The following is a 72,089-nucleotide window of genomic DNA, read 5'->3' on the forward strand; positions in this document are numbered from 1 at the left end:
AGGTGATATGTTGAAATTTTACTCGAATTTATTGATAATATTTATTATAGAAATATTCCAAAAGATTGAAATAGGCACGAAGGGTTTTGGAGGGGTTTTCCCGATATTTTGAGCATGACCATGTGTTTAAACTAATATATATGGAATAAATATATCTAGTGAGTTTCCTTCAATTTTCCTAAATATTTTGCAAGCACTAAAAATAACTTTCCTTCATAAAGACCATTTCTGGCCTCACAGGAAGGCTTTTAAATAAAGTAGTAAAATAACTTCGAAAATAATAATATGGTGGTTTTGGGAAGTCATTTTGATAATGGGTTTCAAATAAAATAATTGGTGCAAAATAATTTCCCTAGTTTGGGAGCACAAATCTCATCTCATGTGTTTGGAAGCTTAATTCAAAGAAATGCTTTCTGGTGAAAACAATATTTGGTAAAAAAATGATTTCTGGTCCTAAACACATGGCATGATCATTAGGCAGGAGTATTGGGCTAAGGAGGTGATTCTGGAGTGTAGCAAGAATTATTGAGAATCAACACAAGCATACCAGCAAGCAAGCAAACAATAGTCACTTCAAGCATCACAAGCATTCACAAATATGTTTGATTGGTCCTAATTTTTTAAATAAGTTAATTAGTCAGGAAATCTAAACACAAGGTGTTAGAGACCTTACCCCGTGAAGAAAATCGCATCCTCGAGATTTCTAGGCTAGGGGTTGGAGAGATACAAAATCTTGAGTCGGAGGTAGTCTTCATATCCCCATGTTGTTGTTGTGGTCTTGAGGTGCTTAATGATACAACTTCGAATGTTCCGCACGACCTTGCCTGATCGTGAGCGGGGTCTGGCAATAAGTTATGCTTGACCGAGGTCAAGGGCTTGGTGAGCTAAGTCCGTGCAAGGTTCTGGTTTGCAAGTGTATTCCAAAGTCAGAATACGTGGCAAGATAGTGTGTCTTGGTTCTGGTCCCGGGGCTTCGCATGCCTGTTAGTGACATCTAGATGTCTTGCATTAGATCATAAGGGTTGAGGCCTTCGCGTAGCTCCCTACTGCTGATGAAGTCCTGGACTCCCTTTAGGCAGGCAAGCTATGGTCGCAGGTGATCTTCATCCTTGAGGGTGTTGTAGTGGTCTTCGAAGGCTTCTCGCGAAAGGGTCCGGGTTGGGTCTGACACATGAGTCTAAGCTCGGAGACTCAGAGTCCGGAACAGGTCCTGCCATCTTGGAGGGTTTGCGAGGGGTTCTGGATGAGCTGGCTACCCAAGAGTATAGACTTGTCATCCTCTCCCAAGGTCCGCGGCTCGGCAAGCGGGTGAATCACCTTTAGTAGGCTTCCACCATGATCCAACTACAAATCTCATCCTTGATTTGGACCAAGAAGAAGCCGTCTGATTCTCTTGTTTGTCCAAAGGATTCATCGTCTTGAATCATCGAGGCTTCTTGACGTCATGGATGTAGTCGGTGTACGATCGATGGTTCACTTCTATTGCTTCTTCGTCATTGTCATGGCTTCCTAACCATGGCGGTTCGTTGTCTTGTCTGGAGTAGGATAGACTTTCACCGTCTTGGGGTGGCTTCGAGAAGCTCACCTTCTTGAGTTAGCATTGTACCCTCGAGAGGCATAGCGATCGGCGTTCCTGGTGCTCGTTCAAACAGGGCTAAGGTGTTCTTCCTCTTACTGGGTGAATAAGTATGTCATCAGTGAGAATGTCAATGTATTTTTCGCCAAGCATGACATAAGCTCAGTGCTCATGGGACAGGTGAGGAGAACGGGGACTCGGTATGGGTGGTTGCTGGCCGAGGGTGTTGTGGTCCAACATGACCTAGTCCCTCATGCCCATGTTTATCATAGACACGATGGGTGAAGCTTTAGGGTCTCAAGGAACTTAGGACGTGGGCGAATAGCTATCATCTTATCTCTAAGCACACTCCTTGGATGCCAATAGTTCGACCTCTAACTCGGGACGACATCACCTTATCCCATCAAGGATACCATCTCAAATGGGTCAACTCCATACTACTCATGCTAGTCAACTCCACGGTTGAGGGAGGAACTAACCCAACCATTACAAGTATGGTGTAGCTACGATGCACATGCATTCCTAAGCAAGAACCTCGGGGAGGCATACAAGCTCCTAAGATTGAACTTAAGACACCACAAGTCCAAATGTCCAGCTAGATCATTCCATGGACATGGTACTGCATTACTATATTAAGGAAACACATAGTTTACCAATCCAATATCTTGTTTCCTTTCTATGAATCCGATCAAGTGATCCATCAATCAGATCAATCATTACTGGGCCTATCACTCCTACAAATCCAATATTGACGGGGTTCTACATAATTGCTTAGAGCCCTCATAATTCACATATTACTGTAAGGATTACGTCATAGTATATCCACCAACTTCAATAATCATGGCCATCTAATCTCCAAGGCCAATCCACATAGTTTTGTAAATCAATTTGACAACTCCAAGTATACGCACTGACTATCCACCGAGAAACTGTCACATCCCTAACCCTTAAGCAAGATAGCATTGTGCTCATGTCTTCTTTGCACTTGCATCTAAGAAGTTTCAACAAAAACAACAAAGTGGCAAAGGAAAAACTCAAAACCCTAGCCACCATTTCAATTAAAGGAAATTTCAACTAGTTCAAAATCAATGAACCCAAAATGGCCTCAAGAAATGTTCAAACTTTCTGATAAATCATGAAAGTAAATGAGCATTGGAGAAAACTATTTTCTTGACACTTTAAGCATTTTAAATAAATGCAAAAGCCACTGGTTTCAAATTTAAAATTTGAAATCAGAAACTATAATTTTCCAAAAATGTTGAAAGTCTTGGAAATGAGGGGGGATATTATAACAAATATTTCAGGAGGTCTAAAATAGTTTTTACTTTTTGTTTTGGAGCTGAAATAATTAGCAAAGCAATAAATAGTAAAACAGAAAAACAAAAACAGAGAAAATGGGAAAAAACTTACCTGTCGCCTATGCCTGGCCCGGCCCATCTCCCCGCTCGTCCCCTCCCTCGCGCCAGTAGGCAGCAGGAGGTGGCCGCTGCCCCCTCCGGCGCGGCCACGCACCTGCGTGCCTGCCTGGCCGCCGGTTCGCGCTGGCGACGACGGGGATAAGGTCCCCAGAGTTTCCCCTATCCATTCCCCGCCTCGGTTCTTCCCCTCCTCCCGGATCCCCTCCTTCTCCCTGCTGCCGCCATTAGAGCCGAGCTCGAGCTCGAGCTGGCCGTGCCCCTGGCCATAGAATCCCCTCCCAGAGCACGCCATTAGCTCCGTCTCGTCGCCCTGGTCGTCTTTGCAGAAGCCGAAGCCTCCTCGAGCCCTGCAACGCCCGCAACGCCGTCGTCTTCCTCCTCCGGCCGCCGGACCTCTCCCATCGATTCGTCGCCCCCAGGCCTTCCCCGAGCCGTCTGAGCTTTGCTCTGCACTCCCTGTGAGCATGCGGTCGTTTCCCCTAAGTTTTCCCCGTCGATCCCCTCCTCCAGCCCTAGTTTCACCGGAGCCCGACGAGGACCGCCGCTGCCGCTCGTCGCCGGTAGTCCTCCGATGATCAGCTCGTCCTTCCAAGAGCACCAGCAGCTCCAGGACGACGCGTAGATGCCGTAGAAGCTAAGAACCGAGCGTAGATCCCCCTAATTCAAAGACCCCGAGGACGCCCGAGCTTCGGCCGCCGCTCCGGCTCGTCGCCGACGCCTCTTCCGGCGACCCTAGCCTCCCCAGTTAGTCCTGCCAGATCGGCCACTTCGCGAGCATGCTGTAGCTGCCAACCGCGTGCGTTTTGGTGCCGTGCAGCGCCGTCTAGGTCGCCTCCGGCGAGCCCTCCGCCGCGGGTCTGGTCGCCGGCGACCACCCTCCAGTGGCCGTCGACGTGGCCGACCATTAGGGCGTAATCGCCCTCCCCTCAGTCGCTGCCAGAGGGCCCCATGCCTGGTCAAACCCCAATTAGGGGCCTGTCAGCGCGGGATTAGTCCCAGAGAGGCTGACCAGTGGGGCCCCCCTGTCAGGTTTGACCTGCACAGGTTGGCTGACCTGCTAACGTCAGCCTGATGCAATAAATAGAATTTCCAGTTTAAAACTAATTCAGGAAATTGCTAAAAATTGTAAAAATCATAGAAATTAATCTGTAACTCCAATGAAAATAATTTATATATGAAAAAGTATCAGAAAAATTCAAGGATTCTGATTATGCTATTTTCAACTATGTTTGAAAAAGTTACAGAACCCTAAATTGTGAAATAAGGAATAATTCAATTCTTTGAATCACCTTATAAATGGAATTTGCAAAAATATTCAAATTTCATTATATATGCAATGATCACACACTGCCCTAAGTACAAATCAGTATCATAACATGAAAATTCTTGCATGTTAACATCAAGATGAACCGAGCATCAGGTCGAATCAATTAAACCGGTATCCGAGAATACCCGTTTAAATTTCTATTCGAATGTGATTCAAATCATCTCTAAACCTGTTACATGTTGAAAATAATAACTTATCACCTTGCATTCTCATGCCATGCTCATGCATCATTTTGAGTGCATATGATTGTTATTGAATGTTGCCATTCATTTCGGTAGGCTCCGTACCCCCGGATTCCACCGAATATCCGTCTGACGAATATCGTTCCTCCTCTGAGCAACAAGGCAAGCAACCCTTTTGATCATCCCGATAAATCCCATGTTCTTGCTCCTGCACCTAATTATTGCATTAGGATCAAATGCTTCAACTGCTTTTGCCACGATAGTTGGACCCACTTCCTTTGCATGACCTAACCTTGTCACAGTAAATAGCCAAACCTTGCAACCTAGCATACCTGGTAGTTGCTTGAGCTATGATGTGCCTTATCCTGCTATGCATGCTATGCTTAGAGTTGTGTATGGTCTGTCATCTGGGAGATGAACAGAAATGTGGAATGTGTTCGGTGAGCAAAGGTTGTGTGTCGAACTTGATTGGGTAAAGGTACCGGTGAAAGGCTGTGTAGGAGTACATGGCGGGTTGTTTCATTGGAACCGTCCTTAGGAACTGAGTTCCATGTATGTAATCCAAGACTAGATACTACCACATGCTGGGCCCTGAAATATGACCCCGCTCGGCCTATTAATCGCTTAGTACTCGGTCCAGGAGTTGCAAGTAGTTTCTGGTGTTTATAGTAATGCTGGAGGCCGTGCATGGTGCTGACCTGAGAGGTGGACCGTGATGCGGTAGGCAGTGGCACGGTGTACCAAGTGGCACCCGGATGGTGGGCTTGGGAACCCTGCGCACATCGTTTGAGGCCGTGGCGGAAACCTCGGCCGGACTTCCGTACGGGTTACTCTCAGATAGGCGATAAACCTGGACTAGGTACTAGTGTGGTTAACGGTCGTGGCCGACTCCCTCGCTGGGCTTCCGCTTGAAGATTGCCGAGGTGCATGACGTGCACTTGGCGATAAGTGGCGAGAGCGTGTGTGACGAAGTACACCCCTGCAGGGTGATGATCTATTCGAATAGCCGCGTCCGCGGATATGGACTACTTGGAGACATATGTTGTTCATAGATAACTTCAATGGCTACTCATAAAATTGTCAAGATAAGCGTGAGTGTCGTGGACGGCATTTCTGTATGGAGACGGAATGACTCCACGATAGTGTGTTGTTGTGGTGTTAGTGGACTCGTGTGCGAGAAATCAAGTTGTCAAAACTAATTTAAAAATGCAAGTTGTCTAGCCACGAGTCAAATGCTGGCTTCCCGCATGAAACCCCACAATACCTTTTGATACCTTGCATGAGTAGTTAGTTCTCCTAAAGTCTTGCTGAGTACCTTCGTACTCATGTTTTCTTAATAAATGTTGCAGAGGTTGCTAATGACCCTAATGGAGGGTTCTTCGTAGACATCGACGACGACGAGTAGCTGGTGTCCCAGCTACGATCTGGCCCTACGTCGGCTCTGTAGTATAGTCAGGCCATGTACCTTCTAGTTGCACTGTGTGTACCCAGACAGTTTATAACTCTTCCGCTGGCTTGTAATTGTATGACTGCTATTACGGGTCATGAGACCCTTGATGTATAATATTATGTGTGTGGCTCTTCTGAGCCTCTTAAATAAAGGTTGTATGTTTATGGTTATGTTGTGATGCCATCGATGTATCTATACATATCGGTATGCCATGCGTACGTGTGTCGTACTTGATATGTATGGGGTTCGATTACCTAGTCGTGAACTTTAGTAGCACCCCTTACAAGGAAATGCCCCTTTGTGATCCAACGAGCCTTGGTAGTTCGCTACTGCTCCGGACACATTGGTTGACCGGCATGTGTCCTTCTTAGCTGTTGTGTCTGTCCCCTTTGGGGAAATGTCACGCGATGTAATGGAGTCCTTGTAGCTTGCTACGACTCGTCTACACTCGCTGATGACCGACACCTGCTTTGTTGGGTCATGTATGCCTGTCCTTGTGCGGTACTGCCACTTTGGTTTATAACTAGACATGTCGATCCGGGTTCTTTGACATTGGATTGCTAGCGACACTATCGTATACGTGAGTGAAAAGACGCAAACGGTCCCGGCTAAGGTAAGGCTGCAGCCGTGGAGTTAACCGTGCGTGAGACCACAAAGGGATGCGATGTTACAAGCTGGATTCCTATGGCTTAGGATCGGGGTCCCGACAGAAACATAGTATCACGATCGAGATTATCGGGCTAAATCCAATTTACTCCGAACCTTGCGGTCTCTGTCATCCTCTATACTCTATTAAGATTACCTATTTAAATCCAAGATTCAAGTCCAATAAGGAGTCTACTCGATACTCCAAGTTATTATGTCAAATCATCGAACCACGTCAATTACTTGCTAAAGTAATTTATACCACGAGGAATTATTACTCGTGTTCATAATCGTCCTACTAAATCCAATCTTACTCCAGGAATATGTAGGTTATGCTACTATATCAACTTGTTCCACCAAATTCACCTACCTTCATAAGGGTCTCAAGATCCACCAAGATAGTCTAGCTATATCCTCGAGACAACTATCATCATCACACCAATCTTTACTCTAATACCCTTATATGAGAGAACGGTCCACTTATGGAATTAGGGTTATGGTGCTAGATTGAGAATAATGGATACTCGTTCACCGTGATCACTTGTTCCATAAAGAACCCAGTGCTAAGCGATGTTTATCGGGGATCTACAAGTGTTCTGGCAATTCCGTGTACTAGACACGTGACCAGGAAATTTTGAGCCGGAAAGGCTTGTGGAGGTTGGTCTGGTCTAGAGTGGTTTCCAATCTCGAGGAAAGTATAACTCCTACGGTTAAGAATGGCATAGCCAGTGTCTTCAATGTTAGCCGTCCGTCGAAGTGGACTCCCGATGTATCAGGTCTTGCTGGTCTTCGGTTCTCGAGAGGGTTGAGAGAGAGAGAGAAACAACACATAGGAGAGTGCCTAAAAGGTGCTATAGTGCAAGTGTAATAAAACAAGTGTTGAAAAGTCAACTCAAACAAGTGCCAAAATCTTTTCGAACATCAAGATAAGACATATGATATAACCGCATGCTTATTGCTCAAGCAAAAGTGTGACTTATATCAAGGCACAAACAACACACAAAATGGTCCACCCGAACCATTTCACGGACTCGACTTCGCATAGGGGATTTACGGCTCATCCTACCCTAGGGTTGTCGGACATGACTTGTGCTTGCTTCATTCTCCAAAGAAGAGTCCGCTAAGTCTTCCGGACCTTCTCATGGTGTTGCCACGTCTCTTGTCATTGCTCGCCGAACTTCTCGGGTTGAGTTGAAAGAATCCTTGATGACTTCTCATCTGGGAAGTTGCTGATGAAGGTGGTTCTTCATGGCTGTCCTTGACTGGGTCTTTTGTTGCCTTCATAATCTTGTCATTGTCTTCTTGTATTCTGAGGCTTCGAAAGTTCCAAGTAGACGACCTTTATGCAATGACGTCAGCAAGGCATGATAGAGCTCTGACTTGTCAGTCACTTGATCACAACATCGATACCTAGAGCGGGGGGATGAAGAGAACCGTTTTCCGGCTCACTAAGGTGAGGTGGACCAAATGGCGAGGTTCTCATCCACCGGTGCTAGTCGACACAAGCTTAATGTTGATAGGGTCACTCTATTAGCGATGCAGATCATGGCCTTGCACATATTATGTCCTGATCATCGTAGGTGAAAGTGGCATCACTCTGGAACAGTGCCGAGGGTGTTGTCATCTTCTAAGCCTCGATGTCCTTGTTCCTCTTGGAGGTACTTCTGTTAGTGTCGTTTGGTCGTAGAGTTGTCTTCTTTGTCCTTTAGCACAGGGGTGATTGTTTGGAAAGGTTGCTTCCTTCCAAATTGCCCACGAGTATTTCAAGTAATCCCGTGGTCAGATGGCATAAGGGTGCTAGCGACCATTTGCAAGTTTTGAAAAAGTAGGCGAGGAGTGTCAAAGAATAGGGGTGGAGGGCTAAAGTATAACCTTCATTTCCTTTGAAGATTTAGGAGAGGCGAGAAAATATATAGGCTTTGTCAGTACTTTAGAAAAGTCTGGAAAGCAGTTTTATCCTAACTATCGTCCGTGCTAACTAAGGCTTCCTACAGTTAGGATGGCTCTGATACCAGCTCTGTGGGGACCCCTGACTTACGAGGCGAGATCGCCGAATGATCGTGCTCAGTGATCCCAGAGATCTGTGCTCACCGAACACACATAAACTGAATAATAAGAGTCTTACATCCATACATACCGTTTGTTACAATGTATGAACATTTCAGTCGAGCCTTACACATAAAGGGACGTGAAGGCCAACACACCAAATTGGACCAATAGAGGAATAATTGGTTGAAAAGCGCAAACCCATGCCATCGACCTTAACCTACACGCATTCTGACTCGGAAGAGTCCTAGCTCGCAAGAACGTCACCGAGTTACTCTTCACCATATCATGTTCTTTCATACCTGGTCAATGAAATAACCAGTGGCAAACCAATGAGTACTTTTGATTGTACTCGCAAACAGCCCATGATATGTACAATGAAAGTGAAGGATAACAATATCATGCATCTTTGGTAGAATTCACATTGGTAGTAAATGATCGTGAATATGCATCAAGTTAAAGAATTACTTTTGAAGAACAGGTTACATATATCAATATCTTCTCAGGGTTGAACCCTCCGGGCTCACCCTATATGCCAAGTCACCAAACTTGGTCATATAATTACTTCCATAATAACTCATTTGTATCACCACTGACACATACTTGGTTTATGCGGAAACGACTGGATGTAGTTTAAGCAGGATTACCCAACTGTCCTTGATAGTGGACACGGCTATTCGAATAGTTCTACACTTTTCAGAGGTAATACGTCGGACCCACGAGATTCGGGAAACTTCCGTGTCATCCACGACTCGCGGTATATAACACACCCGAGGTAAGTACCCGATCAATGCCTTTCCCTTGACGATACTAGACAAAGAGGTCCACTCGATTGGTACCCAGCCCGCATGTTGTACGTCTTACGAGCACCGACTCTGGACAGTAACAACCATGCGGGGACCAACGGTGTGCCTGGAACTCATAAAAATTGCATAGTCGTCCTAACTGGCACGACCCCATCACGAGAGTGACCACACATCACTCCCGTCACTAGTGATGTGGCTCTTTGCTAGCACTGACCAGAGTAATCAACATAGCCCCGTCCCATAAGGGGTAACGTGGTCGTACAGGTAAGCTTGGGATGGTGGAGAGATCATAAATCTAATCCCATTTCCGAAACCATACTCACACAAATACCTGGTGCACCACTTCTCCAAAAGTGTCCACCTAACTCATCATTACCGTCGGGCATTAGTGGCACCCGACGGGGTTTTCATAAATCTTTGTTTTATACCAACAACATTATCATGCTATTTACTCTAGCATTACTTGTCAACATGATACTAGCATGATCCTCAGAGGTGGTAGGATCAAGCTTAATGCATGTGCTCTGGAGGAGCCATCAGTAACATCACCATAGTTATTTACCGGCACTAATGATCATATACAACGGAAATACTTGCTACCTCAACATGCAATATAACATATGCTCAGTCATAGTCAAAGGGCTACTTGCCTTTGCTCACATAAGCCCTGGGGGTCTTCGAGGTCTTCCGCTCCAACTCCGAGTACTCCATTTACCCGTCAACTATAATCAGAAACAACCATGGCAAGCCACATGGCATGCAGAAATAAAAGTGCTACATAAATAGAAGTTATATTTTTCTTGGACCTCTTTGGTCATAAGAAAAATACGTGAAGCTTCCAAAGGAGGTTTGGATCATGAGGGATCTTTGAATGGAGGAAAGGAGGAGTAGGGGATTCTTAATGAAGCTCACAGAAAATATTATGATTAAAATGAGTGGAGGCACTCATTTGATAATGGATAATTGTAGAAATATTTTAGAAATTGTCTCACTGGATTTGAAGTAGAAATGATTATTCTAGAAACTCTCTAATATGGAATGAATAGCAATAGGATGCTATTTATTTAATATAACAGAATAAAGCATGATAAAAATGTTGACCAATGCTTCAAAAATACGGCATGATATTAGAAGGCTTTGGAATTTAGAATTACTCCAATTGGAGTTGAATTGAGTCCTCTAGGATTTCCACAAAGTGGGGCCGAATATATTCACATTGGTATTTTAATAAATACATCACAGAAAGGTTGCTTCAAAAAATGTGCAAAGCACATATTTGCATAGCCCTTAATTTTAGGAACTTGTAGGAGTTTGAATCAAACAATTTGGAGTTACAATGATTTTTGAATGGATTTTTGAAGTTAGGCAAAAATAGGAAAATTAGAAAAAGGGGCTCAACCTCGGGGTTATCTTTCGCTCCGGGCGCTGAAGAGAAGATGGGCCGGCCCAGCCGCGCTAGCTGGCACCAGAGGAGGCCATGCCGAAAGCGCACAATGGCCTTTATGCTTTCTAGCATGGGGAGGCGCATGCGGAGGAAACCGTCTCCACTTATCACGGAGAGGCCCACCCGTCAGCCTCGCTGGCCGGCCGACAGGCGGGGCCACGGTCCCTTCCTTCTCTCTCCCTACCTTCTTCTACCTATTGCCACGATAGACGGGAGGCACTGGCCGCCGCAGCTGTGGCCTTATTGCCGCCCAGACGCCGAGCCGGGGGTGCGGCGGATTCCCTACTCTCTACCATGCCCCGGGGTGGACGCGAGGGTCGCGGGGGCGGCCGGGAGCAGCCGGCCTGACGGAAGGGCGGACGGAGGCACCGGTCGAAGATGGGCATGGCATGACCACGAAGAGGGAGTCCCGGGATGCGCAGGGGTCTTCTACCGCCTACGGGATGCCCCTGGAGCCCTTGGCTGAGACGAGGGGGAGGGTTGGATAGCTCGGGCTCGAGCTGAGCCGAGCGACGCCAATGGGGGCCGAGGGAAGAGGACGGCGCGGGAGCTCCAATGGACGGTCCTGCAGGTGAACCGAGAGAGGAGGGGGTTGAGAAAGAGCAAGAGAGGCTCGGGGGAGAGACGATATGCGAGGGGGGAGGGAGAGAGAGCTCAGGAGCTCTATGGAGCTCCCTGTGCATGGATGCCACGCACCCCACACGGAGCTTGGAGCTAGCTGATGGATGGAAACTCGTTGAACGGTCAAAAGATGCTGCTGGGACATGCTGAGACAACTTGATTTGGCTGGAAATGGACAGGAGGGAAGAAAGAAGATGCAGAGCACCATTTCTACACTCCAGGGAGGTGGTCACCACCCCACTTGCTGTCCCAGGCCACACTTTCACCAGGCCAAGGTGTCAAACATGCAAGGTATGCAGGCCACAAGGCACTTGTGAAGTTTGGCCCCAAGTAGAGCTGGTTTGAATAGGTTTTGACAGGTGTTAAGTTTACCGCAGCAAACTTAGGGCTACTAATCAGGGCACTAATAGGGGAGATAATGGAGAAAAAGCATGTCTAGCAGCCTTAGGCTTGGAAGGACTACACTTCTACGAAGTTTCAGCTCAAGCAAGGGAGGGTAGCTAGTACTTGCTGTACAAAGCTACTTTTTAGCCAGAAATCAGATTGTGGATGTGCTGCTCAATTTCTCCACATGAGCATGCCATCTCTTGGCTTGAAACAATGCCTTGGGATGCTAGGTGCCCTCTGGAAAGATATGGGGGCTTTGGCTTAGGCAGAAGTGAGGCAAGAGGGTAAAGATGGTGATTCCAAGGGTAAAATGAGGAGCACTTACATGGAGCGTCTCTCCAATAATTGACCAGTGGCCATGGAAATGTTACTAGAGGTAAAATGTAACTATATGAAGCTGTGGTAGAAAGTTGAGCGCAAGGGTTAAAGTGGAAAGGGCCAAAGTAGCCAATAAAGTGAATGCACACAAGGTGTTTGATGAGTGGCAGAGCAGTCAAATGGACATCAATGGATATGAAACTTAAGAAGATCAAATAATAGATGAATATAAGCTTGGACATCAAATTCGGGATTTGGTGGAGAAGGTTTCCAATATAGACTTGGAAAACCCTTGAAATGGGCAGAAATAGCTTTGTTCTTACAATCTTATTCAAATCAATTCCCACAAATCCAATATTTGGTGTGGGGCATTATTTGAGCATTAAGGCATGCCCAAAAAGTTTGGGGTCAATTGGAGAAACTTTATAATGTAAAATTTCCCAATGTCAAAAATCAACAGAGATAGTTTTGAGAGGCTTGGGACAACTTCTTCTATTCTCCTTGATGCACCACTTGGTGTGGATGCATCATTGGAGTATTAGAACATGTTCACCAAAGTTGAGCACAATTGGAGACACTTTGCAATGTAGAGTTGCTCAAATTTGAATCTGGACAGATAGGGTTTTAGAATAATTAGGGGAGTCAAATCAACTTGGATTGAGATGAAACTTGGCAAGATCATCAAACATATCATAGGTGATATGCTGAAATTTTACTGGAATTTATTGAGAATATTTCTTATAGAAATATTACAAAAGATTGAAATAGGCTCGAAGGGTTTTGGAGGGGTTTGCCCAATATTTTGAGCATGAACATGTGTTGAAACTCATATATATTGAATAAATATATCCACTGAGTTTCCCTAAATTTTCCTAAATATTTGGAAAGCACTAAAATAACTTTCCTTCATAAAGACCATTTCTGGCCTCATAGGAAGGCTTTTAAATAGATTAGTAAATAACTTTGAAAATAATAATATGGTGGTTTTGGGAAGTCATTTTGATAATGGGTTTCAAATAAAATAATTGGTGCAAAATAATTTTCCTAATTTGAGGACTTGTAGCACAAATCTCATCTCACGGGTTTTGAAGCTTAATTCAAAGAAATGCTTTTCGGTGAAAATAATATTTGGTAAAAAAATGATTTCTGGTCCTAAACACATGGCATGATCATTAGGCAGGAGTTTTGGGCTAAGGAGGTGAGTTTGGAGTTTAGCAAAAATTATTGAGAATCAACACAAGCATACCAGCAAGCAAGCAAACAATAGTCACTTCAAGCATCACAAGCAGTCAAATTTTTTTAATTGGTCCTAATATTTGAAATAAGTTAATTAGTCAGGAAAGCTAAACACATGGTGTTACAACTGGGTCAGTAAACTAAGGATTGTCCTCATTGGTGCACAGAAGGCTTATGTCCTTAATGCACCGCTCGGTGTGCTGAACCTCAAGCATCTTTTGTAGATTTTGCGAACATCTGACATACACATTTGGATGACTACATGAAAGTTCTGTGCAAAATGCTCAAACGGCTTAGAATGGATGCACTGAAGATGTTACGAATGTCGCGGGACATGCAAGATGTTCCAAGAGATGAAATTGGGATTTCAGGCTCGTGCCCTTGTTGAGAGGTATGAGACCTCTGACAAGATTCTTTGTCTACAAAGTAAGGCAGAAAAGCTCAGTCGTTGAGTATGTGCTTAGATTGTCTGAGTGCTACAATCGCTTGAATCAAGTGGGAGTTGATCTTCCAGATGAGATAGTGATGGTTCTCCAAAGTCACTGCCATCAAGCTACTAGAGCTTCGTGATGAACTATAACATATCAAGGATAGATATGATGATCCTTGAGCTATTCGTGATGTTTGACACCGCGAAAGTAGAAATCAAGTAGGAGCATCAATTGTTGATGGTTAGTAAAACCACTAGTTTCAAGAACGGCAAGGGCAAGGGCAAGTAGGGATACTTCATGAAACAACAAACCAGTAGCTGCTCTAGTGAAGAAACCCAAGGTTGAACCGAAACCTCAGACCAAGTGCTTTTGTTATGAGGGGAACGGTCACTAGCGTGGAACTACCCTAGATACTTGGTAGATGAGAAGGCTAGCCAAGTCGACAAATGTATATTGGATATACATGATATTGATATGTACTTTACTAGTACTCCTAGTAGCACCAGGGTATTAGATACCGGTTCAGTTGCTAAGTGTTAGTAACTCGAAATAAAAGCTACAGAATAAACGGAGACTAGCTGAAGGTGAGGTGACGATATGTGTTGGAAGTGTTTTCAAGGTTGATGTGATCAAACATCGCACGGTCCCTCTACCATCGAGATTAGTGTCGATCCTAAATAAGTGTTATTTGGTGTTTGCGTTGAGCATGAACATGATTAGATCATGTTTGTTGCAATACGCTATTCATTTAAAGAGAATAATGGTTATTCTATTTGCTTGAATGAAAACCTTCAATGGTTTATTGAATCTCGATCGTAGTGTTACACACGTTCATAATATTAATGCTAGAAGATACAAAAAATAATGATAGTAGCACTTACTTGTGGCACTGCCGCTTGAGTCATATTGGTATAAAACGCATGAAGAAGCTCCATACTTATGGATCTTTGGGCTCACTCGTTTTTGAAACGTTTGAGACATGCAAACCATGTCTATTGGTGTAAACGCGTGAAGAAACTCCATGCAGATGGATCGTTTGGACTCACTTGATTTTGAATCACTTGAGACATGCAAATCATGCCACATGGGTAAGATGACTGAAGGTTTGTTTTTCTAGTGAGATGGAACAAGAAAGTTACTTAATGGAAGTAATACATTTTGATGTATGCAGTCCAATGAGTGCTGAGGCACGCAGTGGATATCATTATGTTCTTACTTAACAGATGATTTGAGTAGATACTAGTGTATTTGCTTGATGAAACACACGTTTGAATTATTGAAAGGTTCAAGTAATTTGAGAGTGAAGTTGAAGATCGTTGTGACAAGATGATAAAATGTCTATGATATGATCATAGATATGAGTATCTGAGTTGTGAGTTTGGTACACAATTAATAATTTGTGAAAATTGTTTCACATCTCATGCCACCTGGAACACCATAGTGTGATGGTGTGTCCAAACGTCATAGCCGCGCCCTATTTGATATGGTGCATACTATGATATCTCTTATCGAATTACCACTATCGTTTATGGGTTAGGCATTAGAGACAACCGCTTGCACTTTGAATAGGGCACCACGTAATTCCGTTGAGATGACACAATATGTACTATGGTTTGGAGAAACCTAAGATGTCGTTTCTTAAAAGTTTGGGGCTGCGATGCTTATGTGAAAAAGTTTCAGCACGATAAGCTCGAACCCAAAGCAGATAAATGCATTTTCATAGGACACCCAAAATAGTTGGGTATACCTCCTATCTCAGATCTGGAAGCAAAGTGTTTGTTTCTAGAAACGGGTCCTTTCTCAAGGAAAGGTTTCTCTCAAAAGAATTAAGTGGGAGGATGGTGAAACTTGATGAGGTTATTGAACCGTCACTTCAACAAGTGTGTACCAGGGCACATGAAGTTGTTCCTGTGGCGCCTACGCCAATAGAAGTGGAAGCTTATGATAGTGATCATGGAGCTTCGGATCAAGTTACTACAAACCTAGTAGGTCGACAAGATCACATACTGCTCGAGAGTGGTATGGTAACCCTGTCTTGGAGGTCATGTTGTTGGACAACAATGAACCTACGAGCTATGGAAAAGCGATGGTGGGCCTAGATTCCGACAAATGGCAGGAGGCCATGAAATCTGAGAGACGGTCCATGTATGAAAACAAAGTGTGGACTTTGGAAGAACTACTTGACGGTCGTAAGACTATTAAGTAGAAATGGATCTTTAAAAGGAAGACATATGATGATGGTGAAAAATCACCATTAAGAAAGCTCGACTTGTCGCAAAGATGTTTTCGACAAGTTCAAAGAGTTGACTATGATGAGACTTTCTCACTCGTAGCGATTCTAAGAGTCTGTTGGAGTTATGTTAGCAGTTGCTGCATTATTTATGAAATCTTGCAGATAGGATGTCAAAACATTGTTTCCTCGATGGTTTCCTTGAGGAAAGGTTGTATGTGATACAACCAGAAGTTTTTGTCGATCCTAAGGATGCTAACAAGTATGGAAGCTCCAACGATCCTTCTATGCACTGGAGTAAGCATCTCGGAGTTGGAATATACACTTTGATGAGATGATCAAAGTTTTTGGTTTTATAAAAGTTTATTAGAAACTTTATTTCCAAAGAAGTGAGTGGGCGCACTATATAATTTCTGATTAGTATATGTGGTTGACATATTGTCGATCGGGAATAATGTAGAATTTCTGAAAAGCATAAAGGGTTGTTTGAAAGGAGTTTTTCAAAGGAAAACCTGGATTGAGCTTCTTGAACATTGAGCACCGAGATCTATGGAGATAGATCAAGACGCTTGATAAAACTTTCAATGAATACATACTTTGACAAGATTTTTGAAGGAGTTCAAAATGGATCAGTTAAAGAAAGAGTTCTTGACTGTATCTTAAGGTGTGATTTTGAGTAAGACTCAAAAAGCCTCACCACGGCAGAAGAAAGAGAAAGGACGAAGGTCGAACCCCTGTTCCTTAGCCGTAGGCTCTAAAGTATGCCATGGTGTGTACCGCACCTGATGTATGCCTTGCCATGAGTCTATCAAGGGGTACAAAGAGTGATCCAAGATTGAATTGTTGAACATTGGTCAAAGTTATCCTTAGTAACTAGTGGACTAAGGAATTTTTCTCGATTATGGAGGTGATTAAAGAGTTCGTCGTAAAGTGTTACGTCGATGCAAGCTTTGACACTAATCCGAATAACTATGAGTAGTAAACCAGATTCGTATAGTAGAGCAGTCATTTGGAATAGTTATAAATGGCGCGTGGTAGCAACATCTCTAGGATGACATAGATATTTGTAAAGCACAAACGGATCTAAAAGGTTCAGACCCGTTGACTAAAAATCTCTCTCACAAGCAAGACATGATCGAACCCCATAATTGTATGGGTGCTAGATTCATTGCAATCACATTGTGATGTGAACTAGATTATTGACTCTAGTGCAAGTGGGAGACTGTTCGAAATATGCCCTAGAGGGAATAATAAATTGGTTATTATTATATTTCCTTGTTCATGATAATCGTTTATTATCCATGCTAGAATTGTATTGATTTGAAACTCAAGTACATGTGTGGATACATAGACGACACACTGTCCCTAGTGAGCCTCTAGGTTACTAGCTCGTTGATCAAAGATGGTCAAGGTTTCCTGGCCATAGACAAATGTTGTCACTTGATAATGGGATCACATCATTAGGAGAATGATGTGATAGACAAGACCCAAACTACAAACGTAGCATATGATCATGTCAGTTTATTGCTACTGTTTTCTGCATGTCAATGTATCTGTTCCTATGACCATGAGATCATGCAACTCCCAGACACCAAAGGAATGACTTGTGTGTATCAAACGTTGCAACGTTACTGGGTGACTATAAAGGTGCTCTATAGGTATCTCCAAAGGTGTCTGTTGGGTTGGCATGGATCAAGACTCGGATTTGTCACTCCGTGTGACGGAGAGGCATCTCGGGGCCCACTCGTTTGTAACATCCCAAATTTTGGAATGTTAATATAATCATTAGATTGATTGTTTGTTTGTTTTGAGTGATTGAAACTTGAGTGAAATTTGAAAACTTTTCAAAACTCTTGAATGAGAGGGAATAAAATGACTTTCCCCTTCTCCGGTGAATTCAAATTCAATCATTTAAAAGCAAAGAGAGAAGATGACATGACTTCTTCAACTATAAAGAATTTGAACGGAGTTTGCATTTGAATCCTTTCAAATATTTGCCCTTGCTTCTATATTTTTCTTCCCCGAGAAATACCCCGAAAATAATTCTTGCCAAGCAAGAAAGAGCGGAGGAAAATGACCCTCCCAAATCAGGGATATTTTTAAAATATTTGAGCCAATAAAAACCAAAGTTTTGTTTAAAAATTTATTTGCAAAAAGAAATAAAGCATTTAGGGGATTTTCTGAAAAATATTTTTCTTTAGTTTTTATTTTTATCGTGGAAAAATGTTAAACAGATTCTATATTTTCTGCTGATAATTTTGGTATATAACATGCCCATATTCGGAATTGTTTTGATTGCCTAAATCTTCCTTTTACCTTCCTGTTTTAGTTAAAAGGAAAATCTTCCTAAATTAGGAAAATCACCAGAGGCCCAATAGGAAGGTTTGGGCCTGATCCCCTTTCTTCTTCCCGTGATCGTCTCCTTCCTTCTTTCGTTCTAGGAACTTCCATCCATGGTGGGAAGCACCGGATCTGCCGCGATCTCCCTCTCCTTGCCTCTTGGAGCACATCCGAGGCTGCCTATAAATCCCCACCGTCCTCCTCTCTCCATTTTCCTCACCATCACTACCGCCCCCTGCCCCACGTCGCCGGGCCACCCGCCTCAAACTCGCCGGAGCCGAAGCTCCGGGAGTCTTCTGGTCTCCCCCTCCCGCCGCACCCCCTCCTGCCGCACCCCCTGCAGCCCTCCCCTACCCCGCTGCACCACCCCACACCCCCCCTTACCCCGTCGCCTGCAGGACCCAAGCGCCGGCGCCTCCCTGCCAGGAACGACGCCAGGCCCCTCGCCCAGGAGCGCCTCTACCCCCCACCAGCGACCCCTTCCTCCACCGGCCCCCTCCTCCGCCACCCCACCCCGTCGGCGACCCTTTCCCCACGCCGGAGCTGCTCTCCCCCACCTCGCCTGCGTAGCCCCCTCGCCGGAGCACCTCTGTCGTGCCCAGCAACTCCATCCACGGGAGGTAACTCCTCCTTTTTTTTTCTTCTTTTGTTCGTTTTGTTTTTGTTTTTTTGTATTGTGTAGCCTACCGTTAGATCTAGATCCAACCGCGTACATTAAAAACAACTTACCCCTTCGGTTTTTAGTTAAAGAACCGACGGTTTTCTGTCTCACTTATTTTTAGCCGGAGTTTTGTTTAGTTATCGGCCGCTTGAGTATTCCCCGTAGCACACACTATCCCCACCAACTAGGGAGCGCCACGTGTACCCTGTCCGATTAGAAACCAGTTTTTCTTTTTCCGTTTTAATTCCAAGAGAGAGTTTCAATCTTGTTCCCCCATAACTTTTGATCCAGAACTCCAATGGAGTTGAAACTTGTTCCAGTAGATCACAATTTTTCTGTAGTTTTTAAAAACATATAATTTGTCTATGTTTGAAATTTTCAAATTTGAATTAGATCAGATTTAGTTTAAACCTTGTTTTGCTTATTCTGGGAGTTTAAATATAGATTTTTAATTAATTCTTTTTTCTACTAATCACTAGTGATCTTATTTATCAGTGGTAAAACTTTCAGAATTATTTGTGCATTTTAACTCATTGTTTCTTATGAAACAATTTCTGTTTCACCTCTTTTAGGATTGTGACTAATTTCCATTCTTTAGTTGTTTTTAAATTATTTTTCTTTTATATTTCAGAAAGATTGTGTTTTGTTTCTGTTAGTTAACAGTAGGTTTCCAAAAAGTTTTGATTTTGATTTTTATATGTTATCATGTAATCAATTCTAGTTCTCTAATAATTTGCAATTGGTTTCTCCACTGTTTCAAATCCCGTTTGGAAATACTTTCAAATAGTTTTGTGAAAAATACTTTATTTTATCTTAGTTAAATTTATATCTAAGTTCCCTGTTATTTAAGTATTTTATTTTCTGTTAGACAAACTATTTAGTGTTTGATGTAGTAGAAGACTCCCTAGTCTTATTTGAAGTTTCCTTCGGATTCTTATTCGCTCTCTCTTTTGTTTTGATTGCTAGAATGATTGCTAGTATGAGTGCTTACGTGAATGATATGGTTGTTATATAGATTTCATCGGAGAGTGACGAGTAGTCTATCAAGTTATTCCTCGAGAACGATATTTCTTCCTCGTCAACATCACCAGGCAAGTCATTTGATCATGTATCACCTATGTTTTATGCATCGTAGTTGTACCATCCTATGCCCAATTGCATGCTGAGTAGGTACTTGGAAATTATGGTTACATATTTTAGTATCATGTGGTAGGCACCCAACAACCCCGTTACTTGGCCCGGGATGACAAATTTCATATTGCTATGCTTGAGTAGACGGGATTCTGGTTGAGAGTTTATCACGAGTGATGCGAGAATAATTTAATAACCAATACCTGTTAAGTCAAGACTTTTCAAGACCTCATGATGCAATGCAACTCTGGGTGAAGGACGGTTGATCGGCTCCCTGGAGAAACCAGTGGATGACCCGGGATGCTGGAGACGGCCATGACATCTTGCGGAAAGCTTCACCCAGGCTCAAAGAGACGGACGGATATTTTCAAGACCCAAGGCTTACTTGCAGAGCCACAAGTCATTATGGGCTCTGGCTTGGTTGGACAACGCGGCGACTCTGGACAGGCAGTGCTAGCAGATGTAGAAGAACGGTAGGATTGGATGGGCACCGACAGGGATTCAAAGGGACCCGTTGAAAGACCATGCTTTGATCATCCGGTATTCAAACACCCTGAAGTGCGAGGACATACACGGAGACGATCAAATCTTGTGGGGAACGTGTGCAAAACTCTGCAGAGTACTCAAACCTAACAGATTAGCCGTGTCCACGGTCATGGACAATTTGAGCCAAAGGAACTGAAGTTATCTGAAATTCTCAACACAAATAATAATATTGATGTGGGTATTATTGACAACATGGGTACGAGAATTTGTTGGTGGAACCATCTCGTTAACAACCAACAATGTAGCAACATTTTGCTTTTAGCCCTCTCTTGATGTAGGAGAAAACTTGCTTTTCGCTAAAAACTTATAGCCCCACCTGCCATATATGCATATAGTATAGATGATTACTTTTCACCCCTCTCTTATGTGACTTGCCGGAATATTCAATATGCTGACCTACACGGCTGCAACGTCTTATGTTGCAGATATTTTTCTTCGACGAGTAAGAGTACGATTCAGGGTTACGGTCTACACTCAACTTGCTGTTGGTGTTTATTGGGACTCCACTCCCTTGAATGCTTCCGCTGAGATATTTAAGGTATATATCAGTTTTACGCTATTTCCATGTGATTGCACTTTGATATATACATTGATGTACTGTGTATGCCAGCATACTGATCCAGGGATGGCACATATACACAGAGGCTTGACTCGTCTTGAGTCGGGTCGCTACATCGGTAATACAACATCACAATAAGCCTCGCAAGCAATGTGACTAAGGAGTTAGTCACGGGGTTTTGTATTACGCAATGAGTAAAGATACTTTCCAGTAATGGGGTTGAACTAGGCATGGAGATACCGATGACCGAATCTCGGGCACGTAACATACCGAAGGACAAAGGGAACATCATACGAGATTAACTGAATCCTTGACATAGAGGTTCAACCAATAGAGATCTTTGTAGAATATGTAGGAGCCAATATGGATATCCAGGTCCCGCTATTGGTTATTGACCGAGGAGTGTCTCATGTCATGTCTTCATAGTTCTAGAACCCGCAGGGTCTGCACACTTAAGGTTCAGTGACGTTTCTGTATAGTTGAGTTATAGGTGTTGTTAACCTAAGGTTATTCGGAGTCCCGAATGAGATCCTGGATGTCACGAGGAGCTCCGGAATGGTCCGTAGGAAAATATTGATATATAGGAAAGTGGTTTTTGAACTCTGGAAAAGTTGCGGACATCTCCAGTAGTGTACCGGGAGTGACGAATGGGTTCCGGGGGTCCACCAGGTGGGTCCACCCACCGCAAAGGGTCTCATGGGCTGTGGAAGGACGTGGACCAGCCCTTAGTGGGCTGAACGAAGGCTCCACTAAATCCAAAGGCGGATCGGAGGTGGGAAGGAAAGAAACCCAAAGGTGGAAAGGTGGAAAGGGTTTCCAAGTGGAGAGGAGGAATCCTACTCCTAGTAGGATTGGAGTAGGACTCCTCCACCTCCAATTTCGACCAAACCTTGAGGGTTTGAGTGTGCCTCCTCCCCTCCTTCCCTCCTATATATACTAGAGATTTTAGAGGTGAGGGCTAACCCTAATTGCCACGTGCTCCCTCTACTTCTATCTAGATCTGTTCTTCCTCTAGATTGTTTTTTCAGCAGCGCTTAGGCGAAGCCCTGCTGGAATAGATCCACCACCACCACCATGCCGCCGTGCTGGAGAACTCATTTACCTCTCTGTCCCTCTTGTTGGATCAAGAAGGCGGGGATCGTCATCGAGCTGTACGTGTGCTGAATGCGGAGGGGCCGTCCGTTCGGCACTAGATCGGGATGGATCATGATGGGATCGCGGGATGGATCATGATGAGATCGCGAGACGGGATGCGATTTGAATCGCGAAGATGTTCCACTACATCAACCGCGTTATATAAGCTTCCGCTTAGCGATCTACAAGGGTACGTAGATTCACTGTCCCCTCTCTTAGATGATCATCACCATGGATAGGTATTGCGTGTGCGTAGGATTTTTTTTTGTTTCCCATGCAACGTTCTCCAACACAACCAAGGTGGAAGGAGGTGGAATCCTAGTCCTGCACCTTCCCTTCCATACAAAGGTGGACTTTTCACCTTTCCCAACCGCATGGGCCTTGAGGGAGTTGTGCGCATGGCCCAATAAGGCGAGGGCGCCTCCCCTTAGCCTATGCAAAACCTTGGGACGTGGAGGAACCCTTGATGGATTTTCGGAATCCTCTAGAAGTTTCTGGAACCTTCTTGAAGCTTCCCGATACAATACCGAAAAAACCTAAAACCTTCCCGGTAGACAAAATATGACTTCCCATATATAAATCTTTACCTCCAGACCATTCCGGAGCTCCTCGTTACATTTGGGATCACATCTAGGACTCCGAACAATATTTAGTCACCAACACAATAACGCAACCATGTATATATAGTCATCGGACGTTAAGTGTGCACACCCCGTGGGTTCGAGAACTGTACACACATGAGTGAGACACCTGTATGACTGATACGTCCATTTTGCATCATGTTTTCATGTTGATATTTATCGCTTCTTTGGCTGTTATTTCACTTCACGGTACTATTCTTATGACTTTTTTCTCTTATTTTGGAAGGTTTACATGAAGAGGGAGAATACCGGCAACTGGAATTCTGGCCTGAAAGTGGAGCAAAGTTCAGATACCTATTCTGCGCAACTCCAAACGCCGTGAAAATCAATGGAGATTTTTTCCCAATATATAAAAAATACTGGGCCGAAGAAGCGCCAGAGGGGCCCCAGGGGGTGGCCACAAGCCTGCATGGCGCGGCCACACCCCAGGCCGCGCCATGGGGGCTTGTGGGCACCCTGCTGGCCCACTTGCCCCCCCTCTTTTGCTATATGGAGGGTTTTGTCCAGAAAAAAATCAAATGGGAGCTTTTTAGTGGTTTCGCCACCGCCACGAGGCGGAACTTGAGCATAACCAATCTAGAGCTCCGGCAGGACGATCCTGTCGGGGAAACTTCCCTCCCGAAGGGGGAAATCGTCGCCATCGTCATCACCAACACTCCTCTCATCGGAGGGGACTCGTCACCATCAACATCTTCATCAACAACATCTCATCTCCAAACCCTAGTTCATCTCTTGTAACCAATCTCCGTCTCGCGACTCCGATTGGTACTTGTAAGGTTGCTAGTAGTGTTGATTACTCTTTGTAGTTGATGCTAGTTGGATTATTTGGTGCAAGAGTTTCTATTCAGATCCTTGATGCTACTCATTACACCTCTGATCATGATTATGATTATGCTTTGTGAGTAGTTACTTCTGTTCCTGAGGACATGGGATAAGTCATGCTAATAATAGTCATGTGAATTTGGTATTCGTTCGGTATTTTGATATGTTGTATGTTGTTTTTCCTCTAGTGGTGTTATGTGAATGTCGACTACATAACACTTCACCATTATTTGGGCCTATAAGGAGGCATTGGGAAGTAGTAAGTAAATGATGGGTTTCTAGAGTGACAGAAGCTTAAACCCTAGTTTATGCGTTGCTTCGTAAGGGGCTGATTTGGATCCACTAGTTTAATGCTATGGTTAGACTTTGTCTTAATTCTTCTTTCGTAGTTGCGGAAGCTTGCGAGAGGGGTTAATCATAAGTGGGATGCTTGTCCAAGTAAGGGAAGTACCCAAGCTCTGGTCCACCCACATATCAAACTATCAAAGTAACGAACGCGAATCATATGAACATGATGAAAAAAGCATGACAGAAATTCCCGTGTGTCCTCGGGAGGGTTTTTCCTCCTATAAGACTTTGTCCAGGCTTGTCCCTTGCAACAAAAGGGATTGGTCCACTTTGCTGCACTGTTGCTACTTTTGTTACTTGTTGCTTGCTAGGAAGCATCTTACCACACAATCACTTGTTACCGACAATTTCAGTGCTTACAGATTTTTCCTTGCTGAAAACCACTTGTCAGATCCTTCTGCTCCTCGTTGGGTTCGACACTCTTACTTATCGAAAGGACTATGATAGATACCCTATACTTGTGGGTCATCAAGACTCTTTTCTGAGCCGTTGACGGGGAGTGAAGCGCCTTTGGTAAGTGTAACTTGGTAAGGAAACATTCATATAGTGTGCTGAAATTTATTGTCACTTGTCACTATGGATACTAATCCTTTGAGGGGCTTGTTCAGGGTATCTTCACCTCGAACGGAAGCACGCATGGTTGCTCCTCAACCTGCTGCACCTACTGAAATTATTTGCTTTGAATTTCCTTCGGGTATGCTTGAGAAACTTCTGGCTAATCCTTTTACAGGAGATGGAACATCACATCCAGACTTGCATCTAATCTATGTAGATGAAGTTTGTTGTTTATTTAAGCTTGCAGGTGTGCCCGAGGATGAGGTCAATAAGAAGGTCTTTCCTTTATCTTTGAAGGATAAGGCGTTGACATGGTATAGGCTATGTGATGATACTGGATCATGGGACTACAATCGGTTGAAATTGGAATTTCATCAAAAGTTTTATCCTATGCATTTAGTACATCGTGATCAAAATTATATTTACAATTTTTGGCCTCGTGACAGAGAAAGTATCGCTCAAGCTTGGGGGAGGCTTAAATCAATGCTATATACATGCCCCAATCATGAGCTCCCGAGAGAAATTACCTTTCAGAACTTCTATGCTCGGCTTTCTCATGATGATCGCACCATGCTTGACACATCTTGTACCGGTTCTTTTATTAAGAGAGATATTGACTTCAAGTGGAATTTATTGGAGAGAATTAAACACAACTCTGAAGATTGGGAGCTTGAAGAAGGTAAGGAGTCAGGTATGAATTTCACTTTCGATTGCGTTAAATCCTTTGTTGAGACAAATACTTTTTGTGACTTCAGCGCAAAGTATGGACTTGACTCTGAGATAGTAGCTTCATTGTGTGAATCGTTTGCTGCTCATATTGATCTCCCCAAAGAGAAGTGGTTTAAATATCATCCTCCTTTAGAAGTCAATGTAGTTAAACCCACTCCAGTTGAAGAGGAAGTCATTGCCTATAATGATCCTGTTGTTCCCAGTGCTTACATTGAGAAACCACCTTTCCCTGTTAGGATAAAGGATCATTCTAAAGCTTCAACTGTGATACGTAGAGGCTATATAAGAACACCTACACCCCCTGAGAAAATTAGAGTTGAACCTAGCATTGTTATTATCAAAGATCTTCTGTCTGAAGAAGTTGAGGGACATAATATTCACTTTTGTGAAGATCCTGCTAGAATTGCTAAACCTCACGCTAGAGACAAACATAGGCCTGTTGTTGGCATGCATGTGGTTTCTGTTAAGATAGGAGATCATTGTTGTCATGGTTTATATGACTTGGGTGCTAGTGTTAGTGCAATACCTCAATCCTTATACGATGAAGTCAAAGATGAGATTGCACCTATTGAGATAGAACCTATAGATGTCACTATTCAGCTTGCCAATAGAGATACCATCTGCCCTGTGGGAATTGTTAGGGATGTTGAAGTATTGTGTGGTAAAACAAAGTATCCTGCTGATTTCCTCGTTCTTGCTACCGCACAAGATAGCTTTTGTCCCATCATATTTGGTAGACCTTTTCTCAATACTGTCAATGCTCATATTGATTGTGAGAAGCAAACTGTCACTGTTGGCTTTGAAGGAGTGTCACATGAGTTAAATTTCTCTAAGTTTGGTAGACAAACTCATGAAAAGGAGTTGCCTAGTAGGGATGAAACTATTGCCTTAGCCTCTATTGCCGTGCCTCCTACTGATCCCTTAGAGCAATACTTGCTTGCGCATGAAAATGATATGCATATGGATGAAAGGGATGAGATAGATAGAGTTGTCTTAGAACAATATCCTATCCTTAAGAATAACTTGCCTGTTGAACTGCTTGGGGATCCTCCCCTACCAAAGGCTGATCCTGTGTTCGAGCTTAAACAGTTGCCTGATACTCTTAAGTATGCCTATCTTAATGAAAATGAGATATATCCTGATATTATTAGTGCTAGCCTCTCAGAGCATGAAGAAAAGAAGTTACTAAAAACTCTGAGGAAGCACCGTGCTGCTATTGGATATACTCTTGATCATCTTAAGGGCATTAGTCCTACCCTATGCCAGCACAAGATTAAAACTGATCCTGATTTCAAACCAGTTGCTGATGATCAAAGGAGATTAAATCCTAAGGTAAAAGAAGTAGTAAGAAAAGAAATACTAAAGCTCCTGGAAGCGGGTATTATCTATCCTGTTGCTCATAGCGATTGGGTGAGTCCGGTGCATTGCGTTCCTAAGAAGGGAGGCATCATTGTTGTCCCTAATGATAAGGATGACTTGATCCCACACAGGATTATCACTGGCTATAGGATGGTGATTGATTTTAGGAAGTTGAATAAGGCCACTAGGAAAGATCATTACCCTTTGCCTTTTATCGACCAAATGCTAGAAAGACTATCCATACACACACACTTCTGCTTTCTAGACGGTTATTCTGGTTTCTCCCAAATACCGGTTGCACAATCTGATCAGGAGAAAACCACTTTCACCTGCCCTTTCGGTACCTTTGCTTATAGACGTATGCCTTTTGGCGTATGTAATGCACCTGCCACCTTTCAAAGATGTATAAGGGCTATATTCTCTGACTTTTGTGAGAAGATTGTTGAGGTTTTCATGGATGACTTCTCTGTTTACGGGTCTTCCTTTGACGATTGCCTCAGCAACCTTGATTGAGTCTTGCAGAGATGTAAAGAAACCAATCTTGTCTTGAATTGGGAGAAGTGCCACTTTATGGTTAATGAAGGCATCGTCTTATGTCATAAAATTTCTGAAAGAGGTATTGACGTCGATAAGGCTAAGGTTGATGCAATCTAGAAAATGCCATACCCCACAGATATCAGAGGAATAAGAAGTTTCCTTGGTCATGCTGGTTTCTATAGAAGGTTCATTCAAGACTTCTTAAGATTTCTAGGCCTCTTACCAATCTCTTGCAAAAGGATATTCCTTTTGTCTTTGACGATGATTGTGAGGAAGCCTTCGAAATACTTAAGAGGGCTTTGATAACTGCACCTATAGTTCAACCACCTGATTGGAACTTGCCTTTTGAGATCATGTGTGACGCTAGCGATTATGCTGTTTTTTGCTGTTCTAGGGAAAAGAGTTGACAAGAAGTTGAATGTTATTCACTACGCTAGTAAAACTCTAGACAATGCCCAAAGAAACTATGCCACTACGGAGAAGGAATTTTTAGCTGTCGTGTTTGCATGTGAAAAGTTCAGGTCTTACATAGTTGATTCCAAAGTCACTATTCACACTGATCATGCTGCTATTAAGTACCTCATGGAGAAGAAAGATGCTAAACCTAGACTTATCAGATGGGTTCTCTTGCTACAATAATTTGATTTGCACGTTGTCGACAGAAAGGGAGCTGATAACCCAGTAGCAGATGACTTGTCTTGGTTGAAGAACGTTCTTGATGACCCACAACCTATTGACGATAGCTTTCCCGATAAGCAATTGAATGTCATCAATACGTCACATAGTGCACCATGGTATGATGATTATGCAAATTATATCGTTGCCAAATATATACCACCTAGTTTCACGTACCAGCAAAAGAAGAAATTCTTCTTTGACTTGAGACACTACTTTTGGGATGATCCTCACCTTTATAAGGAAGGAGTAGATGGCATTATTAGATGTTGTGTACCTGAACATGAATACGGACAGATCCTACAGAAGTGTCACTCCGAGGCCTACGGAGGACACCATGCGGGAGATAGAACTGCACACAAGGTATTGCAATCAGGTTTCTATTGTCCCACTCTCTTCAAGGATGCCCGTAAGTTTGTCTTGTCTTGTGACGAATGTCAAAGAATAGGTAATATTAGCAAATGTCAGGAAATGCCTATGAACTATTCACTTGTCATTGAACCATTTGATGTGTGGGGCTTTGATTATATGGGACCTTTTCCAAAATCCAACGGGTATACGCATATCTTAGTTGCTATGGATTACTTCACTAAGTGGGTAGAAGCTATCCCCACTAGTAGTGCTGATCACAACACCTCTATCAAGATGCTGAAAGAAGTTATCTTCCCTAGATTTGGAGTCCCTAGATATCTAATAACCGACGGTGGTTCACACTTCATTCATGGTGCTTTCCGTAAAACGCTTGCTAAGTACGATGTCAACCATAGAATTGCGTCTCCCTACCACCCTCAGTCCAGTGGTCAAGTAGAGCTAAGTAATAGAGAGATTAAACTGATTCTGCAAAAGACTGCCAACAGGTCTAGAAAGAATTGGTCTTAGAAGCTCGATGATGCACTATGGGCTTATAGAACTGCCTATAAGAATCCCATGGGCATGTCTCCGTACAAAATGGTGTATGGGAAAGCATGTCACTTACCTCTTGAGCTAGAGCATAAAGCTTATTGGGCAATCAAAGAGCTCATCTTTGATTTCAAACTTGCCGGTGAGAAGAGGTTATTTGATATTAGCTCGCTTGATGAGTGGAGAACTCAAGCATATGAGAATGCCAAGCTCTTCAAAGAGAAGGTTAAGAGGTGGCATGATAAGAGGATACAAAAGCGTGAGTTCAATGTAGGTGATTATGTCTTGCTATATAACTCCCGTGTAAGATTCTTTGCAGGCAAGCTTCTCTCTAAATGGGAAGGTCCCTATGTTGTTGAGGAAGTATATCGTTCCCGTGCTATCAAGATCAACAACACGAAAGGTAATTGTCCGAGAGTGGTAAATGGGCAGAGCATCAAGCACTATATCTCTGGTACTCCCATAAATGTTGAAAGCAATATTATCAATACCATAACTCCGGAAGAATACCTAAGGGGCATTTATCAGCCTGTTTCAGACTCAGAAAACGAAGAGGTATGTGATTCGGTAAGAAAACAGAGTCCAAAACGTTCCCCATAGGAAATTTTCTCCGTTTTGGAATATTTGAAAAAATAGAAAAATTGGAAGTAGTCCGGAAAGTGCGCGAGTAGGCGATAAGCCTGCACGGCGCGGGCCCACCCCCTGGCCGCACCGTGAGGGCTTGTGGCCACCTCGTGCGCCTCCCGGACTCTGTTTTCGTGCAGGGTACTCCTTCTGGTCTGAAAAAAAATCATTACATATACTCCCATTTGGTCTGACCGCTGCATCACGTTGATTTCCTCTGTTTTTTGTTTCGAGCCAGTTTTCTGCCGCAGATCGAGGTCAAGATGTCGTCCAAGGCATCTGTGGGGAAAACAACCTCCGTCAAATCTATGGAGAAGTTCATGCTAATCTGAAAAGGATGGAGGTCATGGAGGCTAAGGAGAGGCTACTGATGGGGTCATAGTCCTAGGGTAGGGTCATAGGCCTGTCCTACAGGTCCTACCCAAGGACTACCCCACACAAGGGACAGGACCTTAAGTATGCCCGACTGTATTAAGGTGCCCCCATCATCCAGTCGGTAACGGGCTCAGGATCATCCAGTCGGAGACTAAGACTCGGAGGACACCGGACCTACCGACTGGATACACTCGGTGCGTCGTAACCTCCCTGGAGGGAAACTGTCGTGCGTTTCCGGGTGTATTAACTAGCATTTATAGCATACGTTACCTGTAACGCATGCATTCAATCGCCACTACTCCACCCTTGAATCAGAACCTTGTGGAGGGCAGCGCACTCTATATAAGCCGCCCTCCCCCACTAGTAAAAGGGTTAGAAAAACATTCTACTCCATATTACACTCGGTAACCATCTCCAAGAGCACTGAGACGTAGGGCTATTACCTCCACCGTAGAGGGGCCTGAAGTCATACAACCTCGCTGTAGCTAGGACTCTGCCCATCTCATTCGTACCCTACACATCTACTGTCAGGCTTATACCCACGACAGTTGGCGCCCGCCGTGGGGCAGGCGTCTAAGCGACTTCCGGCGAGTTTGCGACTACTTCCTTTCGTCATGTCGTCTGGTGGAGTTTTGAGCATGGGTCACCAGATCCTCTTCGGTGCTCTCTCCTTCGTCGTCGACGATTCGGCGTGGCTTCGGGAGGCACCCCTTGACGTCAAGGCGCTTCCCCGTCGCGGGGCCACGCACTTTCGCGCCGGCGCTCGCGGCGTTCTTCTTCTCCAACAATCGGCTCCGTTGCCAACTTGCACCTTCGTCACGCGCCGCAGCAGGCGATCTCACAGTCCACGTCTACAACGTTGGGTGCAGCATGCCCGAGAGCGCCAGTTCGCGTCCTCTCAGGTGGCAGTTTTGGAGTCTGTTGTAGTCGCCCCACGCTCCCAGTGCTCGGACTCGGTTCCGACGAGCTTCCTGCCGGGTACGTGGGTCGTGGACCTGCAGCAGAAGTACACATGGCCAACTCCCATGAAGATCCTCGTCAAGCTGATCGAGGTGAAGTTGGTGAAGCATCCGGTGCGCGTCGTCCGCCCCATCGTTCTGCCAGCCGACACACTCGGCGGAGCAACGCGGAGGTGTTCCGCACGCCCCTCCTCAACCTGGCCGCGGCTGCCCAGATTGCCGATTCCCTCCAGCCGACTGATTCAGAGGCAGGAAGGGGAATCGAACAAATCCGAGCCCTGTTGCGCACGACGCAGCAGCAGAATTCGGCAGTCTCCCAGTCACACAATCGGATCCACAATAGTTCCGTCCATGCAAACATGCATAGATCGGTTCACAGCCCTGGATCTCATCAGTATCGCCGTCGCTCACGCAGGCCTCCGCGGGGTGGGCCCTACAGGTCCCGGCATCATGATGATCGGCGTTCAGTCGGCGACACCTACGACCCAAGACCCGACGCAAGGGGCCGAATCGCCCAGCGAAGAGTTGATAGGGGTCGAGCCCACCGCGATGGCCGCGATATGGACCGTCCGAGTGGAAGCAGGGCCATCGTATCTGGCCCCGAGTGTTTGAGTCGAGCCACCCGCTCGGCTGATATCCTGCCCAACTTCCAATTGGCTGCGGGAATCGGTAAATTCTCAGGAGAGTCCAAGCTCGAAACATGGCTAGACGACTACCGAGTGGCGGTCCAGATCGGAGGAGGAAACGACCATGTTGCTATGAAGCACCTCCCTCTGATGCTGGACGGCTCGGCCCGAGCTTTTCTGAACCAGTTGGCCCCCTCAAGCATTTACAGTTGGGCAGATCTAGCCCGAGTGTTCATCAGAACCTTCGAAGGAACGTGTAAGCGCCCTGCAGGTCTTGTGGAGCTTGAGCACTGTGTCCAGAAGCCGAATGAACCCTTGCGCGACTTCATCCAGCGATGGACGACTCTTTACAACACGGTGGAGAACGTCACCGAGCATCAAGCAGTCTGCGCCTTCAAAGCAGGTGTGCGGTACAGGGAGCTGTACTTGAAGTTTGGTCGAACCGGCGACATCTCCATGAGCAAGATGATGGAGATAGCAACTCGCTATGCAAATGGCGAAGAAGAGGACCGCATCCGGAGCGGTAAACACAAGACAGTCGGCGATGCCGACGGAGGTAACACTCGGAAGCAGAAACCGAAGGTTCCTCCCACACCGCAAGCAAAAGCTGCAGCTGTAACCAGCACCAAATTCAAGGGCAAAGGGAAAGTGCAGTTCACCCCCAAGAAAAAGCCTTTCAACAATCCCATCCTGGACCAGCCTTGTCCAATCCATACAAAGATGGATGAGGAAGGTAACCCCATATACGCAAAGCACACCACTTGGCAGTGCCGTCTCCTGATCCAGGGTTTCAGTGAAGGGCAGCCGAGTGAGAAGAATCCTGAGCAGGATGAGGAGGACAAGGAGGATCCGTTCCCCCAAGTCCATGCAACCCTCATGATCTTCGCTGACGTCGAAAGCAAGAGTCGACTGAAGCTAGTAAACAGAGAAGTCAACATGGCCGTTCCGACTGCCCCCAAGTATCTCAAATGGTCTCAGACTGCGATTACCTTCGATCAGTCGGATCATCCAACACATGTCCCCACCCCAGGAAGGCAGGCTCTGGTCGTCGACCCGGTGGTGGAAGGGGTCCGACTGCGCAAAGTCCTAATGGACGGCGGCAGCGGGTTGAATATTATGTATGCTGACACTCTCAAGGGGATGGGCATTCCGATGTCCAGATTCAGCGAGAGCAATATGCAGTTCCACGGAGTCGTCCCAGGGCAGAAGGCCAAATCACTCGGCCAGATCGCATTGGAGGTCATCTTCGGCTTCGACAAGAACTTTCGCAAGGAGAAGCTCATATTCGAGGTGGTGGACTTCCAGAGCGCTTACCATGCAATCCTGGGCCGCCCGGCATATGTGAATTTCATGGCACGACCGTGCTATGTGTACTTGAAGTTGAAAATGCCCGGTCCAAAAGGCGTTATCACCATCATCGGCAACCGCCAGCGAGCCGAGGACTGTCTGCAAGAAGGGTCGAGGATCGCCGATCATCAGATGGTTGTACTCGAGCTCGAAGAGTACAAGAAGACAGTCGACCCCGCCGACTTAATGCGCTCGAAGAAGCCAACTTTTGAGTCTGCGTTCCAGTCGGCAGGGGAGACTAAGAAGGTTAGCATCCACCCGACGGACGAGTCTGGGGCCCCGACGAACATCTCCACCACCCTGGATCCTAAATAGGAAGCCGAGCTCATCCAATTCCTCCGTCAAAACTGGGACATCTTCGCATGGAAGCCATCTGACATGCCGGGTGTACCTAGGGAGTTGGCTGAGCACCGACTGCATGTGGATCCCGCTGCTCGGCCTGTCGGAGAGCGCCTGCGCCGGTCCGCCGCGCACAAAAGGAAGGCAATCGGAGAAGAGGTGGCTAAGCTGCTAGTTGCCAGATTCATTCGCGAGGTTCACCACTCCGAGTGGCTCGCCAATGTAGTCATGGTGTCCAAGAAGGACAAGTCACTCCGAATGTGCATTGACTTCAAGCACCTCAATAAGGTCTGCCCGAAAGACCATTTTCCGCTCCCCCGCATAGATCAAATTGTCGATTCGACTGTGGGGTGCGAGCGTTTATCATTTCTTGATGCCTACTTGGGATATCATCAGATCCGTCTGTATGGTCCCGATGAGTTGAAAATAGCTTTCATCACCCCGTTTGGGTGCTTCTGCTACATCACCATGCCTTTCGGTCTGAAGAATGGAGGAGCTACCTTTATGCGCATGATCCAAAAATGTCTCCTCGACCAGATCGGTCGCAATGTGGAGGCATACATGGATGATATCGTAGTCAAGTCCCGCAAAGGTTCCGACCTGCTGACTGACTTGGCAGAAACATTCGCCAACCTTCGTAGGTACGATATCAAGCTAAATCCTGCCAAGTGTTCATTCGGTGTTCCCAGCGGAAAGTTACTCGGTTTCTTCGTTTCCGAACGAGGGATCAATGTTAACCCCGAAAAGATCGGGACCATCGTCCGAATGGAGAGGCCGGTCAGAATACACGATGTTCAACGACCCACAGGTTGCTTAGCAGCTTTGAGCAGGTTCATCCGTCGACTCGGCGAAAAAGCACTTCCTCTGTACCGACTCATGAAGAAATCAGATACCTTCGAGTGGACAGACGAAGCCCAAGTCGCGTTCGACGACCTCAAAGTCCTACTTTCCACCCAGCCGGTTCTTACTGCTCCGCTCAGTAAAGAGCCCCTTCTTCTGTATATCGCGGCTACAAATCAAGTCGTCAGTATTGTTCTTACAGTCGAGCGAGAAGAAGAAGGCAAAGCATACAAAGTTCAGCGGCCAGTGTACTACGTTTCCGAAGTCCTGACACCTTCCAAGCAGAGGCCGAGTGGCGAAGTGGGCGATGGAGATGCTGTACTGTAACATCAAGTTCGAGGCCAAGAAAGTTATTAAGTCTCAAGCCCTGGCTGACTTTATAGCAGAATGGGTAGAACAACAGCAACCGACTCACATCTACTCGGCTCATTGGACAATGTTCTTCGATGGGTCTAAGATGTTGAATGGATCCGGCGCTGGTGTTGTGATCGTATCACCAAAGGGTGACAAGCTCAAGTATGTGCTTCAGATACACTTTGATTCCTCTAACAATGAGGCAGAGTATGAAGCTCTTCTCTATGGATTGCGCATGGCCATCTCACTCGACGTCCGTCGCCTGATGGTCTACGGCGATTCAGACTTGGTGGTCAACCAAGTTATGAAAGAGTGGGACATAAGGAACCCCACTATGACAACCTACTGCAATGCAGTCAGGAAGCTGGAGAAGAAGTTTGAAGGTCTAGAACTTCATCATGTTCCAAGGCTGAAGAACCAAGCGGCGGACGAATTGGCTAAGCTCGGATCCACTCGGAGACCCGTCCCGAGTGATGTCTGCCTCGAGCACCTCCATCTTCCTTCATTCAAAGAAGATCCCTTCACGGAAGAGCCAGTGCAACCCAAGAGCGCAACAGATCCGACTGAAGTCGATGTGCCTGCTATGGTTGATCTGGTCACAGAGATTCTGGTAATTATCCCCGAGTGGACTGTGCCGATTATGGCATATATCCTAAGGCAAGAGCTTCCAGAAGACGAAGTCCAAGCCCGACAAATAGTTCGCAGGTCGAAGGCGTTTACCGTCATTGACGGTCAATTGTATAAGGAGAGTGTTTCAGGCGTTCTCCAACGTTGCATTTCCCCAGAGGAAGGGCAGTTGATCCTAGAGGATATCCACTCGGGAACCTGCGGCCATCATGCTTCTTCAAGAGCAATCGTCGCCAAGGCGTTCAGGGCTGGATTCTTCTGGTTGCCGGCTAACGAAATGGCCAAAGCTATGGTCGATCGATGCGAAGGCTGTCAGTTCTACTCCAACAAGTCCCACAAGCCAACATCTGCACTAAAGACAATCCCGCTTGTGTGGCCGTTTGCAGTTTGGGGATTAGACACAGTCGGACCATTCAAGACAGGCCAAGGAGGCTACACACATCTGTTGGTGGCAGTCGACAAGTTTACAAAGTGGATAGAAGCCAAGCCCATCAAGAAACTCGACGCCTCCACAGCCGTGAAGTTTGTCAGAGACATCATCTCCAGATTCCGAGTGCCTCACAGCATAATCACGGACAATGGGACAAACTTCGACTCAGACGGATTCAATGGCTTCTGCGCGAGTCAAGGTTTGAAGCCTCGACTCTTGCGAGAGATAGGACATGCTGCTGGTGCGTGGGTAACCGAGTTACCTTCAGTACTTTGGGGTCTCCGCACCACTCCGAACAGATCAACGAGGCGATCAGCGTTCTTCCTCGTCTATGGAGCAGAAGCGGTCCTTCCGAGTGACCTGCTTCACAATGCCCCACGAGTCGAACTCTTCTCCGAAGCCGAAGCAAAACAAGCAAGGCAAGATGGAGTCGATCTTCTAGAGGAGGAGCGCGAAATGGCACTTACTCGCTCAACAATTTATCAGCAAGATCTGCGACGCTTTCATGCACGACATGTCAGAAGCCGCACATTCCAGGCTGGCGATTTGGTGCTCCGAGTGGATCAACAGAGACCACACAAGTTGGCTCCGGCCTGGGAAGGTCCTTTCATCATTTCAAAGGTGCTGAACAACGGAGCATATAGACTCTACAACATTCAGAAGGAGACCGACGAACCCCGCGCATGGAACGGAGACCTCCTCAAGCGTTTTTATACATGATCGCCGACTGAAGCAGTGTAACGAACAAGTTTTGGAGAAATAATATACATCAGACTCAATTTCTTTTGCAGATTCAGAGTTCTTCCGTGGTTGCAGACTATGGTCACACAAAAAAAACTTAGCTGCGATCCTGCATCGCGTAAGTATTAACTTCCTCCGAGTGTGCACTTCTTTTCGTCACACTCGGGGACTTAGATGCGATCCCGAATCGCCTAAGTAACACCTTCCTCCGAGTGTGCACTTTGCGTCACACTCGGAGACTTAGATGCGATCACGCATCGCCTAAGTATTAACTTCTCCGAGTGTGCACTTTTACGTCACACTCGGGGAATTAGCTGCGATCCCGAATCGCCTAAGTATTAACTTCTCCGAGTGTGCACTTTACGTCACACTCGGGGACTTAGCTGCGATCCCGAATCGCCTAAGTATTAACTTCTCTGAGTGCGCACTTTACGTCACACTCGGAGACTTAGCTACGATCCCGCATCGCCTAAGTATTAACACCTCCGAGTGTGCACTTTGCGTCACACTCGGGGACTTAGCTGCGATCCCGAATCGCCTAAGTAACAACTTCTCCGAGTGTGCACTTTGCGTCACACTTGGGAACTTAGCGGCGATCACACATCGCCTAAGTATTAACTTCTCCGAGTGTGCACTTTACGTCACACTCGGAGACTTAGCTGCGATCCCGCATCGCCTAAGTATTAACACCTCCGAGTGTGCACTTTGCGTCACACTCGGGGACTTAGCTGCGATCCCGAATCGCCTAAGTAACAACTTCTCCGAGTGTGCACTTTGCGTCACACTCGAGGACTTAGCTGCGATCACGCATCTCCTAAGTATTGCCTTCCTCCGAGTGTGCACTTTGCGTAACACTCGGAGACTTAGCTGCGATCATGCATCGCCTAAGTATTAACTTCTCCGAGTGTGCACTTTTACGTCACACTCGGGGACTTAGCTGCGATCCCGAATCGCCTAAGTATTAACTTCTCCGAGTGTGCACTTTACGTCACACTCGGGGACTTAGCTGCGATCCCGAATCGCCTAAGTATTAACTTCTCCGAGTGTGCACTTTACGTCACACTCGGAGACTTAGCTGCGATCCCGCATCGCCTAAGTATTAACACCTCCGAGTGTGCACTTTGCGTCACACTCGGGGACTTAGCTGCGATCCCGAATCGCCTAAGTAACAACTTCTCCGAGTGTGCACTTTGCGTCACACTCGGGGACTTAGCTGCGATCACGCATCGCCTAAGTATTACCTTCCTCCGAGTACGCACTTTGCGTCACACTCGGGAACTTAGCTGCGACCCTGCATCGCCTAAGTATTAACTACCTCCGAGTGTGCACTTTGCGTCACACTCGGGGACTTAGCTGCGATCCCGAATCGCCCAAGTAACAACTTCTCCGAGTGTGCACTTTGCATCACACTCGAGAACTAAGCTGCGATCACGCATCGCCTAAGTATTACCTTCCTCCGAGTGTGCACTTTGCGTCACACTCGGGGACTTAGCTGCGACCCTGCATCGCCTAAGTATTAACTTCCTCCGAGTGTGCACTTTGCGTCACACTCGGAGACTTAGCTGCGATCACGCATCGCCTAAGTATTACCTTCCTCCGAGTGTGCACTTTGCGTCACACTCGGAGACTTAGCTGCGACCCTGCATCGCCTAAGTATTAACTTCCTCCGAGTGTGCACTTCACGTCACACTCGAGGACTTAGCTGCGATCTTGCATCGCCTAAGTACTAATCGCTCTTCCGAGTGTGCTCTATATGTTACACTCGAGAATTTAGCACTGATCATGAATCACTTAAGTCCTAATATTTTACGAGTACTCATTTAGTGTTCAACTCCAAACAACATTCAAGCAAAAGAAGAAGTGTTTTCGTCGTCACTCCAACAGTCTAGACACGATAACAGACTCGGTGCGGTTCAAGCTTACCCGCACCGATCTAAAAGTATGACGGCCAACAGAAGTGGCCAGAATATCTTACAGGCAAACACTCGGCATACCGAGCATAACATCTGACTACGCGTCAGCTGGGCCGGAGTCAGGACTAGAGGACTCCACAAAAGTGTCCAAGTCAATTCCATCAGCAATGCGGGTGGCAGTCTCGAGGAACGTCTCCATGAAGTCTTCGAATTGAAGTTTCTTCGTGTTGGCGACCTTCAACACTTTCAGCTTATCTTCCCGCACCTCCTTGCAATGGACTCGGACCAACGACAGCGCAACATCAGCACCGCACCGCGCTGCCGATTTTTTCCAAGATTGCACTTGGTTCGGCACCTCCTCCAGTCGGCTCGTTAGGGTCTCCATCTCCTCCCGCGACTCCTCTTCCGGCCAAAGTTCCTTGTTAATTCGGCTGACGACTTCTCTCAGTCGACCGATGAAAGGACCTACTTTGCTAGCGCGGATTTGTGCTCGAAGAAGATCCCGATTGGCTTCCTCACCGAGTGGAACTTTGTCCTTATCAGCCCGTTCTACAGCCGCTGTTTCAGCTTCAGGGTCTCCGCAAAAGTCTGCCACCAACAAGCAAGCAGGCAATGAAAACCGAAAGTCGGGCACACGATAAAGACACTCGACAAAGCATAAGACTTACCAGCCAGACAAGTCATCGTTTGCTTAGCCCAGTCGGTGACATACTTCTCTTGAGGTATGCACCTTGTGTTCAGGGCGCCCATCTGATTATGCAGATCGGTCCTATGTGTCCTCATCGTCTGCGTCTCCGCCGTCAATACCCTGTTTGCTTCCCGAGCTTCTTCCAAGGACTTTTCTCGCGCTTCCAGAGCGTCCTTCATACAAGCCATGGCAAGCATTGCAGCTTCCAGTTCACCAGCATATTGATTCCTCTCCGCTCTGAGGGTTTCATAAGAGGTTCCCATATCACAAGTTTTCTACAAAACAAAACAAAGGGTTATCAGCAACTTTCTCAATATACACTACGTTCTTTAGACCCCTGCCGACGCAAGCAGTCGATAGCGGTCTCGGGGACTACACCCAGTGGGTTCACTAAGAGTGACCCCACTGGCATGCACCTCAAGCAGGTCTGCCCTATTGAGGTGCACGTTTTCACCCACGCCTCCGAGGCTAAAGCTACTCCACCTGTGCGCAGTTTACTCTAGGGAACTCTTACCGCAAGAGTGCTCCGATTGCAGTAAGTACTTGCACTCAGAAATATTGTCTACGGACACGACAACAATAAAGACCAAATGTATAAAGACAACTGTCGATGCAAGCACTCGACAGAAGTCTCGGGGACTACACCCACTGGGTTCACTCGGAGTGAACCCATTGCAAACAACCGACTTCGACAACACCCACTGGGTTACAGAAGAAAAGTAAGTACTTACTAGGGTACTTACTCGGATGTCATCGCGCAGCTCCAAGCTCCGCTGATATAAAGCTGCAGCGGAGTCATAAACCCTCTTGGCCTCTCCGGCCATCAGCTCCGCCCGAACCATGGTCCCCTTGACAGCTCCCACCTGCTCCGCCGGGACACACCGAATGTTGAATTTGGTGTTTGACGAACCGGGAATCGGGGGGAGATCCTGGTTCGTCCCAAGGTTCGCCCCAATAGGTTCCTCACCCGTCAGCGCCGGGTCAGTCGGCAGAGGCTCTTCGTTTGGTAGAGCGTCGGCGGCAGGGGCGGCGGCAGGAGGAGCAGCCTCAGGAACATGCTCTTCGACGGGCTCCGCGGTCGGGTCAGCTCTCCCCCCTGACAAGCCGAATAACACAGTGCTTCAGAAGAAGAAAGAGATGGCGCAGTCTGCAGGAATAAAATACCCGACTCTTCCACAACGTACCTGGCTGCGATGAAACGACATTGTCCGCGTCCATGGGGTCGTCCCCTTGGCGAGCCGGCCAGGGCGCAGAAGTGGCAACCCTGTCGAGTGAAGACCATTCCACTTGTAAAACAAGAGTTCACTCGGTCAACAAAAAGGACCGAAAACTAAATTCGCTTACGTGGAGGTAACGGGGATGGCCATCCTCATCCGCGGCAGAGCCTTCCGAGGTTTGGACCCGCTCTATCTGGGCGCCTTGGAGGACTGGCCCGCAGGTTCAGTGGCTGCGTCCCTGGCTCTTTTGGTACCTCGAACACTCGGTGCAGCCGGGGAAGCAGGCGGGGCACTCGGCGACACAGGGGGAACTAAAGAGATAGCGGACTCTTGCCGGCGCCTATTCCGATGCTCTGGCCGCAGAGGCAGCGAGTCTGGCTCTTCATCTTTTTTCTCTTCCTCGTTGTTTTCCTCCTCCGACTCTTCACTGTCGAAGATGTATTCGTCGCTCTCCACGCTTCCCTCCTGGCTGCCTTCTTCATCTTCCTCCTCCAGTTTCCCGCTCGAGACGGGGGAGAACCAGTTGGTCCACGCCTGCAGTCAGAAACGTTAAGCATCACACGGAGATATAAATGAGTTGCTGAAATCAAAGCAGTTCAACGCACTCGACTAATGCTACTCACCTGATTCGGTGGAGGATTGTCCGCACCATAAGGCGCCATTCGGCGGGCTCCCTTGGTATTCTCACAGGGACCCGTGATTTGGAGCACCTTAGAGGTCACCTTCTCCTCGAGAATGCCCTCCACGTTGGTCCGAGTGGAGTCTTCAGGTCCTGCGTAGTGCCACATGGCGTGGTGGCGGGCTTGCAGAGGCTGGATTCGCCGACCAATAAAGACTTCCAGCAAGTCCATCCCAGTGACCCCCCTCCTGACAACATCCGCGAGTGCCTCAACCAAAGGCTGGATGTCTTTCTTCTCTGCTTTCGAGAGAGCGAGTTGCTTGGGTGGAGCAGGGCGGTCAAGACTGAATGGAGGCAGCCCAGTCGACGCGTTCGGACAGGCTATGTCCTGGCAGTAAAACCACGTCGACTGCCAGTTCCTAACCGACTCACTCAACTGCAGAGCAGGGTAAATACTCCGATTCTTCTTCTGAAACCCTAAACCCCCGCAAAGCTGGAGGAGATGCGTCTTGTCATCCGATTGACTAAGACGTTTTATGGTTTGGGAGCGGACGGAAAAGATGTGTTTGAATAAACCCCAATGGGGAGGACAACCAATAAAGCATTCGCACAGAACAATGAAGGCAGAAAGTTGGGCAATGGCATTTGGAGGGAAGTGATGGAGTTGTGCACCAAAATGATTCATAATACCCTTGAAGAAAGGGTGGGGGAGCAGAGAGAAACCTCGGTGAACGTGGCTGAGGAGCAAAACGCGCTCCCCCTCCCATGGCGCCGGCTCAACCTCGTCGTCCGCCGGCAACCTCCAAGATTTATGCACAAGCTGGCCGTGCTCTACCAGCTCCAGCAAGTCCCCCTCCGTCACTGTGGAGGGGAGAAAGTCTCCCTGGATCCATCCCGCTGGCAATGGCCGCCGCCGCCGCTGAGCAGTCGCCGCCTTGCCCTTCTTCTTCCTTGCCTCCATCTTGCTGGTCTGGCCCTTGGTCATGGCGGCGATGGCGAGCTTCCAAGAAGGATGGGAAGAGAAAGGTGTATGAGCGCAAGAGGTGGCGAGGAAGACGGAGCAAGCGAGAGCAGAGGATTCGGCGAGCGTAACCGAAGGGTCTCGTCGGCCGGAGTTAAATGGAACACCGACTGGGTCGCTGGCGAGCGGGCCCGAAATCTTATCCGCCCAACCTGCCACGGCGATATTGGCGAAAGAGTTGAAGGCGCGAGGATCGAGGAGTCAGGCGCTACTCGAGCGCGCTGACGTCGCCCCCGCTAAGCGCGTGGAACCCGAAATTTGAGATCCCGGAAAATCCGCCGCTGTCAGTTGACCGGTCGTGTCAAAAGATGCCGCGAAGGCACTCGGTTCCCGATGGTCCGTTCTGCAGAACACATTCACTCGGATCATCGGCCAAGAGAGATAGAATGGATAGAGGCAAGAAATGCCTAAGCCGAACCTAGTCCAGTCAGATCTGAGCATCGAGCACTTCTTTGACGTTTCAACCCCAATCCATTCGGGGACTAATGATGGGGTCATAGTCCTAGGGTAGGGTCATAGGCCTGTCCTACAGGTCCTACCCAAGGACTACCCCACGCAAGGGACAGGACCTTAAGTATGCCCGACTGTATTAAGGTGCCCCCACCATCCAGTTGGTAACGGGCTCAGGATCATCCAGTCGGAGACTAAGACTCGGAGGACACCGGACCTACCGACTGGATACACTCGGTGCATCGTAACCTCCCTGGAGGGAAACTGCCGTGCGTTTCTGGGTGTATTAACTAGCATTTATAGCATACGTTACTTGTAACGCATGCATTCAATCGCCACTACTCCACCCTTGAATCAGAACCGTTGTGGAGGGCAGCGCACTCTATATAAGCCGCCCTCCCCCACTGGTAAAAGGGTTAGAAAAACATTGTACTCCATAATACACTCGGTAACCAGCTCCAAGAGCACTGAGACGTAGGGCTATTACCTCCACCGTAGAGGGGCATGAACTCATACAACCTCGCCGTAGCTAGGACTCTGCCCATCTCATTCGTACCCTACACATCTACTGTCAGGCTTATACCCACGACAGCTACCTAAAGAAATCAAGGGCAAGGCTAAGGAGAAGGATCAGGCATGGGACGAAGTGCAATCTGTGCTCAACAAGGAAGAACTTGAAGAAGTGGATTTCCTCCAACCTTACCTCCACCTACTGTCTCCATCTTTGATTGAACGCTTGAGGTTTTGTGAACCAACTCGTGCTCGCAATACTAGTCTCACTCGTGAAGTTGTTTTGCTCGAGAAACATATCACAGATCTTCAAAGTATAAACCGAAGACTGATGGCCCTCTTGGAATCAAAGGTTGCAACAACTCCACCATCACCACCAAAGGAACACAACTAAGCATTGATATGGACAATCCCCTTGGCTTGTGCCAAGCTTGGGGGAGTTGCCCCGGTATCGTATCACCATCACATCTTTTGCCTTTACCTTTGTTTTGGTTTTCCTTTTCAGTTTTCTTTTTCTCTAGTAGTTTAAAAGTCTTAGTGTTTTAGTCTTGAGTTTTGCTTTGTGTCACCCCCGATGTATTCTTGCTCGTGAGCCATATAATAAAGAGTGTCTTAGTTGATGGGCTTTGCCTCTTGCCATGATCAAAAGAGTGAGAATAGAACAAAAGCATGAAAGATCATGTAATGATCTTATAGGAAGTGATGGCTTCACATATAAAAAGAATGAGGATTGAAACTTGTTGAGGGTAGGCAAACGTAGACCTTGGTCATTGTTGCAATTAATAGGAAGTGATAAAGAAGGAGAGGTTCACATATAAATTTATCATCTCTGACACCATCTATGATTGTGAACACTCACCAAACTATTGCATACCTAGAAGTAGATGTTGGATAAGGAAGACAACATAATGAATTGTGTTTGCTTGGCTCTGAACAATGTTATATGATTAGAGATCCCTTAGCATGTGACGGTTGCTTCCACCTCATATTAGCCAAAACTCCCGCACTAAGTAGAGATACTACTTGTGAATCCATAAACCTTCAAACCAGTTTTGCCATGAGTGTCCACCATACCTACCTATGGATTGAATAAGATCCCTCAAGTAAGTTGTCATCGGTACAAGCAATAAAAATTGCTCTCTAATAGGTATGATCTATTAGTGTGTGGAAAATAAGCTTTATACGAACTTGTGATGATGAAGACATAAAAGCGACAGACTGCATAATAAAGTTCTTTATCACAGGAGGCAATATAAAGTGACGTTCCTCCGCACTAAGAGGACACGCATCCAAACCTCAAAAGCGCATGACAACCTGTACTTCCCTCTGCGAAGGGCCTATCTTGTACCTTTACTTTTTTCCCTTGAAAGAGTCATGGTGATCTTCACCAATTCCTTATTTTGCCTTTGTCTTGGCTACCGTCACATGCTTGGGAAAGATCTATATTCATATGTCAACTTGGAGGTAAGTACTCATGAATTATTATTGTTGACATTACCCTTGAGGTAAGCTGTTGGGAGGCAAAACTATAAGCCCCTATCTTTCTCTGTGTCTAGCTGAAAGTTTGATCTCATGAGTACCACGTGAGTTGTAGCAATTGTAGAGAACGAAAGAATGATTGAGTATGTGGATTAGCATTACAAGCTCTTACTTGACTCTTTGCGATGTTGTGATAAATTGCAATTGCTTCAATGACTAAAGGCTATCGGTTGTTACATCTTGGTAAGGTTCTTGATCCATGCTTTACTTTGTGAAGGAATTATCACTTTAGCATGAGAGATTATATGTTGGTATTGCTGTTCTAAGCTTGATCATGATGCATGCATGTTCGTATCTTGTTTTGTCGACACCTCTCTCCCTAAACATGTGGACATATTTATGGAGCTAGGCTTTTGCTTGAGGACAAGCGAGGTATAAGCTTGGGGGAGTTGATACGTCCATTTTGCATCATGTTTTCATGTTGATATTTATCGCTTCTTTGGCTGTTATTTCACTTCACGGTACTATTCTTATGCCTTTTCTCTCTTATTTTGCAAGGTTTACATGAAGAGGGAGAATACTGACAACTGGAATTCTGGCCTGAAAGTGGAGCAAAGTTGAGATACCTATTCTGCGAAACTCCAAATGCCGTGAAAATCAACGGAGATTTTTTCCCAATATATAAAAAATACTGGGCCGAAGAAGCGCCACAGGGGCGCCAGGGGGTGGCCACAAGCCTACACGGCGCGACCACCCTTAGGCCGCGCCATGGGGGCTTGTGGGCACCCTGCTGGCCCACTTGCCCCCCTATTTTGCTATATGGAGGGTTTCGTCCAGAAAATATCAGACGGGAGCTTTTTCGTGGTTTCGCAGCCGCCACGAGGCGGAACTTGAGCAGAACCAATCTAGAGCTCCGGCAGGACGATCCTGCTAGGGAAACTTCCCTCCCGGAGGGGGAAATCATCACCATCATCATCACCAACACTCCTCTCATCGGAGGGGACTCTTCACCATCAACATCTTCATCAGCACCATCTCATCTTCAAACCCTAGTTCATCTCTTGTAACCAATCTCCGTCTCGCGACTCCGATTGGTACTTGTAAGGTTGCTACTAGTGTTGATTACTCTTTGTAGTTGATGCTAGTTGGATTATTTGGTGGAAGAGTTTATGTTTAGATCCTTGATGCTACTCATTACACATATGATCATGATTATGATTATGCTTTGTGAGTAGTTACTTTTGTTCCTGAGGAGATGGGATAAGTCATGCTAATAATAGTCATTTGAATTTGGTATTCGTTCGGTATTTTGATATGTTCTATGTTGTTTTTCCTCTAGTGGTGTTATGTGAACGTTGACTACATAACACTTCACCATTATTTGGGCCTAGAGGAAGGCATTGGGAAGTAGTAAGTAGATGATGGGTTGCTAGAGTGACAGAAGCTTAAACCCTAGTTTATGCGTTGCTTCGTAAGGGGCTGATTTGGATCCACTAGTTTAATGCTATGGTTAGACTTTGTCTTAACTCTTCTTTCGTAGTTGCGGATGCTTGCGAGAGGGGTTAATCATAAGTGGGATGCTTGTCCTAGTAAGGGGAGTACCCAAGCGCTGGTCCACCCACATATCAAACTATCAAAGTAACGAACGTGAATCATATGAACATGATGAAACTAGCATGACAAAAATTTCCGTGTGTCCTCGGGGGCGTTTTCCTCCTATAAGACTTTGTCCAGGATTATCCCTTGCTACAAAAGGGATTGGGCCACTTTGCTGCACCGCTGCTACTTTTGTTACTTGTTGCTTGCTACGAATCATCTCACCACACAATCACTTGTTACCGACAATTTCAGTGCTTGCAGATTTTTCCTTGCCGAAAACCACTTGTTAGATCCTTCTGCTCCTTGTTGGGTTCGAGACTCTTACTTATCGAAAGGACTACGATTGAGCCCCTATACTCGTGGGTCATCAATGACCAATAACCAATAGCGGGACATGGATGCCCATATTGGTACCCACACATTTTACGAAGATCTACATCGGTCAAACCAACGATGTCAAGGATTCAGTTAATCCCTTATGCAGTTCCTTTTGTCCATCGGTATATTACTTGCCCGAGATTCGATCGTCGGTATCTCCATACCTAGTTCAATCTTGTTACTGGAAAGTCTCTTTACTCATTCCATAATACAATATCCCATGACTAACTCCTTAGACACATTGCTTGTAAGCTTATTGTGATGTTGTATTACCTAGTGGGACCCAAGATACCTCTCCATCATACAGAGTGACAAATCCTAGTCTGGATCCATGCCAACTCCACACACACCCTAGGAGATACCTGTAGAGCATCCTCATAGTCATCTAGTTACGTTGTGACGTTTGATACACACAAGGCATTCCTCCGGTGTCGGTGAGTTGCATGATCTCATGGTCATAGGAACAAATACATTTACATGCAGGAAGCAATAACAGTAAACTGGATACGATCAAATGCTAGTCTTAAGGTTCGAGTATTGTCCATCACATCATTCTCCTAATGATGTGATCCTGTTATCAAATGACAACTCATGTCTATGGCTAGGAAACCTTAGGCATCTTTGATCAACGAGCTAGTCCAATAGAGGCTTACTAGGGACACTTTGTTGTCTATGTATCCACATATGTATATGAGTTTCCAATCAATACAATTATAGCATGGATAATAAACAATTATCACAAGCAGGGAAATATGATAATAACTACTTTATTATTGCCTCTAGGGCATATTTCCAACATTAATTACAGGAAAAGTGCATACAAAATCTATATAAAGTTCATGGAAAAATAAACCTAAAAAGTAACCATGCCAGTTCATCAGATGGGCTAGACATCCACATAGATGTGGCGTTAAAAAATAATCTCCCAAAAACAAACCATTGAAGCAAAGATAGGGATTGGATCCTAATGATGTGCACTGGAACCACTCGAGTGCACCGCGGTGGAGCCAAAAGCAATGATGGCAACGATAACACACTGGCACTCCTTCTTAGTTGTACGTCACGGTCCCCTTGGTGTTCTTCGTCGCGTACCCAATGTAGGCTGCCAATTCTCCACCAAGCATGACTGAAAGAGTGGCATCCACCCTTATGCTCTTCCTAGTGCATCTTACATGAGTTACCGATGCTCATCCACACACACCGAGTAACCGGAGCCCCCTGATACGTCTCCAACGTATCTATAATTTTTGATGGTTTCATGCTATTATCTTGTCAAACTTTGGATGTTTTGTATGCCTTTTATATATTTTTGGGACTAACTTATTAACTTAGTGCCAAGTGCAAGTTCCTATTTTTTCCATGTTTTTGACCCCTTTCAGAGGAGGATTTTAAACGGAGTCCAAACGGAACGAAACTTCCAAAAAGATTTTTTCCGAAACAGAAGAAGATCGGGAAGCCTGAGAATCAGGGCAGGGGGCCAGCAGGGACCCCACAAGCCCCCTAGCCACGGCCAGGGGGGCACCTCCCAGGCTTGTGGGCTCCCTGGGCCACATATGCCCTAGGTCTTTTGCCTATAAATTCCCTAAAATCCAAGAAAAACTCAGGAGATCATCGAAAGTACTTTTCCGCTGCCGCAAGCTTCTGTCTCCGCAAGATCCCATCTGGGGCACGTTCTGGTGCCCTACTGGAGGGGGGATTCGGATACGGAGGGCTTCTGCATCAACACCATGACCTCTCCGGTGATGCGTGAGTAGTTCACCACAGACCTACGGGTCCATAGCTAGTAGCTAGATGGCTTCTTCTTTCTCTTGGATCTTCAATACAAAGTTCTCCATGATCTTCATGGAGATCTATCCGATGTAATCTTCTTTTGCGGTGTGTTTGTCGAGATCCGATGAATTGTGGATTTATGATGAGATTATCTATGATATATATTTGAGTTTCTTCTGATCTCTCTTATGCATGATTTCGTATCCTTGTAATTCTCTTCGAGTTGTGGGTTTTGTTTGGCCAACTAGATCTATGATTCTTGCAATGGGAGAAGTTCTTGGTTTTGGGTTCATACCGTGCGGTGACCTCACCTAGTGACAGAAGGGGTAGCGAGGCACGCATCGTGTTGTTGCCATTAAGGGTAAAAAAATGGGGTTTTCATCATTGGTTTGAGTTTATCCCTCTACATCATCTCATCTTGCTTAAGGCGTTACTCTGTTTGTCATGAAGTCAATACATTGGATGCATGCTGGATAGCGGTCGATGTGTGGAGTAATAGTAGTAGATGCAGAAAGTATCGGTCTACTTGTCTCGACGTGATGCCTATATATATATATATGATCATTGCCTAAGATATCGTCATGACTTTGCGTGGTTCTATCAATTGCTCGACAGTAATTTGTTTACCCACCGTGATATTTGCTATTTTGAGAGAAGCCTCTTGTGAACACTATCATCCCCGGGTCTACTCCACACCATATTTTCAGCCTTACACTTTTACTTCGTTGCACTTTCCGCCTTCAGATCTCACTTTGCAATCAATCTTGAGGGATTGACAACCCCTTTATAGCGTTGGGTGCAAGCTCTTTTGTGTTTGTGCAGGTACTCTGGACTTGACGAGATTCTCCTATTGGATTGATACCTTGGTTCTCCAACTGAGGGAAATACTTACTGCTCCCGTGCTGCATCGCCCTTTCCTCTTCAAGGGAAAAACCAACGCAAGCTCAAGAGACGACAGAAGATCTCTTTCGCTGTAGCAGAAGAATTTCTGGCGCCGTTGCCGAGGAGGATAAAGTCAAGAACTCATCCAAGTAAATGTCGCAAAGTCATCTCTTGCATTTACCTTTTTTGCCTCTCGTTTTCCCTCCCCCACTTCTAAAAAACAAAAAATTACAAAAAAAATCTTTGCTTTTTCTCGTTTGCCTTTTCGTTCGCCCTTTTCTCTCGCTTGCTCTTTGTTCGCTTGTGTGCTTGCTTGCTTGCCGAAGTCACCATGACTGAAAACACCAAACTTTGTGACTTCTCAAATGCTAATAATAATGATTTTATTAGTACTCCGATTGCTGCCGCCACTAGTGCGGAGTCATACGAAATCAATGCCGCTTTGCTGAATCTTGTTATGAAAGAGCAATTTTCCGGCCTTCCTAGTGAAGATGTCGCATACCATATTAATACCTTCATAGAGCTTTGCGATATGCAAAAGAAGAAAGATGTGGATAATGATGTGATTAAATTCAAGCTTTTTCCTTTCTCGTTGCGAGATCGAGCAAAAACTTGGTTTTCGTCTTTGCCCAAAAATAGTATCGATTCTTGGGATAAGTGCAAAGATGCTTATATTTCCAATTATTTTCGGCCGGCTAAGATTATCTCTCTCCGTAATGATATCATGAATTATAAGCAACTTGATCATGAACATGTTGCACAATCTTGGGAGAGAATGAAATTGATGATTAGAAATTGTCCCGCTCATGGCTTGAGTCTTTGGATGATTATACAAATCTTTTACGCTGGCTTGAATTTCGCTTCTAGAAACATCTTGGACTCCGCCTCCGGTGGAACGTTCATGGAAATCACGTTAGGAGAAGCCACAAAACTCTTAGACAATATCATGACAAACTACTCTTAGTGGCATACTGAAAGGTCACCTACTAGTAAGAAGGTTCACGCTATACAAGAAATTAACTCATTGAGTGCTAAGATGGATGAGTTAATGAATTTGGTTGCTAGTAGAAGTGATCCTTTAGATCCTAATGATATGCCCTTGTCTTCCTTGATTGAGAGTAGCAACGCTAGCTTGGACGTTAATTTTGTTGGTACGAATAATTTTGGCAACAACAATGCTTTTAGAAGAAACTATGTTCCTAGGCCTTTTCCTAGTAACTCCTCTAATAACTTTGTTTACTTCTACATCAATACTCATGGAAATTACAATAGATTACCCTCTGATCTAGAGAGTAATATCAAAGAGTTTATCAACTCGCAAAAGATTTTCAATGCGTCCATAGAGGAAAAACTACTCAAAATTGACGATTTGGCTAAGAGCGTTGATAGAATGTCTAGTGATATTGATGCTTTGAAAGTTAGAGTGCTCCTCCCAAGATCAATATGGATGAAACTTTAAAAGCTATGAGTGTTTCCATGAGTGAGAGCAAAGAAAGAACCACCCAAATTCGTGCTAGACATGAATGGCTTAAAATGGCGTGTTCTCGTGATAAGAATCACGAGGATCTTAAAGTGCTTGGTGTGACTCCCATTGAATCCTTGTTTTCTTGTGTCAAACCTAGTGATGATGGGGCTGGATATGAATCCACCTTGGTTGAAAAACGCCCCTATGATTCGGAGTCCACCTATCTTGATGCTAAAAGAATTGAAAGTGGAGTAGAGGATATTAAAACTTTGAGTAGTAATGAAATTACTACTTTGGATTTCAAGGAATTGAATTATGATAGTTGCTCCTTGATTGAATGCATTTCCTTGATGCAATCCATGCTAAACTCTCCACACGCTTATTGCCAAAAGAAGGCCTTTACCGATCATATCGTCGAAGCTATGATAAAATCTCTTGAAGAGAAACTTGATTGACATTATTTTTATAGGGCTTGATCCCTAGTATCCACTATATTCTTAGATTGACGTTGCGTTGACTTTTCTATGCCTAATGCTTGTCACTAGAGTCGGAGTGCCATGATTTGAGACGTCAACTCCATAATATGAGAATGTTTTGGATCCTATTTTGCAAGTTATATGCACCTATTAGTGTCATGATCAGGATACCCCAAGGTGACAATAATTGGGATTCTTTTCGATGATTGTCGTATTTTGATGAGTTCATGTATTCACTACGTGTTAATTCTTTATTCTGGTTGTCTATCAAAAGGAGGACTTAATATCCCTTAGTTTTCATATGGACCACGCTGCCACGGGAGGGCAGGGCAAAAGATGTTATGCATGTTCTTATTATAAGCTCGTAAGACTATATTCGGAATGCATGCCTACATTACATTGATAAATTGTTGCTAGTTGTGTGTGTGTTGTTGCTAGTGTGTAACTCTTACCTGATGAATGTTATCTAAATCATTATCCATCACCGATCCACATGCCTACACTTCTAATACACTAAACGTTGCTAAGTTACTATTGCTTCTACTATTCTTACAATCACTACAAATCTACTAATGTTACCATTACCGTTACTAGTACTATTTTACCGTGCTACTAAAACTTTTGCTACAGAGAGATATCCCAATTGTGGTTGAATTTACAACTCAACTGCTAATACCAATAAATATTCTTTGGCTCGCCTTGTGTAATACTACCCGTGAAGACTGTTGCGACCTGATACGTTTCCGTCGTATCTACTTTTTCAAACTCTTTTGCCCTTGTTTTGGACTCTAATTTGCATGATTTGAATGGAACTAACCCGGACTGACATTGTTTTTAGCAGAATTGCGATGGTGTTGTTTTTGCGCAGAAATAAAAGTTCTCGGAATGACCTGGAAATCTATGAGGATTTTTTGTGGAATATAAAAAAATACTGGAACAAGAATTAGCTGGAGGGACGGATCCAGGAGCTCACAAGCCCACCAGGCCCGCCCCCCCTGGCGGGGCCTTGCAGCCTTGTGAGCCCCACGGAGCTCCGCTGCCCCCAATTCCAGCTCTATATATCCTCTTTCGTCCGGAAAAAAAATCAAGGAGAAGAGTTCATCGCGTTTTACGATATGGAGGCGCCACCACCTCCTGTTCTTCCTCTGGAGGGCAGATCTGGAGTCCGTTTTGGGCTCCGGAGAGGGGAGATCGTCTCCATCGTCATCATCAACCTTCCTTCATCGCCAATTCCATGATGCTCTTCACCGTTCGTGAGTAATCTCATCGTAGGATTTCTGGACGGTGATGGGTTGGATGAGATCTATCATGTAATCGAGTAAGTTTTGACGGGGATTGATCCCGAGTATCCACCATGTTCTGAGATTGATGTTGCTACTTCTTTGCCATGCTTAATGCTTGTCACTAGGGCCCGAGTGCCATGATTTCAGATCTGAACCAATTATATTGCCGCCAATATATGTGTGTTTTAGATCCTATCTTGCAAGTTGTAGTCACCTACTATGTGTTATGACCCGGCAACCCCGGAGTGACAATAGTCGGAACAACTCCTGGAGATGACCGTAGTATGAGGAGCTCATGTATTCACCAAGTGTTAATGCATTGGTCCGGTTCTTTATTAAAAGGAGAACCTTAATATCCCGTAGTTTCCATTAGGACCCCGCTGCCACGGGAGGGACAGACAATATATGTCCTGCAAGTTCTTTTCCCTAAGCACGTATGACTACATACGGATTACATGCCTACATTAGATTGACGAACTGGAGCTAGTTACTTATCTCGCCGTGTTATAACTGTTGCATGATGAATAGCATCCGGCATAATCATCCATCACCGATCCAATGCCTACGAGTCTTTTACTACTGGTCCTTGCTACGTTACTTTGCTGCTACTGCTGTCGTTTTGGTGCTACTGGTTACTATTGCTACTACTGCTATCATACTACTTTGCTACTGATATTGTGCTGCAAATACTAAATCTTTCAAGTGTGGTTGAATTGACAAGTCAACTGCTAATACTTGAGAATATTCATTCGCTTCCCCTTGAGTCGAATCAATAAATTTGGGTTGAATACTCTACCCTCGAAAACTGTTGCGATCCCATATACTTGTGGGTTATCAAGACCTTTCTCTGGCGCCGTTGCCGGGGAGGCACAACTATATTCTCTGAGTCACTTGGGATTTACGTCTGCTGGTCACTATGAGGAATCCTATAGATCCAAAAACTAAAGTCTTGCCCTCCACTACGAGGACAGGTAAGGAACTACAATCTAGCTCTGCACTTGATTCACCTTCAGTTATGAGTAAGTTTGCAACACCACCTCCTGGTAGAAATCTTGATATGTCGCATGTGCTTGATGATGCTACTTCTGTTGCCCATGATGCTTATGATGATGCTATGCTTGATATTGCTTTGCCTGATGATGCTATGCTTGATACTGCTTTGCCACTAGGTGCATTCCTTAATACACAAATTGCTAGAGTTGCTGCTAGATGTGATGATACTTCTGAAACTGCTGATACTATTGAAGTAGAACCTGCTATTTTGCGTGCTAGAACTAGCTCTCCTAGACATGAATTGCCTGATATGCCTGAGTGTTATGTTATGGAGGGAGACATAGCTGAGGATTTTCTTGCGTGTATGGATAGCTATGATGTTGAGAAACTACTGCTCAAGTGGAAAGAAAAATCTCTGAACGCTAGGATGAAATATGACCCAAAGTTTGCTACTTCGCCCATCTTTGTGACCGATAAGGATTATGAATTCTTAATCGACCCTGAGTTAACCACTCTGGTCGAATATGATCCTTTTCACGGTTATGAGTCTGAAGCGGTTGTAGCCCATCTTACCAAACTGCACGATATAGCCACCCTATTCACTTGTGAGGAAAAGATTCGCCACTACTATATCCTCAAGCTGTTTCCTTTCTCGCTAAAGGATGATGCTAAGACTTGGTTCACTTCTCTTGCTCCTGGTTGTGTGCGTAACCCCCAGGATATGGTCTACTACTTCTCTGAAAAATATTTCCCTGCCCATAAGAAGCAAGCTGCCTTGTAGGAAATATACAACTTTGCTCAAGATGAAGAAGAGAGTCTCCAACAAGCTTGGGGGAGGCTCGTCTAGCTACTGAATGCTTTGCCTGATCACCCTCTTGAGAAGAATGAAATACTTGATATCTTCTATAATGGACTTACCGATGCTTCTAGAGACCACCTTGATTGTTGTGCCGGTTGTGTTTTTAGGGAATGAACTGTAGAACAAGTTGAGATCCTATTGAATAACATCCTGTGCAATGAGAATGCTTGGACTATTCCCGAACCACCTCCTAAGCCAACTCCAAAGAAAAGAGGTATTCTATTCCTCAGTCCTGAAGATATGCAAGAAGCTAAGAAATCTATGCGAGAGAAAGGCATTAAATCTGAAGATGTCAAAAATCTACCACTTATCGAAGAGATCCATGGTCTCGATAACCCGATACAGGTAGTAGAAGTAAATTCTCTGCGTAGGTTTGATGAGAGTGATATTCCTTTTGATAAACCTGCTAGCCTATGCATGGATGAATTTGATAACTTTGTTGCCAAACAACAGAGTTGCAATGACTATGTTAGCAGAGAATTGGAATAGAATGCTCGTATGCTTAGTCATTTAAGTGCTTCTGTGGACAGAAACGTCAATGATCTTAAGCTTCTGAGTAAACATGCCTCTATCGTTACTACTCAAGTAGAACAAGTACTTAAAGCTCAGAATGACTTGCTCAATGAGTTGAATGATAATTCTGTTAGAGTCGTCACTAGAGGTGGTAGAATGACTCAGGAACCTTTGTATCCTGAGGGTCATCCAAAGAGAATTGAACAAGATTCTCAAGGAGTTAGCACTGATGCACCTAGTCATCCTAGAAAGAAGAGAGATGATAGGAACTTGCACGCTAGCAACCCAGATGCTGATACACCTCAGAATCCAAACGATGTCTCTGTCTCTGATGATGAAACACAATCTGGTGATGAACATGAGCCTAATGATAATATCAATAGTGATGTTCATGTTGATGCTCAACGTAGCAATGATAAGGATGTGGAGATTGAACCTGTTGATCTTGATAACCCACAGCCTAAGAATAGAAGATATGATAAGAATGACTTCACTGCTAGGAAGCATGGTAAAGAAAGGGAACCATGGGTTCAGAAACCCATGCCCTTTCCTCCCAAACCATCCAAGAAAAAGGATGATGAGGATTTTGAGCGCTTCGTTGAAATAATTAGACCTGTCTTCCTGCAAATGCGTTTGACACATATGCTCAAAATGTCTCCGTATGCTAAGTACATAAAGGATATTGTTGCTAATAAGAGGAGGATACCTGAAGTTGAGATTTCCACCATGCTTGCTAACTATACCTTCAAGGGTGGAACTCCTAAGAAACTAGGTGATCCCGGTGTGCCCACTATACCTTGCTCCATTAAAGGCAGCTACGTTAGAACTGCTTTATGCAACCTTGGAGCCGGTGTTAGTGTTATGTCTCTCTCTCTTTATCGTAGACTTGAACTGGATAGGTTGACACCCATTGAATTATCTCTGCAAATGGCCGACAAATCAACTGCTTTCCCTATCGGCATTTACGAGGATGTGCCTATTGTGGTTGCCAATGTTACTATCTTAACAAACTTCGTTATTTTGGTTATTCCCGAGACGATGGCATGGCGGTCATCCTTGGAAGACCCTTTTTAAAAACTGCAGGGGCTGTTATAGATTGCAACAAATGCAATGTCACTTTCCATGTCAACGGTAATGAGCATACGGTGCACTTTCCAAAGAAACAATATCGAGTAGATTGCTTCAATGCTATCGAAAAGACTTCATAGATTCTTATTGGGAGCTTTGAATGCCCAATACCTCCTGTCAAGATGAAGTATGATTTGCTTGTTGGGGAGATACACATCCCCATTGAGGTGACCTAGTGACTATTCAAAAATTCTCCGTTCTCTTTTGCGATTCGAAAAAGTTTGTCAAGGAGACTTGATCAACCTCATCGACGGATTTCTTTCGATGACCATGAGATTGATGAATCGAGGAGTCACAAACCTCTGTTCCATGCTTTCACCTTCGATTGGTTAGAAGAAAAATGATAGGTTTAGTTTAGTTTTCCCTGTTTTCTGTTTTAGCGTCCCGTAGAAAAGTACCCCAAAAATAGAAGGTCTCCGAACGTCCTGAAAATCAAGTATGAATTTTTCTGGAATTTTTGAAAAATACTGAGACGAAGAGCTAGTCTCGGGGATGCCCCAGTGGGCCACAAGCCGAGGAGGCCCGGCCACCCCCCCTGGCCAGGCCTGCCAGGCTTGTGGGGCCCACATGCACCCCCTCCAGTTATTCTAGCTCTCATCCACCTCACCTACCTCCAGAAAAATTTGTTTCGCAACTCAAACCCGTGTTCTTGCTCTTGTTGCTGGGATTTTCGATCTCCTTGCACAAAGCACCATTCTATGAACTGTTTTGGGGAAATTACTCCTTGGTAAGTGACTCCTCCATTGGTACAATTAGTTCTTTCTCTAGTGCCTTATACTTCGTGTATTTTTGCTGCCTTGGTGACCATGTTCTTGAGCTTTGCATGCTAATTCTAGTTGGTCCCAAGTAGTTTTGATGCGTAATATGGCCTCTAGGCACTTGTGGGAGTAGGTGTTATGAGTTTTGTTGAGCCTTGTTCACTTTTCCTTAGAATCACTAAAAAATTTAGAAATTTTCAGAGATAAAAAAGGGAAAAGATGAGGAGGTTCTTAAGAGGCTCTTCAAGCCGTGATCCCAAGGATGATGGAAGTGAGAATAAACCCAAGTATCCGGTCCCTTGAGTTGCAGAAGTTCGAGCGTGCGAGTGGCCAAGCGATGTGTTCTTACGCGCCGCCGGACTTTATGAGGACTTTTACTACTTGGTGGAGAATGCAGGCCTTACCGCCTTCGTTGAAGATAAGTGTCCGCAATACCTCCTCCTCACTAATATCTTCGTACAAAGCTTTAAATTCTATCCGAGGAAGAATCCTTCTATGGCTGAGTTCAAACTTTATGATATCCCCCAGTGCATGTCACTCTAGGATTTTTGCAATGTTTGCAAATTACCTTACGTTGGGGATATTCATGAACCTCGTCCACCCGACTTGGAGGCTTTCATCGGTACAATTGCTGTAGGAGAGGAGAGAGGAGTGTGTTGCGCTAGAGCTCCTAGCATTCATTTTCCCGTGCTTCGGTACTTCTCACTATTCGTGCGAAAATGTAGCGACCCGACTCAAAACGAGTCAAGCGTCTGTGTATCTGTGCCATCCCTGGATCAGTATGCTGGCACACACAGTACATCAATGTATATATCAAAGTGCAATCACATGGAAGTAGCGTAAAACTGATATATACCTTAAATATCTCAGCGGAAGGAGTCAAGGGAGTGGAGTCCCAATAAGCACCAACGTCAAGTTGAGTGTAGACTATAACCCTGAATCATACTCTTACTCGTCGAAGAAAAATATCTGCAACATAAGACGTTGCAGTCGTGTAGGTGAGCATATTGAATATGCCGGCAAGTCACATATGAGAGGGGGTAAAATATCATCTATACTATATGCATATATGGCAGGTGGTGTTGTAAGTTTTAGCGTAAAGCAAATTTTCTCCTACAACAAGAGGGGCTAAAAGCAAAATATTACTACGCTGTTGGTTGTTAATGAGATGGTTCCGCCAACCAGTTCTCATACCGAGGTTATCAATATTACCCACATCAAATATATATAAATGGTGTTGAGAATTCCAGATAACTTTAGTTCCTTTGGCTCAAGTTGTCCATGACCGTGGACACGGTTAATCGATTAGGTTTGAGTACTCTGCAGAGTTTTGCACACGTTCCCCACAAGATTTGATCGCCTCCGTGTATGTCCTCGCATTTCAGGGTGTTTGAAGACCGGATGATCAAAACATGGTCTTTCAACGGGTCCCTCTGAATCCCTGTCGGTGCCCATCCAATCCTACCGTTCTTCTACATCTGCTGGCACCGCTTGTCCACAGTCGCCGCGTTGTCCAACCAATCCAGAGCCCATAATGACTTGTGGCTGTGCAGGTAAGCCTTGGGTCTTCAAAATATCCGTCCGTCTCTTTGAGCCTTGGTGAAGCTTTCCGCAAGATGTCATGGCACGTCTCCAGCATCCCGGGTCATCCACTGGTTTCTCCAGGGAGCCGATCAACCGTCCTTCACCCAGAGTTGCATTGCATCACGAGATCTTGAAAAGTCTTGACTTAACCGGTCTTTGTTATTAAATTATTCTCGCATCACTCGTGATAAACTCTCAACCAGAATCTCGTCTACTCAAGCATAGCAATATGAAATTTGTCGTCACGGGCCAAGTAACGGGGTTGTTGGGTGCCTACCACATGATACTACAATATGTAACCATAATTTCCAAGTACCTACTCAGCATGCAATTGGGCATGGGATGGTAGAACTACGATGCATAAAACATAGGTGATACATGATCAAATGACTTGCCTAGTATTACTTGATGAAGATAGTCGCTCTCAAAATCCTGATAATTCTACTCGCCACACTCCGAGCAATCTATCATAAACATTCATGCCAAAAAGGAAGAACCAAGAGAACATAAGAACAAAGCATGTCTTGTTGCAAAATAACAACGTACTAAGGTTTAATAAAAAAAGATAGGGCCTTATGGTGTTGTAAAAGGAACGGTGAAAGGGGTCAACTCAAAAGAGTCAAAGGATGATCAACTATCACTATATAAGCTCGACTTGCATACACTATGGGAGATGATAAAAAATATTGGGAGAACAACATGAATGTTGTTTGACAAATAGTATAAGACATAAGAATCTATTTGTAAAAAGAATTTCTTGAAATGGAGCATTACAACGCAAGTTATAGAGAATTGAAGTATGAATTGAATTTGCATTAAAAAGGTCAAGAGAAGTTGAATTGAAGTACAATGGTTACGTACAAAAATATATGACATGAGTGTTTAGGGGTAAAAGGAATCAATTGAAAAGGTGGTACGATTTGCAAGATAAGATCAAATGAATGTTCGAATACAAATTTGAATCTCTCAAATTTGTAAGGTTCAAAGGTCGGAAGTAATGATGCTACTGGATATAGGAGATCAACATGAGCGTGTAGAAAAAGAATTACTAGATTTTAAATAGCGGATCAAAAGATACAAATATTTCAATATAACATTGAATCGGCTTAGAACGATGTGAACACTTTTGGGCACTAATAGATAAATCTGATTTGATCAAAATTATAAGTTGAAAAGTTAAAACTAATGATACAAACGGGAAGATTACTTTGATACGAATCCGACGCAATTGGATTCATCTAAAACGGAGCTACGGATAAAAAGATACGATCAAAAGAAGTTTGAATATGAGTGTGAACAAATTTCGAAATTTGAAAATTTCAAAAAGTTGATATGATAGGTTCACCTAATTCGGATAGGTGGGATCAAGACGATACTCTAGGCGTTGGTTTCATCTAATTCGGATAAACGAGTAAAAAGTTATGGCTATTTGAAAAATCATGGCCAAGCTGTTTTACGGAAGAAAAGTGCTATGTCTAAAAGAATTTTAGTACTAATGTGTAAATACGAAGACTAATTAATATATCTAATTACTCTACCCTATACTAGTGTAGGAATACTAGTCTAGAAATAATAAACTACGGGAGTAAAAAAAACCGAAGAGAAATACCTTTAGAATGCAGAGTAAGAATTAATTCCAATGAGGAGACGACTTCGAGAAATCCCGTCGAAGAGAAAAGAATATTTTTATTTAATAAACCTAGTCAAACCAAAAGATTGATTTAACCCCAAGTAGACGATTTTTCGCATGCTCCAACGGGTCTATATTTATAGGTGAAAGGGAGGTGTAAAGGTCCATAGATAGGCAATGTGAGACTAAACATATACGTAATGTAGGCAAACTAGAAAAAAGGAAGGAAATGGAAATGCCGCATGGGCCAAAACAATTCGGCCACTGCACACGGCGCGCACACACACGTGCATGGCCACATGAGGTTCTTTTTCGTTTTTTAATTGTTTTTAAACAACAAAAGAAAGGGAATAATAAAATATTTGATATAGGCATATTATATATCAAAATTTTCAGAATAAAATTTCCTACAACATGGATATTTTATTTTTCACAAAATAAAAACTTTATAAAAATTTATTTTTTTAAAATCCAAATTTTGTCCTTCAAATTTTTGGCACTATTTTTCTTCTGACTTTTTTTTGGAGGGTGTCATGTTACCTCCACTTTTTCTTGCTTGGCAAGTATATTGTGAGGAAAATTTTTGTGGTTGAAATCTTGTGCCAAAAATAAAACTAAAATTTAAATCAAAAATCAAAGGAAAATTCAAATGCCACATTCATTCAAATTCTTTATAGTTGAAGAAGTCATGTTATCTTCTCTCACTAATTTTAAATGGACGAATTTGAATTCAAAAGAAAAATGGGAAAGTCATTTTATTCCCTCTCATTTTTTAAGAAGTTTCTGTCACAGCCCTAGCTTTCATTTGTTTCCCAAGCATTCATGCATGCATTATAAAAACTTTGATGTTTAAATAGGAAGAGATCAAAGCCCCAAATGTTTTGATCAATTGACAAGAAGGCAATAAAATTTAGTACCTTAAATGGAACCAGAAAAATGTTCCAAAAACTTGGCAAAATAGTGACATAAGGTAAAATTGTCAAACCAAAATTCTAGGTCACACGAACTTTTTAAAAAGGATTTTTGAGTTGCCTAAATAGCTATTTGGAATGGAATTATTTTGGTTCCTTCTATTTTTAAAGTTTCAAAAATGTTGAAACTTTTATGTGGCATTGGACATTATTGTCTGTGTCACCTAATAACATTTTTTTTATGTTTTATATTTGGTCAAACTATTTATTTTAAATCCTAAAAGTAAATGCCAGAAGGAAATAAAAGAGAAATGAAAAAAAAACAGAAAAACTTACCTGTCGCAACCCTCCTGGCCCAGCCCACCAGAGGGGGGTCTCCCTGTCGTCTTCCTCCTCGTGCCAGAAGGCACAAGAGAAGGAAGGTACGGCGCCCTCGCAACCTCCTGCTCGCGTGGATTTCCCTCCTGCCTCCACCGTGCCAGCGCACGAGCCCGTTCCTTCCCTTATCCTCTCCACCCCCCCTTCTCTCTGTTTCTCCTCTCTTTTCTGTCTCGACTTCTTCTCGCCGCCATTGCCGGCCGCCCGAGCTCGTCGCTAGCTCCACCCCGGCCACCCCTCGCCTCCCTGAAGAGCTCCACTCCTCCGCCTCGACAAGCTGCATCCCTCCATCATCTCCTCCGGGCACCCGAGCCCCGGTAGCGTCGCCATCGTCGCTGTTCTTCCTCCGGCTAGTGGATCTCGCCGCCGTCGAATCGCCGGCCAAAGAGCCCCTCTAACCTCGCCGATGCCAGAAATGGAGCCCCCGTGAGCCGCTGATTCTTTCCCCTCTCCTCCCATGCTCTGCCGTACCCCGTAGGTCATTTCCCCACCGTGGCCGAACTCCGGCGACCACCCAGCTCGTCGCCGGCACCTCTCCCGGCCACCCTAGCCCCAGCCGTTGCTCCCGTTAGATCGGGCGCATCGCCAGCATCCCGCAGCCGTCAACCACGCTCGTTTTGGACCTCGGCAGCGCAAGATAGCACAACTCCGGCGAGCCCTCCACCGTGGCTCAGTCACCGGCGACCTCTCTCCGGTAGCCGTCGACGTGGCCAACTCTTAGCGCTAACTAATCCTTCCCCAGTCGCTGACAGAGGGCCCCACGCCTGGTCAAACCTCAACTAGGGGCTGGTCAGCGCGGGGTTAGCCTCTAGGTCACTGACCAGTGGACCCCACTGGTCAGGTTGACCTGGACCCGGCTGGTTGACCTGCTGACGCAGGGATGACATCAGCCTGACGCAGTAATAGTTTCTGATTTAATTTAATTCCAGAAAATTGTTGAAACTTGTAAAAATCATAGAAATTAAAATATAACTCTGATGGAAATAATTTATATATGAAAAAGTATCAAAAAAATGCAAGGAATCCATTGGTGGCATTTATACACATGTTTGGACATCTTAACCTTGCTGAATATGAAAAATTCACAAGAGTCTTATAAATGATATAATTGGATTTTGAAAATGACTTATATAGATCAAATAAACTTCTTTCAACCTATGATCACTTGCATTAGATGAAATCAACATCATGATAACTTGCCATGCTCATGCATCATTGTGAAGCATTTGCCATGATTAATTGCTTTCGTTTGATCTGTCCATAGTCCTTGCAAGATGTAGTTATCACCGGCATCGAAGAATAGCTGAGTTCTTCCGATCAACAGGCAAGCAAAACCCCTTTGAACATTCCGACAAAATCCTATTCTCTCTCTCCTGCTCTCATTTCTATGCATTAGGACAAAATGATTCAATTGATAGTTGTATTACGATAGCTGCACCTATTCCTTTGCATGACCTGATTTTGATCACAGTAAATAGCTAAACCAATGCAACCTAGCATACCTGGTAGATGCTTGAGCCATATGTGCTTTACCCTGTTACGCTTGCTATGCTTAGGTTGAGTTTGGTCCGAGCATCGGAATGATGTAATGGAATGATCATGTCCTATTGATGAGAGTTAAAGATGTGAAACTGTTCTGGTAAAGGTAGCGATGAGAGGCCATGTAGGAGTACATGGTGGGCTGTCTCATTACCGCCGCATTTAGGACCCGAGATCTTGTGTTGGTGTTCCAAGACTAGCTACTACCGCACATTGGGTTCCGGTAACTCGACCCCTCTCGGCCTATTAACTACTCTGGTCTTAGTCCAGAAGTCGCGGTAGTTCGAAACGTTCGTAGGTTCTGGCACGGCCTGCTAAGTGGATGAACGGCCAAGTCGGGACCGGCTTGGGGCCCTACTCACATCGTTTGAGGCCATGTTGGAAACCTCAGCCGTACTTCCATTATGGGTTCCAACTCAGATAGGCGACTGTCTTGGGCGTGAGTCTTAGTAGGTTAACGTCCGTGGCCAACTCCCTCGCTGGGCTTCGGCTTGAAGGTTGCCGAGGTGCTGGTTTTATGTGCACTTGGCGATAAGTGGCGGAAGCTTGTGTGACGAAGTACACCCCTGCAGGGTAACTATCTATTCGAATAGCCGCGTCCTCGGTTATGGACTGCTTGGATACTTACATGGTTCATAGATAACTTTAATGGTTACTCTAAAATGGTCCAGATAAGTGGGAGTGCTATGGATGGCTTTCTCGTAGGATGACGAGAGAGGATTCATGGTGGTGTATTGATGTGTTGGTTATGTGGACTCGTGTGCGCTCTCTCGTAAGGAGACGAGAGAGATAATAAAACTTTGTTGTAGAATAGGTTAGCCAAAGGTCAAAGCTGGCTTCTCTGCAATAAACCCCACAAATTACGTGAATTGATACTTGATGCATATGTAGTTAGCACTGATGTAAGACTTGTTGAGTACCTTCGTACTCACTGTTGCTTATTCACATTTTTGGCAGAATAGACGCCGCTCTCTCTACGTTATCTCTTGACGTTAACATCGATGGTTTAGTTTGGGAACCCAGACAGTGATCTGGCTCCTATGGTAGGGTCGTTGTAGCTTTTAGGCTCTTCCAGCCGCTTTTAGTAGATGTCTGTACCCAGACATGTAACTTCCGCTTGATGCTTGTATGCTCTGAATGTTGGGTCATGTGACCCCTTTAATTTGTAACATTAAACCATGTTGGCTCTTCGGAGTCTATTAAATAAATGATGTGTTGTAGAGTTATGTTGTGATGCCATGTTGTATCTACACATATCGTGCATATTGTGTGTATGGTTGCAATGCATTGGTATGTGTGGTATTTGACACCTAGTTGTGTGCCTTGAGTAGTACTCCATACCGGGAAATGCCTCTTTGTGCTTCCACCGAGCCTTGGTAGCTTGCTACTGCTCCGGACACATTGATTGACTGGCATGTATCCTTCTTGGTTGCTGTGTCTGTCCCCACGGGGAAATGTCACGCGGTGTAATGGAGTCCCTGTAGCTTGCTACGACTCTTCTACACTCGCTGATGACCGACACCTGCCTTGCTGGGTTATGTATTCCTGTCCCTGTACGGATGTGCCACTTGGGTTCATAACTAGCCATGTCGACCCAGGTTCTTTGACATATGATTGCTGGCAACATAGTCATATACGTGAGCCAAAAGACGCAAACGGTCCCGGCCAAGGTAAGGTGGCAACCGGGGTGATTACCGCGCGTGAGGCCACAAAGTGATATGATGTGTACATGCTGGAGTTGTATGGCTTAGGATCGGGGTCCCGACAGCGTTGGAGTACCTTCGTACTCGCTGTTGCTTATTCACATTTTTTTGCAGAATAGATGCCGCTCTCTCTACGTTATCTCTTGACGTTAGCATCGATGGTTTAGTTTGGGAACCCAGACAGTGATCTGGCTCCTATGGTAGGGTCATTGTAGCTTTTAGGCTCTTCCAACCGCTTTTAGTAGATGTCTGTACCCAGACATGTAAGTTCCGCTTGATGCTTGTACGCTCTGAATGTTGGGTCATGTGACCCCTTTAATTTGTAACATTAAACTATGTTGGCTCTTCGGAGTCTATTAAATAAATGATGTGTTGTAGAGTTATGTTGTGATGCCATGTTGTATCTACACATATCGTGCATATTGTGTGTATGTTTGCAATGCAATGGTATGTGTGGGATTCGACACCTAGTTGTGTGCCTTGAGTAGTACTCCATACCGGGAAATGCCTCTTTGTGCTTCCACCGAGCCTTGGTAGCTTGCTACTGCTCGGAACACATTGACTGACCGGCATGTATCCTTCTTGGTTGCTGTGTCTGTCCCCACGGGGAAATGTCATGCGGTGTAATGGAGTCCCTGTAGCTTGCGACGACTCGTCTACACTCGCTGATGACCGACACCTGCCTTACTGGGTTATGTATGCCTGTCCCTGTACGGATGTGCCACTTGGGTTCATAACTAGCCATGTCGACCCAGGTTCTTTGACATATGATTGCTGGCAACATAGTCATATACGTGAGCCAAAAGACACAAACGGTCCCGGCTAAGGTAAGGTGGCAACCGGGGTGATTACCGTGCGTGAGGCCACAAAGTGATATGATGTGTACATGCTGGAGTTGTATGGCTTAGGATCGGGGTCCCGACAGCATTGGTATCAGAGCCTGACTGCCTGTAGGATTACCATGCCAGAATGGTCGATGTTGAGTCTAGAAAATCTATAGTTATATAAGGGAATTGATTGTGGAGGGGAACGTAAGGCTCTTTTTACTCTTTTCCTCGAGTCACTCTATCCTGAGTCACCTTTTCTTTTCTACGGGGATTAAGGACTAGCTTTTCTTATCAGTCTACTAGGAGGACGAGTTACTGAACCATGGACTCATAGAATGGTTTCTGTGTGTCATTCCTGCTTCCAACAGAATTGTGAGAAGAGATGCCTTTGTTCTTGCTGCACCTCGAATCCATAATATTGAGTAGTTATGTTGCCTAGATATCTTGAAGGATGCCTCATATTTCATGTCTATACAACCGTTATGCTGTCCGATTTTCTCTAGGATTGTGGTATTTAGTGTTCTTTGTCTCTGAACCCCGGATTGTCTCAACAGGACGTCGCGAGTAACACGGAGTTCTGCTGGCCGTGATCAGAACGATGGAGATGGTTGGGATGGAGAATATTCTCTTAATCTGCCTTTGTTGACAGAGGTTATGCTAGAAATTGAGAGGAATAAGCATGCCACCAACCGTCTGCTGGAGCACATAGAGCGGAATACATCCTATCCGTGCAATGAGCTAGTATCCATCAGAGACTTCATCAAATTGAACCCACCCACCTTCCATCATTCCATTGAGCCACTAGATGCAGATGATTGGCTCCGAAGTATCAATAACAAGCTGCGTTATGCAAACGTGGCTGAAGGAGACAAGGTTACCTATGCCACGTATCACCTCGAAGGTTCTGCGAGTCTATGGTGGGAGAGCTTTGAGGTTATGCGTCCTTCAGGCCAAGTTAGTTCATGGAAGGAGTTCTGTGAAGCTTTTTGTGAACATCATATTCCGCAGGCCCTGATAGATCGTAAGCAAGAAGAGTTTTGCAGTTTGACTCAAGACAAGTTGGATGTAAATGCTTATAGTCGTGAATTTGGACGCCTTGCGCGTTATGCACCAGAAAAAGTATCCATGGATGCCAAGAAGCAAGCTAGGTTCATGAAAGGTCTTAACCCAAAGCTTCGTCATGATCTCAGTTTGCATGAGTTCATCAGTTTTGAGGTCCTTGTGAACAAAGCCATCCAAGCAGAAACAAGCAGAATGACCTACGAGGAATCTTGCAAGCACAACCGTGATGTTGGATCATCTTCAACTTCTATATCCCACAAGCATAGGATATGGATCCCGAATGATGTTATCACTCCAAGATATGTACCAAGGCCAACCTATGTGGCGCCTCGTCTGCCGATGCCAAGTGTTCCCCGGGATAATCTCATCAATCAAGCATTCCACCTAGACCCCCGTCCTATTTTTGGATCGTGCTTCAAGTGTAGCAAGCCAGGACACTATTCAAGGGATTGTCCTCTCCGTGGTTTTGTTCCACCTCCTTCAGGAATGGGTGTTGTTCGTTGCAAGCCACCAACCAAGAAGTTCAAGGAAAGGTCAGTTGCTGTAACTCGTGTCTGTGTGCACCATGTATCTGCAGAAGAAGCTCAAGATGATGATGATGTCGTGCTTAAGACGCTCCTTGTTAATTCCCATCCAGCTTCAGTTCTTTTTGACTCTGGGGCATCTCATTCCTTCATCTCCGAACGTTATGCCTCCTTGCATAACATTGCTTTCGTAGATATGCCCACCCCATTAGTAATTCAGGCTCCAGGTTCCAAATGGCAAACTAATGCAGTAAGTCATGGGAACCAAATCCTTATTGATGGTCTAGTATTCCTTGCTTCTTTGATACCTCTCAAGACTTCAGACATCAATATCATTTTGGGGATGGACTGGTTGACAGCTCATCATGCCAAAATTGATTGTTTCTCTAGATCTGTTCAGCTCACCCATACCTCTGGCCAGTTAGTAAATGTCTCATCTGGGGTTACAAAACGCCAGATATATGCCCTCAATGCTAATCCTCTTCCAGACCTTGAAAACATCCCAGTACTCCGTGATTTTTCGGATGTCTTTCCAGAGGAACTGCCACGTGTCCCACCTGACAGAGAAGTAGAGTTTGTCATAGAACTTGTCCCAGGAACTGCTCCAATTGCTAGAAAACCCTATAAGATGTCTCCTCAAGAATTAGCTGAGCTTAAAACCCAACTTGATGAATCCTTGAAGAAAGGTTTCATCCGTCCTAGCTCTTCCCCTTGGGCTTGCCCTGTCCTCTTCGTCAAGAAGAAGGATGGTACGGAACGGATGGTTGTAGATTACCGACCGGTTAATCTGGTCACGATAAAGAACAAATATCCGCTCCCCAAGATCAACGATCTGTATGATCCGCTCGCTGGATCTGCAGTCTTTTCAAAGATGGATTTGAGATTAGGTTATCATCAAATCAAAATTAGGAACGGGGACATTCCTAAGACGGCCTTTGTCACTCGTTATGGCCAATACGAGTACACCGCCATGTCCTTCGGTCTAACCAATGCCCCAGCCACTTTCTCCCGCTTAATGAATTCGATCTTCATGGAGTACTTGGATAAATTCGTTGTGGTTTACCTCGATGATATTCTGATTTACTCGAAGAACGAAGAAGAACATGCTGAGCATCTTAGGCTGGTATTGATGGAACTTCGAGAGCACCGCCTTTATGCCAAATTCTCCAAGTGTGAATTCTGGTTACCAGAAGTGACCTATCTAGGTCACGTAATGTCGGCAAAAGGTATTGGTGTCAATCCCGAGAGAGTTTAGGCCATTCTTGATTGGACTCCACCTGAATCGGTGAAGCAAGTTAGGAGTTTCCTTGGCTTAGCAAGCTATTGTCGTCAGTCGTCGAGAATTTCTCCAAAATTACCAAACCTCTAACTGAACTTCTCAAGAAAGATAAGAAGTTCGAATGGACCCCACGGTGCCAGGAAAGTTTTCAGGAGTTCAAAAGACGACTGACTACTGCCCCGGTACTTGTGCCCCCAGATTTCTCAAAGGACTTTATTATCTACTGTGATGCCTCACGACAAGGACTTGGATGCATTCTTATGCAAGATCGTCATGTGATTGCATACGCATCTCGACAGTTGCGCCCACATGAGGAGAATTATTCAACACATGATCTAGGACTTGCCGCTGTAGTCTATGCACTGTTAACCTAGCGACATTACCTCCTGGGTAATCGTTGCGAAATATACACTGATCACCAGAGTCTCAAGTATATATTCACCCAACCGGATTTGAATCTCGGGCAAAGACGGTGGGTTGAGTTGATTACGGATTACGATTTAGGAATAACTTACACCCCAGGCAAAGCCAATGTCATGGCTGATGCACTAAGTCGTAAATCCTATTGTAACAACCTCATGTTGCTACAAAATCAACCACTTCTCCATGAGGAATTTTGTAAGCTTAATCTTCACCTTGTTCCTCAAGGATTCCTTTCTACCTTGGTGTCGAAACCGACTCTTGAGGATCAGATCATAGCAGCCCAGAAACATGATACGGGAATTTCCCGGATCAAGAGCAACATCGCCAAAGGAGTTGTTGGTCGTTTCTTGGTAAATGATAAAGGTGTTGTATTCTTTGATAATCGTTTGGTGGTTCCTAAGAAGCAACAACTTGGTGATTTGATTCTTAAGGAAGCTCATGAATCGCCTCTCACGATTCATCCCGGTAGCACTAAAATGTATCAGGACCTACGCCAGAGGTTCTGGTGGACCCGGATGAAGAGAGAAATCGCTCAATTCATTGCTAACTGTGACGTTTGTCGTCGCGATAAGGCAGAGCATCAAAGGCCTATTGGCACCCTTCAACCCCTGGCTATTCCCGAGTGGAAGTGGGACAGGGTTGGTATGGATTTTATCACTGGTTTTCCAATGACCAAGAAAGGGAATGATGCCATCTTTGTCGTCATTGATCGCCTTTCAAAAGTTGCTCACTTCCTTCCAGTCTGAGAAAGTATAACTGCTAGCCAGCTAGCAGACCTATATATTTCTCGAATAGTTTCTCTTCATGGTGTTCCTCTAGAAATCAATTCAGATCGTGGAAGTCTTTTTACTTCTCGATTTTGGGGAAGTTTCCAAAAAGCTATGGGAACTCATCTTTCGTTTAGCACTGCTTATCACCCTCAGTCAAGTGGTCAAGTAGAAAGAGTCAACCAAATTCTTGGAGATATGCTCAAAGCCTGTGTTATCTCATTCGGAATGAATTGGGAGAAGTGTCTTCCATTCGCCGAATTCGCTTATAACAATAGTTTCCAGTCTAATCTGGGCAAAGCTCCTTTCGAAGTTCTGTATGGACGAAGATGTCGAACACCATTAAACTGGTCAGAAACCGGTGAAAGACAGTTCTTTGGACCGGATATGATCCAGGATGCAGAAGAGCAAGTTCGCATTATTCGTGAGAATTTAAAAACTGCCCAATCTCGTCAAAAGAGTCAATATGACCACCGTCATAAGGAAGTAAGTTATGAAGTTGACGAGAAGGCTTACCTTCGGGTTTCACCTCTCAAAGGTACCCATCGTTTTGGTATCAAAGGCAAATTGGCTCCTCGTTACATTGGTCCTTTCCGTATTCTCGCTAAACAAGGAGAGGTTGCCTACCAGTTAGAGCTGCCTCCTCAGCTTTCCAAAGTTCATGATGTGTTCCACGTTTCTCAACTCAGGCGTTGCTTCAAGGACCCTGTTCGTGAAGTAGACCACGAAACGCTTGATCTCCAAGATCACCTATCATATCGAGAATATCCTGTTCGTATTCTTGACGAAACCGAGCGTAGCACCCGACATCGCATCATCAAGTTTCTCAAGGTTTAGTGGTCTCATCATTCCGAGAATGAAGCAACATGGGAGCGCGAAGATCGCCTTCGGCTTGAATACCCCGAACTCTTCCCGACTACGCCTAAATCTCGGGACGAGATTCCTGTTTAGTGGGGGTGAGTTGTCACAGCCCTAGCTTTCATTTGTTTGCCAAGCATTCATGCATGCATTATAAATTTTTTGATGTTTAAATAGGAAGTGATCAAAGCCCCAAATGTTTTGATCAATTGAGAAGAAGGCAATAAAATTTAATACCTTAAATGGAACCAGAAAAATGTTCCACAAACTTGGCAAAATAGTGACATAAGGTAAAATTGTCAAACCAAAATTCTAGGTCACAGGAACTTTTTAAAAAGGATTTTTGAGTTGACTAAATAGCTATTTGGAATGGAATTATTTTGGTTCCTTCTATTTTTAAAGTTTCGAAAATGTTAAAAGTTTTATGTGGCATTGGACATTATTGTCTTTGTCACCTAATAACATTTTTTGGGTTTTTATATTTGGTCAAACTATTTATTTTAAATCCTAAAAGTAAATGCCAGAAAGAAATAAAAGAGAAATGAAAAAAAACAGAAAAACTTACCTGTCGCCACCCTCCTGGCCCAGCCCACCAAAGGGGGGTCTCCCTGTCGTCTTCCCCCTCGTGCCAGAAGGCGGGGGAGAAGGAAGGCACGGCGCCCTCGCCACCTCCTGCTCGCGTGGAGTTCCCTCCTGCCTCCACCGCGCCAGCGCACGACCTGCTCCTTCCCTTATCCTCTCCACCCCCTGCTCTCTGTCTCTCCTCTCTTTTCTGTCTCGAGTTCTTCTCGCTGCCATTGCCGGCCTCCCGAGCTCGTCGCTAGCTCCACCCCGGCCACCCCTCGCCTCCCTGAAGAGCTCCACTCCTCCGCCTCGACAAGCTGCATCCCTCCATCATCTCCTACGGGCACCCGATCCCCCGTAGAGTCGCCATCGTCGCCGTTCTTCCTCCGGCCAGTGGATCTCGCCGCCGTCGAATCGCCGGCCAGAGAGCCCCTCCAACCTCGCCGACGCCGGAAATGGAGCCCCCGTGAGCCGCTGATTCTTTCTCCTCTCATGCTCTGCCGTGCCTCGTAGGTCATTTCCCCACCGTGTCCGTACTCCGGCGACCGCCCCGCTCGTCGCCGGCACCTCTCCCGGCCACCCTAGCCCCAGCCGATGCTCCCGTTAGATCGGGCGCATCGCCAACATCCCGCAGCCGTCAACCACGCTCGTTTGGGACCTCGGTAGCGCAAGATAGCACCTCCACCACGGCTCAGTCGCCGGCGACCTCTTTCCGGTAGCCGTCGTCGTGGCCAACCCTTAGCGCTAACTAATCCTTCCCCAGTCGCTGACAGAGGGCCCCACGCCTGGTCAAACCTCAACTAGGGGCTGGTCAGCGCGGGGTTAGCCTCTAGGTCACTGACCAGTGGACCCCACTGGTCAGGTTGACCTGGACCCGGCTGGTTGACCTGCTGACGCAGGGATGACATCAGCCTGACGCAGTAATAGTTTCTGATTTAATTTAATTCCAGAAAATTGTTGAAACTTGTAAAAATCATAGAAATTAAAATATAACTCTGATGGAAATAATTTATATATGAAAAAGTATCAAAAAAATGCAAGGAATCCATTGGTGGCATTTATACACATGTTTGGACATCTTAACCTTGCTGAATATGAAAAATTCACAAGAGTCTTATAAATGATATAATTGGATTTTGAAAATGACTTATATAGATCAAATAAACTTCTTTCAACCTATGATCACTTGCATTAGATGAAATCAACATCATGATAACTTGCCATGCTCATGCATCATTGTGAAGCATTTGCCATGATTAATTGCTTTCGTTTGATCTGTCCATAGTCCTTGCAAGATGTAGTTATCACCGGCATCGAAGAATAGCTGAGTTCTTCCGATCAACAGGCAAGCAAAACCCCTTTGAACATTCCGACAAAATCCTATTCTCTCTCTCCTGCTCTCATTTCTATGCATTAGGACAAAATGATTCAATTGATAGTTGTATTACGATAGCTGCACCTATTCCTTTGCATGACCTGATTTTGATCACAGTAAATAGCTAAACCAATGCAACCTAGCATACCTGGTAGATGCTTGAGCCATATGTGCTTTACCCTGTTACGCTTGCTATGCTTAGGTTGAGTTTGGTCCGAGCATCGGAATGATGTAATGGAATGATCATGTCCTATTGATGAGAGTTAAAGATGTGAAACTGTTCTGGTAAAGGTAGCGATGAGAGGCCATGTAGGAGTACATGGTGGGCTGTCTCATTACCGCCGCATT

Source organism: Hordeum vulgare, chromosome 2H (genome assembly GCF_904849725.1).
Source record: "Hordeum vulgare subsp. vulgare chromosome 2H, MorexV3_pseudomolecules_assembly, whole genome shotgun sequence".
NCBI lineage: Eukaryota > Viridiplantae > Streptophyta > Magnoliopsida > Poales > Poaceae > Hordeum > Hordeum vulgare.